The sequence below is a fragment of the Humulus lupulus genome, chromosome 4, assembly GCF_963169125.1.
Source record: "Humulus lupulus chromosome 4, drHumLupu1.1, whole genome shotgun sequence".
NCBI classification, from domain to species: domain Eukaryota; kingdom Viridiplantae; phylum Streptophyta; class Magnoliopsida; order Rosales; family Cannabaceae; genus Humulus; species Humulus lupulus.
The window spans coordinates 135261395-135333483 of record NC_084796.1 but is presented as its reverse complement, the minus strand read 5'-3'; the positions used below and the strand labels follow the sequence as shown (position 1 = coordinate 135333483).

General features: G+C 40.9%; 2 protein-coding genes across 2 annotated transcripts; both read right to left on the bottom strand.

Annotated features, from left to right (window-relative positions):
* Positions 1 to 16950: 16950 nt before the first annotated feature.
* On the bottom strand, positions 16951 to 18321 carry LOC133832557 (uncharacterized). The gene is made up of 2 exons (XM_062262882.1): positions 17589 to 18321; positions 16951 to 17477 (listed from the first exon to the last, which is right to left on the bottom strand). The coding sequence occupies exons 1-2, from the start codon at positions 18319 to 18321 to the stop codon at positions 16951 to 16953; spliced, it is 1260 nt and encodes a 419-aa protein (XP_062118866.1).
* A 15763-nt stretch (positions 18322 to 34084) lies between these two features.
* Positions 34085 to 50055, bottom strand: LOC133832556 (zinc-regulated GTPase metalloprotein activator 1-like). Its single transcript, XM_062262881.1, has 10 exons — positions 49786 to 50055; positions 49620 to 49670; positions 49320 to 49402; positions 49128 to 49192; positions 48330 to 48424; positions 35014 to 35075; positions 34862 to 34917; positions 34531 to 34586; positions 34210 to 34281; positions 34085 to 34102 (listed from the first exon to the last, which is right to left on the bottom strand). Exons 1-10 carry the CDS (start codon positions 50053 to 50055, stop codon positions 34085 to 34087), a joined length of 828 nt encoding a protein of 275 aa, XP_062118865.1.
* Between the last annotated feature and the right edge of the window lie 22034 nt (positions 50056 to 72089).

Genomic DNA, 72089 nt, shown 5'->3' with positions numbered 1-72089 from the left:
TGTTGCAAGTAATGGCATGGTAAAGGACCTGACTATGGGTTTATTGTCAGGTTTGTGGAATTTGTATTTCAAGATGTTTGAATAAATTTCGAGGAAAATTTTTTAATAAGAAGGGGATAGTTGTAATATCTCGAATTTGTTATTAGGGTTAAGTGCCTTGATTACAGTCACTAGAGGGCCTGATTGGGATTATATGATCGATTAATGGGTTATATGTGTGATATATGTATGTGGATAAATGATTATATTGCTAGATATACATGTTTATGAGAATTAAATATGCATGTGGGACTGTTCTTGTTAATAAGGGCATACTTGTAATTTTGGCCCGTTGAGGGCATAAATGTAAATTATATGTGTGTTGTGTTTGAGACCACAGGATTGTGGAGATATATTTGTAATGTGTGATCCGAGACGGTTCTAGGGAGCGGAATAGAAAACTAATCACAACGGGGTCGAATACCTGGCTCGGGGAGTGCCTAGGGGTATCTTGGGAATGTAGCACGTGTTCGGGGTTACTGGGTGGTGGGTATTGATTTAGCGATTATTTCGGTATGTTGGGATTAAGTGGGGATTTATAGGACTATTCAAGGAATTAGCGGGATTGTGACAAAAGACAATTATGCCCTTGGTGGTGTTACAAAGATTAAGGATAAGTTAGGAGCATTTTTGTCTTTTGCAATATGGGATAGACTCAGCCTTAGCCTTAGGAACTCTGTGGAATGAACAAAAAATCAGAAGAATAACACAACTCTCCTCTCTCTCACGTTCCTCCCTTCCCTTCTTGGTGCCTTGGGGAATTTTGAAAGTTCTTGAGGAATTGGCCAGAGAATCTGAGGATTGAAGTTGGGATTTACTTGACGATCAACTCAGGGCTCGAAATTTGTGATCTAGGTATGGATTCGTTCTAAATTCTTGGTAGTTTCATTTGTGATTTAAAGGCATTATTTGGGCTTAAACCTTAGGTCTAATCTTGAGTGTTAATGAGATTATGTGGTAGTTTTTGGGATATTAATACTGCTAATGTTGTTTTGATATAAATTTTGGACATAATTCAGGGTCAAGTGTTGAATTTGGTGGATTTTTGTGGAGTTAACTCGTGAAAACGCAGGGCAAAAACTAGGTTCGCAGGCTCGAGTCGCGACCCTGTTCTTCAGGCGTCGCGACCCGTATGAACCCAGAAGGCTTGGGAGCCTCTGAAACCCCGCAGCTCTAACTGAGGCGCGTCGTGGCTCGTGTCCCCTAGAAGAGAGCTCAAGGCTCTCTGACTTGTAGCACGTCGTGACCCTATCAAATAGAGAATAATGACCAAAATATGGTTTTAATCTTGGGAACTTAAATCTTAAGGTTCGAGAAGGACTCTACTACCTATTTTAGTAGAATTCGAAGTCTTGGAGACTAGTATGTTATTTCGTCGACTTTTATTGATTCTGTAGACGGTAGCAACTCATCAACGATATATGGATGGAAAACTCAAAGCTTGTTACAAAAACTGAATGGAAAGAACTTAGGAAAAAATTAAGAAATAAACATGCAGAACAACAAAAATGGAGGAAAATCTTGTATATTGCTCTACTATCTCTATCGACAATGAATTTTCCAACCCCTTGGTTAGAGGATTCAAAGCCTATTTATAGATGGGCTCTAATGGCCTCTGATACAAGGTGGTCCCAAGGGACAAGATCATACGTTGGTACCCTATTAGAGTAGAGGTGCATGGTGTTGAGGAGCTGAGGGTCGTGGTGTCAGTTGTTGGTATGTCGTCAGAGACAGGAAGATCATGATAACATTCTTCATACGAATTCGTACCACCAATACTTGTCGGATGTTGATGTGGGAATCACACCTCTGCCTCCCATAGGGTAGTACACCTCGTACTCCTCCATGTGCCTAAAGGTCCTTCTCATGTTTCTACAATATACCTTGGCTCATGGATTTCTAATATTTTGCTAAGTGTGGGACATCCTTTCTAATTCTCCTTGTATAGTTTGGAGACCTGGCATGGATAGAATGCCAGAGGTAATGAACCCCTTACTAAGTGAAGCCCTCATCAATGCCTTGACACCAGGGCCACAAGGCCTTCTCACGGTCTAGTGCATAGGTGAGGTAGCTGCGTCCGGAGTAATACGACGAGGTGATGGGACTCTGCATGGTGTCTAGGGGTGCATGAGCCTTCTCGAAAGCCTTCACTAGGAAAATCTTCAATGTGGGGCCTGGCCTTGCTATGCAAGGCTTTCCCTCTCCATGTGATGCCCTCCGCATGTCGCAACGCCAAGGAACCCAGGCCCTCACACGGCCTTCCGCGCTTGGCCTCGATACGCGAGGCTCTCCCCCTCTTCATGCATAGTTCTTTGCATGTCGCGACGCCAAAGAACCCAGGCCCTCGTACAACCTTCTGTGCCTGGCATTGCTATGCGAGGCTCTCCCCCTCTCCATGCGCGGTTCTCCACATGTTGCGACGCCAAGAAACCCAGGCCCTCGCACGACCTTCTGCTTGGGCGTAACATCCTCAGCATACATAGCCTCATGCATGGGCGACGTAACTGCACGAGGCGCTTGGACTCCACGAGGGCTGGCATGCGGCATTTTGGGCCTCGCTATGCGAGGCCCTCTGCATATGCGAGGCACTCTTCTTAGGTGCCTTGCTTCTTCAATGAATTTCCCATATTCACACTTGCCCCCGAGTCTATGATTATTCTTTTAAGTGTGTTTTTAGACTCTTTCATATGTTATTTGTATGATTTGAATGGCTCTTATGCTTCATTTTTCTTGATGGGGCGCGGAAGGCTCATCTTTTGAATGCAATCTTGGAGTAAATGAGGAAATACAGAATGGACCTTGGTGGTGTGTTTCTTTGTAATTCAAAATGAAACACAAAAACCAACTAATTTTGGTGGTGATCCATGTATGTCCTTAAGATGTGATGAGGGCCAATCATTTCCAACTGTGGATCCCAAGGTTGCCATGGCTCTTGATCTCCACCATCCATCTAAATTTGATCCAATGGCTAGAAAGCCTTGACTTTTCTTATAAATACCCCAAGACTTGAACTCACCTCTTCACACCAGACGTTGTTTCGCCTAGTGGTGTCTCCTTCAAGTTATATCTAGGAGCTCCAAGGTTCTATCCGCCACAGAGGCAATTTTGAGATGGTTTTCGCCCCTTTTCATTTATTCATTCATTTTTTTTTACTTATTCTCTCTCATACCAGGTTTTCATTGTAGTGGTGCAAGGCGTTCTCTCGCTGCTAAGGGTCCACTCTTGCTTGTCGCTCGGCCCTTCTTTACACTCCTGAAAGCCTGTCGCCGCACATCTGCAGCTCCACATATACGCACCCAGGTATACCATCTTTCCCCAATGATACACATGTCTCCTTTATCTATTATATGAGGGTAGGGTCACTAGTTGGTATGTACCCGTTCCTTAGAGGTTTTTTCTCTGTTTTTTTTATTTGCACAACTCATTAAGCACATATGCATGGGTCCTTTTCTTACACCCCTTATACTTATGTTGTAGATATAGGGTTGTCTTCACGCACACACGTCATCAAGTCTTAGCTGGCCCATGGCATCTAGGCGGTGTTCAAAAGGTCTACCTAATGTTTAATTTATCGAGTTGTCATCCTCCGATCCTGAGGCCGACGTTTGCAAACCCCCTAAAAATGGGGGTGTGCGAATGCTCTACCTACATAGGTTATCCTACCTTAGGTAGAAGGCATGGGGGCGTGAGAATGAACTCGAATCTCTTACTAGAGGCGAGGGTTTAGGTTTCTCCCCATGGAAAAAACGTATTTCTCCAAACTACAATCAACCTTTCAGGATTGTATAGCCGAAATATCTTGCCTAGAGGAAAACTATAATGCCCTGAATTCTCCGATGTGTTTTAATGGTGGGAATAGTAGGCCAGGAGGGCCATACTTGTTTAATTATGCCATTAAATTAGTATATGCATGTTTATGTGAATTATATTATGATATGATGTTAAATGCATGCATGTGGGTCCATATTTAATTACAGGAGTGTGATGGTAATTTGGCCCGTTGAGGGCATAATTGTATAATTGTATGCATGTCGGTGGTATATTGTTGAGACCACATTATAATGTGGGTTTGTTCGAGCTATTCGGCATGAGACGATCTTGGAATATTGATTAGCGGTTTAGTCATAACGGGTTTAAGTACGGGGCTCGGGATGAGACTCGGGGATATTTAATGATTAGAGTGTTACCAGGAATTAAAGGGGTAACGGGATATGAATTATTGGTGTTTGAGATTATTGAGGATATCGGGAATTGGAGAGCATTAATTATGATTAATGAGATAGGTTGGAAAGGACAAATTTTCCCTTGGGAGCTTTCGAAACCATTAATTGACCTAGGGGTATAATGTTCTTTTTACCCCTAGGATAGATATAAACCCTTTAGGCTGTGAAACAGAGGGAAAATAGAGCAAGTCTTGAAGCTTACCTGTACCTTACTTCTCCTTCATCTTCTTTGTGATTTTTGAGCTCTTATTGAGGATTCTAGCTTGGGAAGTAGACCTTGGGAGTTTGGGAGAGTGTTCCACCATTGAAGAGCATCACAACCTAAGTTTGAGGTAAGTTTCCAGCCATTAGTTTTCTGGTATGCTCTGTTTTGGCTTTAGTTTTCAGCTTGTGATTTCTTCGTGGGTAGTTGGAATTAATGGAAGTTTTGGTTGGGGTTTAACTTGGGTTTTGATGAGGGATTGTTATATATAAAGTTTAGGGGTTGTATTGGATGTTTGAGTGGTATTTGAGCTTGGTTCCAAGGAAAATCGCAAGGGAAGAAAAACCAGAGTATTGGATGAACTGGGGGTTGGGCCGCGGCATGGCCAAGGAGGGTCGCGGCCCTTGAGGGGTGTTGAAGGAGGCCACCTCTGTTTGAGAGGGGGAGGGGGGGGGGGGGGGGTGGGCGCGGTATGGCCATGGAGGGTCGATGCCCTTAGTGGTATTTTGGCCAGAATTGAGTTTTTGGCTCAAGGATGCTAGCCTTAGGCCTCGGGGTCGATCCTACTACCCAGTTTAGTGGTACTCGATGTCTCGGAGGCTAGGTTTTTGTTTGGGAACCCTTTGTTATTCATTTTATTGATGGAATCCCATAATGTTTTATGACCAGGTAACCGCTAAGGAACCAAAAGGTTGATCATTCTCAAGGGTCGTTCTTATTATTAATTCTCGCTCGAACCGGAGGTAAGAAAACTGCACCCTGTGTATATATGACATGCATGATTGTTATTGAGGGATGTTCATTGATAAATGTGGACATGGATTTCCTATTAAATGCTAGCGAATGTTGTTTACTTGTATATGCACTGACTAGTCAGGGATAATGACCTAAGAGTCAGAAATGGCATAGCGTCATGAACGCAAGGCCAAATGAAGATTGGATCTAATCGATATCTGCGTTGAATGGCTCTAAGGCATTAACGCTGGACCGACGCTAAGGTCGATGAACTTATAAGCACTTGGATAGTCTAAGACTAATTACTCAGACCCTAAGGTCGATGATTTTATAAGTGCTTGGCCAAAGGCTCAGGTGACTGTTTGTCACATGGCTAGGGAACAATGTTCCAAGGTTATGACTCTATGGTCATGAGGAAGGTTATGTTGGTGACTAGTCACCATGCACTTGTCTTGTTTGAACTAATAAAAGGTTCACCTATCTATTAAGCCCCGGTGACCATATCGTCACAAGGCTAAAGGGAGCTCTACCCAACTTAGTGACTTTTGCGACCGTCACCTATTTGTTTGGACTGATAGTCCTGAATGATTATTAAGATCATTGTTGATATTATATCATACTTTATTGTGTTTTCTTTCTGGGCCTTGGCTCATGGGTGCTATGTGGTGCAGGTAAAGGGAAAGAAAAGCTCACCCAACCTTGAGTGGAGAGCTTAGGTTGTAATGTGTACATATGCGCCGCTTGACCACCACGGCCAAGGAATTCTCAGAGGAACTAGGGGGTTTACCCTATATTTTTCGCTTAGGTCGGCGGGTTTGTAATTTTGAAACTGTAATGACCATTTTGAATTGTAAATAACTTGTAAAAGATTTTATGGGCCCATGAACAGTTTTATGTATTCAATAAAATACATCCTTTCCTTTTTATTGATTTTTCCACCTTAACCTGTTAATAACACTTAGAACACGTTTTTAACCAAAGGACTCGGGTAGCAGGTCAAATTTCTGGTTCACCATTCACCGTAACTGTTCTGGGGTAACCAGGGCATTACAACTTGGTATCAGAGCGTGCCAAGTTTAAGGTTCCTATAGACTGGTTCGGTATGTACACACATCACTGAAGTCAAGCTCGACTCATGGTTTGGTAACTATTTATGTAGTTATATGCATAACTGCTTAAATATGGTATGTATGCTTTACTTGTATGCATGAGACACTATGTTAAACTTATGCCTTAAAATATTATATCATCAGCAAATGTGTGCTAATTAGTACTAATATTGCTGGAACATACTTATAAGTATGGTTGTTTATGAATTATTATGTGATACATGCTAAGTGTTAAATTCTATAAACATGTATCTGCTTGTATATTGAATGACTGTGGAATATGATAATTGTCTGCTTGTTCTTGGACCGTAAGGTGGCAAAAGGTTTAGTTATTACTACCTGACTGGCCGTATTGATCATTATTTCAGCAAGGTGTCAGATAAGAATGAATCCAAGGCGGACAGATACTTCATCTGGCCAGAGTGATCAGGGCCAGAATAATAATAACAGTCAGGGTCAAGAAAATGACCAGTCTCAGATTCCATAGCCAGCTCCTGTAAACTGGCAGCAGATAGTGAGTGATCTGCAAGCTACAATATTAAGACAGGGAGAAGAGCTTCGTCTCCTGAAATAGCAGCAAGTGCCTACAGTGGCCAGTGTATCAGAGGCACCTCCTGCGTTGGTGCCAGCAGCTGGGCAGTTTCCTGAGGTTGGAAATAAATGGGAACCTCTCTATGAAAGGTTCAGGAAGCAACAACCTCCAGTTTTTTAGGGCAATACAGATCCTGCCAAGGCTGAACAATGGATGAGTATGATTACCACTATCCTTGATTTCATGAGGGTATCTGGTAATGAGAGGGTGGCTTGTGCCACCTATATGTTTCGGGAGGATTCCCGGATTTGGTGGGAGGTGATTACCCAGACCAAGAATGTAAATGCCCTGAGTTGGGAGGAGTTTCAAACTCTATTTAATGAGAAGTATTATAATGATGCTATCAGGGCAGCTAAAGTTGAGGAGTTCATTAGGCTACTTCAGAGGAATTTATCAGTCACTGAGTATGCCTTAAAGTTTGATTGTTTGGCAAAATTTGCCATGGAGCTAGTGCCCACTGATGGGACCAGGAGAGAGAGAGAGATTCTTTCAGGGGCTACAACCCAAATTAGCATGTGATGTATGTATCACCACTGTGGCTGGGGTTACTACCTATACACATGTGGTTGAGAAGGCACTCACAGCTAAGAGTGTAGAGAACAGGATCGGGTGTGATAGTGTAGCCAGAAAGGATTTCAGGAGGACAGGTCCTCCATTTGTGGGTTCAGGTAGGGGTGTTGGCCCCAGTGATCAGAAGAGGAAGGTTCCTGACACCTTCCCAGTTCCAGGTCCTGATAGGCAGCCCCGTGGTATTACAATGGGTCGTCTAGGGGGTGGTGAAGCCTGGAAGTCTTACCCTGAGTGTCCAAGATGCAAGAGGCATCACTTGGGAGAGTGTAGGGCAAAGGCCTGCTTCTCGTGTGGAGCAGTGGGTCATCTTAAAAAGGATTTCCCTAAGGCAAGAAAAGAAGAACCCAGAAAGGCGGAAAGCTCGGCCCCAGCTCGAGTGTTCGCATTGACACAAGCATAAGCTGAGGCTTCTCCCTCAGTTGTTACAGGTCAGCTTCTTAGTGCTGGAACCCCTTATAATGTCTTGATTGATTCTGGTGCTACACACTCTTTTGTTGCTAGTAGTGTTATTGATAGACTGTGTAGGCCCTATGATTTTTATGCTGTGGGGTTGGGTACTTTGTTACCCACTGGAGAGTTAGTGGTATCCAGAAGATGGGTCAGATCTTTTCCAGTGATAGTGGAGGGCAGAGAGTTGTCAGTGGACTTGATAGAGTTAGTTATGACTGACTTCGACATGATATTGGGTATGGATTGGTTGGCAAAGTATGGGGCAACCATTGATTGCAGAAGGAAGATGGTCACCTTTGAGCCTGAAGGTGAGGATCCTTTTGTGTTTGTTGGTGATGTGCATGGACCTCGTATTCCTATGATCTCTGTGTTTAGGGCTAGGGATTTATTGCAAGGAGGTTGCATTGGGTTCTTAGCCAGTGTGGTTGATACCAGTCAGGTCATGCCAGTGAGACCAGAAGACACCAGACTTGTATGTGAGTTTCTGGATGTGTTTCCAAAAGATTTGTCAGGGTTGCCACCACACAGAGAAATTGAGTTCGTGATAGAACAGGCACCAGGGACGGAGCCAGTGTCTAGAGCGCCTTATAGAATGGCCCCAGCTGAGCTAAAAGAATTAAAAGTACAGTTGCAAGAGCTGTTAGATTTGGGTTTTATCAGACCTTGTTTCTCACCTTGGGGTGCGCCAGTTCTGTTTGTAAAGAAGAAGGATGGTTCTCTGAGAATGTGTATTGATTACAAAGAACTGAATAAGCTAACAATTAAGAACAAGTATCATTTGCCAAGGATATATGATATGTTTGATCAATTGCAAGGTAAGAAGGTATTCTCTAAGATCGACCTTCGTTCTGGTTATCATCAGTTGAGGGTCAAGGAGGGAGATATACTGAAGACTGCTTTTCGTACCAGGTATGGGCATTATGAGTTTTTAGTCATGTCATTTGGATTGAATAATGCCACTACTGCTTTTATGGATCTGATTAACCGAGTGTTCAAGGATTATCTGGACCAGTTTGTGATTATCTTCATCAATGATATTCTGGTATATTCTCAGACTGAGTCAGAGCATGAGCAACATCTAAGGTTGGTTCTACAGAAACTGAGGGAACATAGATTATTTGCAAAGTTAGAGAAGTGTGAGTTCTGGTTGTCTCAGGTATCCTTTCTTGGGCACATTGTCAGTAAGGAGGGGATTAAGGTAGATCCAGCAAAGATCGAAGCGGTCAGAGATTGGCCAAGGCCAAAGAATGCTTCTGAGGTTAGAAGTTTCCTTGGATTGGCAGGTTATTATAGGCGTTTCGTGGAAGGGTTCTGAAAGATTGCTAGTGCTTTGACTGAACTGTCACGCAGGTACCAGAAATTTGTGTTGTGAGATAAATGTGAGAACAGCTTCCAGGAACTGAAGCAGAGGTTGATTACAGCTCCGATTCTGAGTCTTCCGATAGATCAGGAGAAGTTTGTGATTTACTATGATGCTTCTCATCAGGGTTTGGGTTGTGTGCTGATGTAATCAGAGAAGGTAATTGCTTATGCTTCTCGTCAGTTGAAGGAGTATGAAAAGATATATCCCACTCATGATTTAGAGTTGGCGACTGTGGTCTTTGCTTTAAAGATATGGAGGCACTATCTTTATGGAGAGAAGTGTGAGATTTATACAGACCACAAGAGCCTGAAGTACTTCTTCACCCAGAAAGATCTTAATATGAGGCAAAGTCATTGGCTAGAGTTAGTAAAAGATTATGACTGTGAGATTCTGTCTCATCCAAGAAAAGCCAACGTGGTAGCTGATGCTTTAAGCCGGAAGGGTCCGGGACAGATTCATGGAATGAGGCTGATAGCCAGAGAGTTAGCAGAGGATATGACCAGAGCTGGTATAGAGTTGCTGGTGGGACAGTTGGCTAACATTACGCTACAGTCTATGCTGTTGGAGAGGATCAAGGAGGGTCAGCTGAGTGATCCACAGCTGATCAAGATCAGAGAGGATGTTCTGGCTGGAGCATCCAGAGATTATACAGTGTCTGAGATAGGCTTGCTGAGATACAAGGGGTGAATATGTGTTCTGCTAGACACTGCTTTGAGGCGAGAGATTCTGGATGAATCTCATACTACACCTTACTCTTTGCATCCAGGCACCACGAAGATGTATCAGGATGTGAGATCATTGTATTGGTGGCCAAGGCTGAAGAGAGATGTAGTGGAGTATGTAGCTAAGTGCTTGACTTGTTAACAGGTCAAGGCTGATCATCAGAGGCCGGCAGGGTTATTGCAACCTCTGGATATCCCACAGTGGAAATGGGAAGACATCACGATGGATTTTGTGGTGGGCTTACCCATGGTTGTTGGTCAGCATGATTCTATTTGGGTGATAGTGGATCGCTACACCAAGTCAACTCACTACTTTCCAGTGAGAACTACATATACAGTTGACCGGTATGCAGATCTCTATGTGAGAGAGATCGTGCGCCTCCATGGAGTACCTAGGTCGATCGTGTCAGAACGGGACCCTACTTTTACTTCCAGGTTCTGGGGGAGTTTGCAGAAGGCCATGGGGACATAGCTGAAGTTCAGTACTGCTTATCATCCTCAGACAGATGGGAATCTGAGAGGACGATCCAGATTCTGGAAGACATGTTGAGAGCATGAGTGCTGGACTTTGGTGAATCTTGGAGTAAGTAGCTTCCTTTGATAGAGTTCTCCTACAATAACAGTTATCAGTCTACCATTGGAGTTGCACCTTATGAGATGTTGTATGGTAGGAAATGTAGATCTCCCATTCATTGGGATGAGACAGGTGAAAGGAGATACTTAGGTCCTGAGGCAGTTCAGAGGACCAGTGAGGCCATTGAAAAGATTAGAGCTCGGATGCTTACTTCTCAAAGTAGAGAGAAGAGTTATGTAGATCCCTAGCGTAGGAACGTGGAGTTCCAAGTGGGAGACTATGTTTTCCTTAGAGTCTCGCCATGGAAAGGGGTGAGAAGGTTTGGGAAGAAAGGAAAGCTGAGTCCTAGATTTGTAGGTCCATTTGAGATCCTGGAGAGGATTGGTTAGGTGGCTTACAGATTGGCTTTGCCTCTGGCGCTGTCAGCTGTGCATAATGTATTTCATGTTTCAACTCTTCGGAGGTATGTCTCTGATGTAAGTCATATTTTGAGCTATGAAGATCTGGAGCTTGAGCCAGATCTCTCCTTTGAGGGGCAGCCAGTTCAGATACTTGAAAGAAAGGATAAGGTCCTCAGGAATAAGACGATACCTTTGGTTAAGGTATTGTGGAGGAACATCAAGGTCGAGGAAACGATCTGGGAGCTGGAGTCAGATATGCAGAGTCAATATCCCGATCTGTTCAGGTAAATTTCGAGGACGAAATTGCTGTAAGGAGAGGATATTTGTAATGCCCCGAACTCTCCGATGTGTTTTAATGGCGGGAATAGTAGGCCGAGAGGGCCATACTTGTTTAATTCTGCCATTAAATGAGTATATGCATGTTTATGTGAATTATATTATGATATGATGTTAAATGCATGCATGTGGGTCCACATTTAATTACAAGGATGTGATGATAATTTGGCCCGATGAGGGCATAATTGTATAATTGTATGCATGTCGGTGGTATATTGTTGAGACCACATTATAATGTGGGTTTGTTCAAGCTATTCGGCATGAGACGATCTTGGAATATTGATTAGCGGTTTAGTCATAACGGGTTTAAGTTCGGGGCTCGGGATGAGTCTCGGGGTGATTTAATGATTAGAGTGTTACCGGGAATTAAAGGGGTAACGAGATATGAATTATTGGTGTTTGAGATTATCGAGGATAGCGGGAATTGGAGAGCGTTAATTATGATTAACGAGATAGGTTGGAAAGGAAAAATTTGCCCTTGGGAGCTTTAGAAACCCTTAATTGACCTAGGGGTATAATGGTCTTTTTACCCCTAGGATAGATATAAAACCTTTAGGCCGTGAAACATAGGGAAAACAGAGCAAGTCTTGAAGCTTACCCGTACCTTCCTTCTCCTTCATCTTCTTTGTGATTTTTGAGCTCTTGTTGAGGATTCTAGCTTGGGAAGTAGACCTTGGGAGTTTGGGAGAGTGTTCCACCATTGAAGAGCATCACAACCTGAGTTTGAGGTAAGTTTCCAACCATTAGTTTTCTGGTATGCTCTGTTTTGGCTTTAGTTTTCAGCTTGTGATTTCTTTGTGGATAGCTGGAATTAATGGAAGCTTTGGTTGGAGTTTAACTTGGGTTTTGATAAAGGAGTGTTATAGATCAAGTTTAAGGGTTGTATTGGATGTTTGAGTGGTGTTTGAGCATGGTTTGAAAGGTTGGTTCCAAGGAAAATCGCATGGGAAGAAAAACCAGGGTATTGGCTGAACTGGGGGTTTGGTTGCGGCATGGCCAAGGAGGGTCGCGGCCCTTAGTCGCATTTTGGCCAGAATTGAGTTTTTGGCTCAAGGATGCTAGCCTTAGGCCTCGGGGTCGATCCTACTACCCAGTTTAGTAGTACTCGATGTCTCGGAGGCTAGGTTTTGGTTTGGCAACCCTTTGTTATTCATTTTATTGATGGAATCCCATAATTGGTTATGACCAGGTAACCGCTAAGGGACCAAAAGGTTGATCATTCTCAAGGGTGGTTCTTATTATTAATTCTCGCTCGAACCGGAGGTAAGAAAACTGTACCCTATGTATATATGACATGCATGATTGTTATTGAGGCATGTTGATTGATAAATGTGGACATGGATTGCCTATTAAATTCTAGCGAATGTTGTTTACTTGTATATGGCACTGACTAGTCAGGGCTACTGACCTAAGAGTCAGAAATGGCATAGCGTCATGAACGCAAGGCCAAATGAAGATTAGATCTAATCGATATCAGCGTTGAATGGCTCTAAGGCATTAATGCTGGACCGACCCTATGGTCGATGTACTTATAAGCGCTTGGATAGTCTGAGACTAGTTACTCAGAGCCAGGGCCTAAGGCCCAGGTGACTGTTTGTCACATGGCTAGGGAACGATGTTCCAAGGTTATGATTCTATGGTCATGAGGAAGGTTATGTTGGTGACTAGTCACCATGCACTTGTCCTGTTTGAACTAATAAAAGGTTTACCTATCTATTAAGCCCCGGTGACCCTATCGTCACAAGGCTAAAGGGAGCTCTACCCAACTTAGTGACTTTTGCGACTGTCACCTATTTGTTTGGACTGATAATCCTGAATGATTATTAAGATCATTGTTGATATTATATCATGCTTTATTGTGTTTTCTTGCTGGGCCTTGGCTCATGGGTGCTATGTGGTGCAGGTAAAGGGAAAGAAAAGCTCACCCAACCTTGAGTGGAGAGCTTAGGTGGTGATGTGTACATATGCGGCCGCTTGACCACCACGGCCAAGGAATTCTCAGAGGAACTAGGGGGTTTACCCTATTTTTGCTGCTTAGGTCGGGGGGTTTGTAATTTTGAAACTGTAATGACCATTTTGAGTTGTAAATAACTTGTAAAAGTTTTTATGGGCCCATGAACAGTTTTATGTATTCAATAAAATATATCCTTTCCTTTTTATTGATTTTTCCACCTTAACCTATTAATAACACTTAGAACACGTTTTTAACCAAAGGACTCGGGTAGCGGGTCAAATTTCTGGTTCACCATTCACCTTAACTATTCTGGGGTAACCGGGGCATTACAAAAACCTGCCACATAAAGCTCCTTCTTTCTATGGTGACGAATCCTCAAACTATGGGGGTCCTGCCCGTGGGGGTGCTGATTGTGATCCACTTGAAGTTGAGTTTCTTTCTATGGTTTTTCCCATGTTTCCTTACTTGTCCCCGGTCGTACATCATTGGGTCAATTAGTTTACGGGTAGACGTAAGACGTGTAGAGGGCCTTCTGGAGGGTTGATGAAGTTAATCGTTCACAAACCACCCGTTGTCTCTGTCCAAGTACCAAACATGCCGAGAGGGATTTTTGACAATTTTGAGGATGCGGGCATCATGTCCACTCTTACCCGGGTTATGCTTGCCAACATGTTGAAGGCCCACCAACTATCGCCGGACATCAACTTCATCATTCCATCTCATGAGGACCGTGCATCTGAGCCACCTGAGCGGCTCGTTGCTTTCAGCGACTCAATAATCATGTCTAGTGGAGTCTTGCCGCTTCACCCCTTTTTTGTTAAGGTACTCAACTATTTTGAGTTGGTACCCCTCCAACTGTCTCCCAACTCTTGGGTTGTGCTTAGTTGTTTATACGTATTATACAAGCAAGTGCACTCTAGGGGGCCTTCCATGAGTAAGGTCCACCATCTTTACACCCTTAGGGTGAACCCAACAGCCCCCGGCTTCTATCAGCTCTAGAAATTCGTGGCTCTTACAAGGTATCCCCTCTTGGAGGGTTCCATTTCTAATAGGGGCTCGTGGAAGAGCGACTTTTTCTTCACCAACAGTGTGTCAACTCAACATACACATTTCAACATTTCAATTAAGCTTATTCCCACCTTGGGTGCATATATAAGAAATTTTTCTTTACCCCTATTTTCTGGTTTATCTAACTATAGTTATTTCTTTTTCTTGACCGTAGGCCTTGAAGGGGTTGTCGGCCTTACCTTGAGTTCGACAACCCACGATCGAGTGGCGAAGATCCTGGGTGTGCCAGCCCCACACAAACTAGCCTATGGCCTTTTTGCGGAGGGAAATCTTTATTCGTACAAGTTGTTGTCTCCAGATCAAGTGGTTTCCTTATGCTTCGTCTCGTCCAAATCTACCATCCCATGGGTAGTAGGTGATGATGAAGACGGTTATGATGAGGAAGATGATAAAAATTACAACAACTCAACAGGTGACTAGATGGAAACATAAGAAGAGGTCGAGGTGGAGTCCGAGAATTATTCATGTTTACGGTCCTTGGCCGACAAGGCTAGGGATGTTGCTAACAACGGACACACTGACGGTTACTTCTCGGATTCCGCCGTCGCTACTTGGTGGTGAGTTTGTTTCCAACACCCATGCTCTCGCCCCTTCTATCCTGAAGAGGAACTTTATCCTACCTTCTTTTGGTGATGCCCCTCCACCCTTGAGGGCATTTAGGGCAGGCGTCTTTGGGTGCCTCTCTACCTAAAGAGGTGACTCCGCACCCCTCTGCCCCTCGTGCCTCTGCGGATGGATCAGGACCTTCTCGGTGTCCTTCCTTGTCTAAGCATGCCTCGACGGGTATACATGCCTCCCCCTTTCGAGCTTAGACTTTCGCTTTCAGAGGCCATCCTTTGGTGAGCCAGTACGGAGAGACCATGAACCTTTACATGGGAAACATTCCTGAAGGAGAGTGGGGGTCTATGTATGACATTCTAGATGCCGAGTTGGGTGAGGCTTATATGCGAGCCTCTATTCAGGTACTTGTCAAAACACTCAATGTATGTTTTTTGATTTTGATATCTCCTGACCATTGATGTTTTATTTTTTTCCTTTGTCCTTACTTAGGCTTCCATCCTGGGTCACTAATTTGTCGCCTCAAGCTCCTCATCCACACAACGGCTACAGCTCGAGCTTGAGGGGGCATTGAAGAATCTCTCAATGGCCGAGGCAGAGAAGGATAGTTTGTCCACACGGGTCCGCGATTTGGAGGGCCCGCTTGCTGAAGCGGTTTGCCAGAGGGATGCTGCACTTGCCAAGGCTACTTCGACCTCTCACTCCAATACTAGACTTGAAGCTACTATCCACACTCTAAACGAGAAGATTAACACACTTGAGGCTGGACTTGTAAATGTCGAGAATGACATAATTGAGCGCACGTTGCACGCCATGTGGAGGACCAATCCTAACGTCGACTTGTCTCCCTTTGGAGAATATGCGACTGGGAAAATTGCTGAGTGGAAAGGTTGGAGTGGAAACCCATAGACCCCTCTTCAAGGCTTATTTCTATACCTATATATTGTTGTCGTGTAACTCTCCATATTGTTTTTTTTTTTTTTTTATGGAACTCCTCATAAGTCTTTAATGGTATGTGGGACTCTTGATTTCTAAGTCCTTGATTATTTTTTATATCAACTATGAGGATGCATTGGCCTTTCTAGCCTTTGTCATTCTCTTTTAATTATCAAGCGTAAGGGACTTTTGATGAATTCCTTTTGTCTTCTTTGGGCTGATGATAATAGTCTTCTTTGTGCACCCTGACTATACTTGTTAGGAAATATTAACCCTTTAGGTTCTTGGTATCCTTTTTATATTCTTTGTGTGCGCTTGTATTTTTGTGCGAGAAGCGTCCTTCTCGTCATTATGTATAGTACTATTTTTACAAGGGTTTCTTTTAGGACCCTTTTTGGCTAGCCGGCTTAGTGGTCGTTCTAGACTTATTGGGAGATGCCTTCCTTACAGCATCACCCCCTATGGGGGTGTCAGCCTTTGGTTGGAGGTCATCTTTGTAAAAAAAAAATATTCCCTTGATATTCATAAGGGTACCTAATCCTTTTGATATAAGAGACAGTTTGCCAAGTTATTCTTTTTTGTATATACGTGTGCCTCCTGTCCTGCCCCCCAAGTGCTTGGTGAAATTTATTCCATCAAGCACTTTGGTGATTGTTTGCATAGAGAAGAAATGTAGCATGCGAAGTAGGAAATACTTTCATTCATAGTAGGAAAATTACAAAGACACATATGAAACGATTACATCTACTGTGAGGTTATCTTGGTAACCTATTTGATTCTTATCTGTTAAAGTTAGCTAACATACAATAAACTAAATACAGATATTCTTTGCATTGGATATGAAAGTCTTACTTGTAGTATTTCTTGAGGTGTTTCGCGTTCCATGCTCGGGGTATTACGGTGTAATCCATGCGCACTAGTTTATAAGTGTTTGGCAGTATACACTGGGCGACTTGGTAGGGTCCTTCCCAGTTTTCCCCTAGTACCCTCGCCACTGGGTCTTGCATGTTGGGGAGTACTTTTCTCAGCACAAAATCTCCTACCTTGAACATTCTTTCTCGTACCTCGTTGCCCGTTGCTGGTACACCGCCACTCTTATTTGCGCCCTTTTCCCTTCTTTATTCTAACATATCTAAGTCTTCATCCATTGCCGCACAGTTGACTTGTTCCTTGTATGCCTGTATCCTGAAAGAGTTAACCTTCATCTCAACCAGGAGGATAGCCTCACATCCATATGTTAAGGAAAAAAAGGTCTCCCTCGTAGTTGAGCGTGGCATGGTCCTATAGGCCCAAAGCTCATTGGGTAGCTCATTGACCCAGGCTCCCTTTAGTTTTTCTAGCTTCATCTTTAGGTTCTTCTTGAGGACTTTGTTAATGGCCTCCACTTGCCCATTGGCCTGCAGATGTACAACATCTGAGAAGTTTCTCCTTATTCCTCTCTCCTTAATGTTATCCTCGAACATTTCCCCCTCAAACTGTGTATCGTTGTCATAAATGATCTTGTAAGGCACTCCAGATCTGCAGACAATGGACTTGTTGACAAAGGTGGTGATCTGCTTGGCCGTTATTTTTATTAGAGGTTCTGCTTCAACCCACTTGGTGAAGTAATCTACCACCACAACTGCGTACTTGGCTCCTCCTTTGCCTACGGGAAGGACGTCGATCAAGTTTATTCCCTAAATAGCAAAAGGCCAAGGGCTGGTCAGGCTGGTTAGCTCATTTGCGGGCTTCCGGGAGTAGTTTGCGTGTCTCTGACATTTCTCACACTTTCTTGCAAAGTCACTAGCATCCTTCTCCATAGAGGGCCAATAGTACCCTTGTCTCATGGCTTTCCTGATCGTAGAAGGCATACTCACATGGTTTTTACATTCGCCCTCGTGTATATAATACAGAACTTTCATTGCTTCCTCTTCATCAACACACCACAAGAGCAGCATAGAAAATCCTCTCTTGTACAAAACTCCGTCTACTAATGTGTATCGAGCGGCTTTATATGCCAGCCTCCGATCTTCTCTCTTGTGTGTTGGTAGAGTTCCATCCTTCAGGTATTTCATAATTGGCTCGACCCAGAATTCCTTTGGGGTGTTGATCATGTGAACCTTTGCTTCAGTGATGCTTGGCCATGATAAGTACTCCACAGGTACAGACTCGAGTATATCTTTATCCTTTGTGGAGGCTAGCTTTGCGAGGGCATCGGTGTGGGTGTTCCTCTCTCTTGGGATTTTTTCTATGTTATACCCCTCCAATTGCTCTAGATAGCCTTTTACCCTTGTTAGGTATGCGGCCATCTTAGGACCCCTCGCCTGATATTCTCCCTTCACTTGGAATACCACCAATTGTGAGTCGCTAAAAATGTGTAAATGTGTTACCTTTAGCCCCTTGGCCAACCGCAATCCAGCTAGAAGCGCTTCATACCCTGCCTCGTTATTCAATGCTTCAAATCCAAACCTTATCGCACAATACATCTTGTGTCCTCCGAGGCCAGTCATCACGATACCTGCTCTAGCTCCCCCTTAGTTGGATGCTCCATCCATGTGGAGGCTCCATTCCTCAAACTTTCTTTCCTCTTTCTTACCAACTGATTCAATCTCTCCTATATCACCTTCTTCATTTGGTCGATAGGTGAACTCAACTATGAAGTCCGCGAACACTTGCCCATTGATGGAGGTCCTTGGGGTATATGTGATGTCGAATCGACTTAACTCAATTGACCATTTCATCAGTCTTCCCGAGGTTTCAGGTTTGTGCAAGACCTATCTCAAGGGGTTATCAGTGAGTACCTAAATCGCATGGGCATGAACGTAGGGCCTTCACTTTCTTGAGGCCACAACTAAGGCATATGCTAACTTCTCTATCTCTGGGTATCAGGTTTCCACGTCCACCAACCATTTACTGACGTATTACATGTGTAGTTGGTGCTTCTTTTGCTCCTTTAGCCAGGGCAGCACTTATGGCATGCTCGGATACTTCCAAGTATAAGTATAGCCTTTCGCCCTTTTCAGGTTTAGCCAACAAGGGTGGCTTCCCTAGGTGCTCCTTCAACTTGGTAAAGGCTTCCTCGCAATCTCTATCCCAAGCGAACTTTTTGCTCCATTTTAGGGCATTGAAGAAGGGGAGGCACTTGTCCATGGACCTCAAAATGAATCTGTTGAGTGTTGACACCCTTCCCGTCAGACATTGTACCTCTTTCTTGCTCTTGGGTAGATTCATTTCTACTAGGGCCTTTATTTTGTCAGGGTTAGCTTCAATGCCTCTGGAGTTGACCATGAAACCCAAGAACTTTTCCGAAGAGACTCTGAAAGTTCACTTGAATGGATTTAGCTTCATCCGGTACCTTCGGAGTGTGTCGAATATCTCACTTAGGTCCCCGTTGAGTTCTTCAACATTTTTGGTCTTCACCAACATATCGTCAACGTATACCTCCATGTTCCTTCCTATCTGGTTAGCGAACATCTTATTCACCAATCGTTGGTAGGTGGCACAAGCATTCTTCAATCCAAAAGGCATCACTTTGTAGAAGTAGAGTCCTTTATCCGTTATGAATGAAGTATACTCTTCATTAGCTGGGTTCATGGGTATCCGGTTGTATCCAGAGTAAGCATCCATGAAGCTAACTAACTCATGTCCGGCTGTTGCGTCCACCAATTGATCTATTCTTGGAAGTGAGAAGCTATCCTTAAGACAAGCCTTATTGAGGTTAAAGAAGTCTACACAGGTCCTCCATTTTCCATTCGGCTTTGGGACTAGTACGGGGTTCGATACCAATACAGGGTAGAACACTTCGCGGATGAACCCATTTGCCTTCAATTTGTCGACCTCCTCCTTCAAGGCTGCATATCTTTCCAGGTCGAGCGCTCGTCTCTTCTTCCTAATTGACCTCGCCTCAGGGTTGATATTTAAATGGTGGCATATGATGGAACGAACTATGTGCACCATGTCTTCATGACTGTCAGCGAGCACATTGAGATTATCCTTCAGAAACTTCACCAATTTCTTCTTTGTGTCGTCTTGAAGGTTTTTTCCCACCTTTAACTTTCGCAATGGTTCTTCCTGTACAATGATTTCCTCTAACTCGTCCATAGGTTCGACCCCTGGCTCCTCTGTGAATCAAGGGTCTAGTTCCTACGGGTTTGTGCCTCCATGTATTACCATTGCCATCAATTCCCGGGGCTTTACAGATGTGCAGAGGGAGGTTTTATAACACTCCCATGCTTATTTTTGTTCCCCTTTCATACTTGCAATTCCCCTAAGAATTGGAAATTTGATAGCTAGGTAACATATTGAAGTTGTCGCTTTCAATTCTCTTAGGGATGGTCTCCCCAGTACCGCGTTGAAAGCTGAAGCACAATCCACCACGACGAAGTTTGCCATGATAGTAGTTTGTCTAGGTTGCTCTCCCATGGTGAGGGCCAATTCGATCACCCCTAAAGGTTGTATCGAGTCCCCTGTTAATCCATATAAGGAGGACTGATAGGGTTTCAAGTGTCTGACACCCAAACCCATCTTCTCCAAGGCAGGGTGATACAAGATGTCCACGAAACTTCTGTTGTCTATGAGGACCCAATGTACCCTCATATTGGCCAGTTGGACGGTCAACACCAAAGGATCATTGTGGGGGAAGTGCTCCCCTCGTGCATCCTCTTCCGTGAAAGTGATTGAGTCATTTTCTCCCTTAAAACTCTTCGGGGGTCTTTGCTCCAGGCTTATGACACACGGTGGTGGACTTCATCTGGCTTCTCTAGCGTACCTGTCTTGCCCCTTCCTGGACTCTCCTCCAAATCCTGGGCCTTCGAAGATCATTCTCACTTCTCCTTGTACTTCTGGGGCTCTTTCTCAGGCCTGAGGTGACGCCAGCCCAAGTGCCCCCTGCGTATGAGCTCCTCGATTTCAACCTTCAAATGAGTACATTCTACTGTGGTATGGCCAATGTCCTTGTGGTATTGACAGTATTTTCTAGGGTCCTTTTTGGATCGGTCTTTTCTCATCGGCGGGGGTCTCTTGAATGGAACTTGGCCTTCATTCATGAGATAGATATGTTCTTTGGTGTCTGTCAAGTTTGTATAGAAGGTGTAAGACTTTTTCCTAGGGTCACCTCCACGTTTGGGCCTTCTTTGGTGATCATCTTTCAACCCCTCATACACCCTCTTCTTTTTTGCACCATTTGAACCTTCATGGGTTGAGGGTTTGACATGGGATTCACTTTTTCCTGCCTTTAGGTTCTCATGGCCATCCTCGACACGAATGTACTTCTGTGCTCTTTCGTAGAAGTCGTCTACGTTGGTGACCTCCTTCTTGAGCTATTATCCCATAGCCTGCTGCCTGGGCGCACTCCAGCCATGATTGCCCTCTTCAGTTCTCCCCTGGTCAGACTTCCCACTTTAGCTGCCTCCATGTCGAACCTATGGATATAGCTCTTCAGTCTTTCCCCTTCACCTTGCTTTATGTTAGTGAGGCTAGTGCCTGGCATGGTGTAATCGCGTACAGCATGATGTTTTTGGAGAAACTCGTCAGAAAATTGTTGCCATGACCTAATGGTCCCCAGCCTCAGCCTCTTGAACCACTTGTACGCGGGTCCTTTCAGTGTGATAGCGAAACAGTGACACCTTGCTTTGCTATTGATCCCTCTCAGCTTCATTAAATCATTGAAGGCGTCTAAGTGGTACTTGGGGTCTGAAGTGCCCTCATATAAGGTCATATGAGGTTCTTTAAAGTTAGCTGGGATCCGTTCAAGCTGCATTTCTCGCATGAAGGATGACTCGTAGTCGAACTCTTCATCAGTAATGTGCCCCCCAGACACAGTGACGATTTTACTCTGAAGACTCCTCATCTCGGTGTCTAGCTCTTGTTGCCTTCTATTCAAGGAGTCCCTCAACTCGATAGGGTTGGCCCTTCTCTTCTCCCTTCCCTTCGAGGGGGCCATAAAAGGCTTCATCCTTACTTCTGACCTCCTTCCATTGATATTTTCTCTTAGGTTAGGGGGTTCCTCCTTAGAGGTAACTTCAGCTTCGTTCTTACAACCAGCATTGTCCCTCCGTCGGCCTAGGTCCTTCATGGTACTTTGTCTGGGGAGTGTTGCTGGTGGAAAGTCGGGTTCTTACATCGTCTATGGGGATAGTGGTTTCCCCTCTTTCACATTCCTTCTCCTTATGCTTGGGAGGGGGCATGCTCGACTTTCCTTCTAGAAGACCATTTTAAAACCTCCTGAATGTTCTCTAGTGTAGTTTCCAGCCTTCGATTCTTTTTTTCTAACTCGCGAATCTCGTCCTTGAGCTGGAACTCACTGAGTCTCCTCAGGGACTCTTGCTTGGTTTGTGCATAGAGGGACCCGCGTCTCGGTGGCTGAAGCATGGTGCTACTGGGGGCCGAGGATGTGGGTACGCTCGCGGCTCTGAATGACATCCGTTGAGTTGGATAGTCGGGGATGATACTTCCTTCTCCTTTCTTGGGGTAGGATGTTCCTCCGGCATATCTCCATGCTTAGGCAAAGGAGGGTTTTTCCTGGAGGCCCTCAGCTGTTCTCCGTCCAGGTGAACCTCAACATCTTGTAGTTGACATAAGTGTTTCGAACGCCTTAGCATTTTTCCTTGCTAGAAGTGATGAAGGAACGTTGGCTTGATTCGGGAAGGACTCTACTACCTATTTTAGTAGAATTCGAAGTCCTGGAGACTAGTATGTTATTCCGTCGACTTTTTATTGATTCTGTAGATGGTAGGAACTCATCAACGATATATGGATGGAAAACTCAAAGCTTGCTACGAAAACTAAGTAGAAAGAACTTAGGAAAAACTTAAGAAAGAAACATGCAGAACAACAAAAATGGAGGAAAATCTCATATATTGCTCTACTATCTCTGTCTACAATGAATTTTCCAACCCCTTGGTTAGGGGGGTCGAGGCCTATTTATAGATGGGCACCAATGGCCTCTTAAACAAGGTGGTCCCAAAGGAAAAGATCATACGTTGGTACCCTGTCAGAGTAGTGGTGCATGGTGTAGAGGAGGAGAGGGTCGTGGTGTCAGTTGTTGGTACATGGTCAGAGACAGGCAGATCATGCTAACGCTCTTTGTACGAATTCGTACCACCACTACTTTTTGGATATTGATGTCGGAATCACGCCTCTGCCTCCCTTAGGGTCGTACACCTCTTACTCGTCCACGTGCCTAATGGTCCTTCTCACGTTTCTACAATATACCTTGGCTCATGGATTTCTAATATTTTGCTAAGTGTGGGACATCCTTTTTAATTCTCCTTGTATAGTTGGGAGGCCCGACACGGATAGAATGTGAAATGCAATGAAGCCCTTACTAAGCAAAGCCATCCTCAATGCCTTGACACCAGGGCCACAAGGCCTTTGTACGGTCTAGTGCATAGGTAAGGTAGCTGCATCTGGAGCAACACGACGAGATGCTAGGACTTCGCGTGATGTCTGGGGGTGCGCAAGCCTTCTCGGAAGCTTTCACTAGGCAATTCTTCAACAGGCCAGTTGGCCTCGCTATGCGAGGCTCTCTCTCTCCATGCGCAGCCGTCTGCATGTTGCAAGGCCAAGGAACCAAGGCCCTCGCACAGCCTTCCGCGCCTGGCCTCACTATGCGAGGCTCTCCCCCTCTTCATCTGTGGTTCTTTGCATGTCGCAAAACCAAGGAACCTAGGCCTTCGCACAGCCTTCTGCGCCTGGCCTCACTATGTGAGGCTCTGTTCCTCTCCATGCGTGGTTCTCCACATGTTGCGACGCCAAGGAACCCAAGCCCTCGCGTGGCCTTCTGCGTGGGCGTACCGTCCTCGACACACACAGCCTCGTGCATGGGCGACGTAATTACGCGAGGCCATTGGACTCCACAAGGGCTGGCATGCCACATGTTGAGCCTCGCTATGCAGGGCCCTCTATGTATGTGAGGCCTTCTTCTTGGGTGCCCATCTTCTTCAACAAATTTTCCGTATTCACTGATTCAAATTGTGATGGTTATTTATCGTTGTTGTGACTAGGTGTTACTGCTAGGGATTGTGCTCGAGATAGCCTTGTGTTGTTAGCTCGGGACTCAAGGTAAGAGAAATGTCTGTGCACGTAGAGCTATGTTGTGTTTAGTGTTGCATGTACTATTTATAACTATTACGTCATTCATGTGATTGCGACCGATCGGCAAAGGCCGGGATCGACTTTAAGCATGTTGAATGCAGACCGCCAGGACGAGACCCTCTAAGGGTGTTGTACACACCTGCTTGGTTAAGACCGTGAACTTTGTGCCTGGTAACACACCCTGATCGGCGTAGGCCGCAGTTTATTCCAATAAAAACTTGTAAATTGTTTGTTGTCTTTGATTAAGTATGTATTTGTTGAAATAAATTATTGTATGATGTGCTGTGAAGTTTTCTTGCTGGGCCTCGGCTCATTGATGCTCTGTGGTGCAGATAAGGGCAAGGAAAAGGTCGATCAACCATGAGTTGGAGGGCATGGCGCGGTGCGTACATATTTGGCCTACTTGGCTGCCACAGCTAGGGTATTTTGAGGAGTGTGTTATAAATGCTTGATTTTGTCGCTTAGGTCGACTGTAAAGTAACTTTTGAGTTGTAAATATGTTTGTAAATAGTATTTTGGGATCCTAATGTAACACTTTCATTATTTAAATTAATGTCCAACCTTTTACAGCAAAATCCTATTTAAATGAGTCTTCATTTTAATTAACCACACTTTTTTGTTTAATACCTCGATTAGCGAGCTAAGGTTGTTTTGGAGATTTAATATCATGAATGGTTGGGAACATGATTTTATAATAATGGAATTCATGCTTCTCTAACGGATCGAATATTGGCCCCTTAACGGTTAATTTTGGAACTGAATAGTTATTGAGCTCAAATCTATAATTTGATTACAGATTAATTATTCACTAGTAATAAGAGGTAATTAGAAGGGTAAAACGGTAATTTTGAACAGCTCTAATGAATGAACCAATAAATGGGGGATAGAACTACATTTATTGATTATATCAATGGACTACAAGAGAAAACTATGTAAATATAATTCTATAAATACTTAGAGTGCACTTCCATATTTATAGTGGAGTAATCATGGAAATAGTAAATAAGATTATTAAATTATTGAGTTTAATTAATAATATGGTTTGTTGGAGCTTTGTATTATAGGTCCATGGTCCTCAGGTCGCTTCTATCCTACAATGTCAAGACTAAGGAGTCAAGAGGAAGATTTATAGAGAGAATGACTAAATTGCAAAGTAATTAATTTTCCAGGGCAATGAAATAATTATGTGATAATAATGGGCAGTTGATTAATTGTGAATTAATTAATTAACTATATAGTGTTTATTTTGAAAAAATTTATGTTAAAATAAATATTATTCATGTTTTGATTAATATTTGAGAGAGTTTAATTATTATCTTATTATAAGATAACTTATTGAAAACTGATAGTTTTTTAGATAAAGTTAATTTTGAATTAATTGATATATATTTTGGAATAAATATCTTGTCTTAAAAATAATTAAATAAACAAATGAGAAAATCAGTGATAGATATACAGTGGCACACGCCCACATGTAGATATTCTCTTCCTTGGGATTTGAATTTTGAATTTCAAATTAATCTATTTATTTAATTATATTTAATTATTTCTTTTATAAAAATGATTTAAATTAAATAATTAAAAAGGTTGTAACTGATCAGTTTTATTTTTTAATTAAATATTAATTATCTTTATAAATGTTAAAAGAAGCGATTCTTTTCTAAGTCAGTTGTTTTCTAGGTTGTCAGACTCTCTCAATAGAAAAAAATGATAGAATTTTCTAAACTTGAAATTCTAAAAGTTTCTATATGTAACGCCCTAATTTCTCGAGACATTACTTATAAAATTTCGTTTTAAATCAATAAACATTTATGACAGAAAAACTTATTTGTTAAAATAAAACTAGGCATGAGATCTCATTATTGAAAATAAAATGTTTGACACTTAACTAAAACCCATAATGACATTAATAAACCATGTCAAGTCCAAAACCAAAACTAAAACATTCCAATCAGAAAATATTTTTAAAACTCTAAAACATCGCCCATCGCAAAAATTTAAGATCCATGCCTTGAGCCTGCACCACTCACTGCTTTGTCTTGCCCTTACCTGCGCACAGAGTACCCGTGAGCTAACGCCCAGTAAAAAGAGCTATGTAAGACATAACCCCCCCCCCCCCCCCCAACCAGATAGCATAAGCATAGATAACAATTTCACAATCAACCACATGCGATATAAACACAATACCACAGTAAACATCCAATGCGTGTTGTACTCACACACATACATCAGTCTCATATCGCACATTGTACTCACATACGATAATCAACTCACATCCATGTTGATGAGACATGAAATATAATTTTCCCTACCTTCTACTATATTAACACTTGGCATTCCCACAGGGCATCTCATTACCATGAATTGTACTCACCCATGATAATACTTGCAAGTTTTGCACTCACACAAGCAGCAGTCACATAAAACACGCCTATATTCAATAATTCAAGCGTGTTAACTATCTAGTCTTTCTAGCACTATTCTCATGCTAACATCACTATCATAAAATAACCAATTAAATAACATAAATACATAAAATAACAAATCATAAACAAGGTGTGCAGATGTCCACTCTTCTTACCTCAGTTCATGCGAATCCCCTTCTTCTCTCTATGTAAATACCCGAGTAACTAAAAGACATCAGACCTTTAAAAAAAATACCAAGACATACCACTATGTTTTGGATGTATACATAAAATAATAGACTTTATTATAGAAAACCCAAAATACGGGATCTAATTATTATTACATTAAATTATAAAGAAAACAAAACCTTTATTTTAATTGTTCAAATACTAAATGCAAAAATCATAAATACATCAATAAAAAGACTAAAAGATCAACGTCATCCTCGATCAATTCCATTAATCCATTCCTTTAGTCCTCTCCCAATACACATGCAAAATCCACCTAGAATATGTCTCGCCTTCCATATTCATTTACCTGCACCATCTAAATATAAAGGAATGATCCTAATTCCCAGTAAAGAAAAACTACTAAAGCATAAGTAAAAACATAAGACTACAAATTAATGGCCATTAACTCATTACCATTGTATGTGATAGAAACCATCTAGGTCCTCTTGCTACTATTTAAAGGTAAGTTTAAACACAATTATATTCTACGATAATTATAAAAATCTTATGATTTGCTTTTTTGCTATCTAAGCAACAATATTTCACAAGAAACTACAAACATAAAAACAACATACCAACATACACATAGCATGTAAACATAATCATAACACATAAAATCTATGTTATTTTCCTTACCAAAACTGGGGTATTGGAAAAAAGTGCGGGATTGGAAACTCCTAAAACCAAACAGTAAAACCATAAGTTTCCTAAAAGAAAAGAGGATGAAAAGAAGATCTAATTCATCGAGAATAGAACTTTAGGAAAACCTTAAGTTTCAATAAAATCAAACACCTAACCAAAAGTAATTATAACAAGCTAGGATTTGAAGAAAAATAAAAGAATAAGAGGAATAGAAATGAGCTAACCCTAAGGATGAAGAGTACCTTAGATAGCTTAGAATTTCAATCTACACCTCAATTTTGAAATTACACTTTAGCTTACTTTCCAATTGTTTAGAAAAGCTTAGATTAAAAAGCATTCAACTCCAAAACCCTAGTGTTTCTCTGTAGAACGAAATTAGCAGCTTGGAGGCTCTCCGAAGTGTTTGAAAGATGATGCAAATCGCTGAGTGAGGGTCCTATTTATAGAGATCAAGGAGTGAAACTAACTCCCTTTAAATCGAATAAATAAATGAATACAAATTGAATATTTTGTTCAACAGATGCCCATAACTCAGTAAAAAAATTTCAGGAGCAAGTCCAAGTTGTTGAGGACTGTTTCTAGCTCGGATTCCACAAATTTTCAAAAATGGCTGAGGGAGCCGATATATCGCCCCCTATATGCAATATATCGCCTGCCCCATGTTCCCGAGCCTCCGTGGTTATGTTCGTACGAAGTCAACGTGTTTTTCGTATCAATCATAGGTGATATATCAGCCCCTATAGCTGCAATATATCAGCTTACGCTGATACATCAAACACGTTTTATCACACTTTCAGCACACTTGAAGTTGTTTAAAACCACCTTGACTGAGTAATATGAGATCCCAACATCTGAGGGAAGGTTCTAGACTTCCTAGGTTTATCCTTGATTAATTTATTCATCTAAAATCCTTAAATCCTTAATAAACATACATGTGACAAATGTCACATTCTTTATTATTTTATCCAAACCTTAGGTTATAATAAATAATATTTATAAGACCAGCTTCAATAATCAAACCTTATGATAAAATTAATATTTCTAAACTATAGGTTAAACTTACAAAATCCATAACTATCTCTATGAGTTTCCAAATAAATCCCAACTTGAACCAATAACCACGAAAACTAAAATAATACATCACAAGCTACTACCATCTAACTATGTAAAATTTCGAGACGCTACAATTCTCCCTTACTTAAAATAATTTCGTCACCGAAATTTACTTACCAAACAGTTCCGGATACCGTGCTCGTCTTCCTCCAATTCCCACGTTGCCTCCCGTTTTGTACTATTACTCCATAAGACCTTGACTATTGGAATACTCTTAGACCGTAATTCCTTCACCGCCTTCTCTAGGATGTTAACCAGTCGTTCCTCATAACTTAGGTCTTTCTTAATTACTAACGTATTGTACTTGAGAACGTGAGATGGGTCTGACACATATCTACGAAGCATCGAGATGTGAAGCACATTATGATTGTCTGCTAGAGATGGCGGTAGGGCTAATCTATACGCTATTGGCCCCTCCTTGTCCAATATCTCAAAAGGACCTATAAATCGAGGACTAAGTTTTCCTTTCTTCCCAAACCGCTTCAGTCCTTTTATAGGAGATATTCTTAAGAAGACATGATCTCTGACTTTGAATTCCACCTCTTGTCGCTTGGCATCCGCATAACTCTTTTCTTGACTCTGAGCAGCGAGCATAAGTTTTCTAATCAGTTCCAATGCGTCTAGAGCCTCTCTAACAGTTTCGGGTCCAAGAAGTTGTCTTTCTCCTACCTCATCCCAATGTAACAGTGACCAACATTTCCTTCCATAAAGTAGCTCATAGGGTGCCATACTGATAGTTGCCTGGTAGCTATTATTGTAGGAGAACTCTATAAGTGGCAAATACTTACTCCACGATCCTCTGAAGTCTAGTACACAAGCGTGCAACATATCTTCTCAAATCTGTATGGTACGCTCGGACTGTTCGTCAGTCTGAGGATCAAATGTCATACTGAGACTCAGCTTGGTACCCATGGCTTGCTGCAAACTTCCCCAAAATCTTGATGTGAACACTGATCCTCTATCAGATACTATTGTCTTAGGGATTCCATTAAGTCATACAATTTCTCGAACATAAATGTTTGCGTATTGGTTTGCAGTGTACGTAGTCTTGACAGGCAAGAAGTGAGCTGACTTGGTGTGCCTGTCTACCACAACCCAAGCCGAGTCTTGTTGGTTACTTGTTCATGGTAATCCTGTCACGAAGCCCATGGATATGTCTTCCCACTTCCATTCCGGAATACTAAATGGTTGCAATAAGCATGCGAGTCGCTGATGTTTTGCCTTTACTTGATGGCATACTAGGCATTTGGACATATATTCTGCTACGTCTTTCTTCATTCCCGGCCACCAATATAGTGCCTTAAGGTCGTGAGTCATCTTGGTAGATCTCGGGTGAACAGAGTATGGGGTAGTGTGTTCCTCTTCTAATCTCTTCATCTTAATCCCATGGTCATTCGGCACGCATACCCGATTCTTATATTTCAAGAACCCTTGTCCTGGTATAGAGAAATTCGTAGTCTTTCCTTCTTTGACTGCAGCCATATACGATAAAAGTATGTCATCATGCCCTTGCTCAATCCGTATGTCATCTAGTAAACTTGACCGGATTGACAAGTTAGCCAGTTGACCCTTGACTACTTCTATTCTGGCGTTAATCAGCTCTTGTTGAAGCGGATTTTCAATTCTAGATAATGCTGCCATATTTCTGTAGTTCTTCTGACTTAACGCATCTGCACTACATTTCCTTTCCTAGGTGGTATAGGATTTCACAGTCATAGTCCTTTATTAGTTCCAACCACCTGCACTGCCTCATATTGAGCTCCTTTTACGTGAAGAAATATTTTAAGCTCTTGTGGTCCATATAAATCTCATATCATTCTCTACATAGATAGTGGCGCCAGATTTTCAGTGCAAAGACCACCGCCGCAAACTCCATATCATATGTTAAATAGTGTTGCTCGTATTCCTTCAGCAGCCTTGAGGCATAGGCTACCGCCTTGTCATTTTGTATCACCACATAGCCTAAACCTTTCTTAGACGCATCACAGTATACTACAAACTTGTCGTTGGGTGTCGGTACACAAAGTACTGGTTGTAACATCCCAAATTTCCTAATAAGACTTAGGATCTTGATTAGGGGGGCCAAGATGGAAAATTATGGAATTATGTGATTATGTGATATTTATGTGCATAATTATGTGATTATGTGAATTATATTATAATATGACTTGATATGCATGTTTAGGTGTATTAAATATGCATGTGGGCCCATTTTTGTTTAATTGGGATATTTTTATAATTTGGCCTGCACCCTAAAGCACAGGCAGAGGGCTCTCTGTCAGGGAGGTAAGTCGCGACTCGCCTGTGCATTTTTTGCCAGATTTTGTTTTTAGTCATAGGAACTTAACTCTAAGGGCATGGGATCAATCCTACTACCCAGTTGGGTAGGATTTGACGTCTCAGAGGCTAGGACTCGGTTCGAAAGTATTTATTTAATCATTTTTTATGGGATTTTATATTATGGTTGTGAAGAGGTGATCGCTAGGGGTTTGGAAACAGGATCGTGCTTGAGGGTCATTTATTGGTAACCTATGCTTGGGCCAAATGTAAGAAAATTGCACCCAGTATATGATGCATGTGATGGATGTGATGCATGTGGTTATGGCATGGCATGGCATGAATGTTGAATATTGAATTTATCAGAGCTTGAGTCTCTATAATTGTGCATGATTATGATTATGCTTGTGATTATTGATTAAGCATGTTGAATGCCTTATATCTGGATATTTGGCATATGATATATGCCTGTTCGCATTAACTCATTGAGGAAGCACTGAATTATTAGTTAAAAAATGGCAATGGTTTTTAGTACTAGTCGTAAAGCTCTGGCTTATCAGTCATTATCAACAATAGTATCGAGCGCTGGTCGTATGGAATTGACTTCTGAGTCAAGAGCGGCATTAGCATTTTTAACGTAGGTCAAAATGATTAGATCTAATCAATAAGAGCATTAAATGGTTGACTGACCTATTGGTCGAAGAAAACTAAAGTGCTTGGCTACCCTAAGGCTAGTTACTCAAGGCCAGGGCTAAAAGGCTCAGGTGATTGGAATGTCACATGGCTTAGGGTGCAGGACCATAGAGAGACTTATAAGTCATCTATTCATGGTGCAGGTCCCCAGAGAGACTTATTAGTCATCTATTCAGGGTGCAGGAACCCAGAGAGACTTATTAGTCATCTATTCAGGGCGCAAGTCCCCAAAGAGACTTTTTAGTCATCTATTCAAGGTGCATGTCCTTAGAGAGACTTATTCGTTATCTATTCAAGGCGCAGGACCCTAGAGAGACTTATTAGTCATCTATTCAGGGCACAGGTCGTTAGAGAGACATATTAGTCTTCTATTCAGGGTGCAGGTCCCCAGGGAGACTTATTAGTCATCTATTCAGGGTACAGGTCACCAAAGAGACTTATTAGTCATCTACTCAGGGTGTTGAACTCCATAAACATTCATTTATACTTGTCTGCATTCATGAATAGGGTTATTACTGCTAGGCATGCTTATTATGATTTGGTGACATGTTATTGTGTGCTTATGAGCATGTTTGAGTTTTCTTGTTGAGACTCGGCTCACGGGTGCTATGTGGTTCAAGTAAAGGTAAAAGAAAGCTAGACCATCCTTGAGTTGAGAGCTTAGGTGATGATGTGTACATATGCGGCTGCTCAACCACCATGGTCGAGGGTTTAAAGAGGAACTAGGGTCAAACCCTATTTTTCCGCTTAGGTCGGCTAGTTGTAACTCTTTTATTGTAACTAACCATTAAAATGTATTTTGGGATCCCAATGTATACAGTAAACATTTTAGTGAACAGTTGTATCTTTGACCAAAATGTTTAACCCTAAACTATTAATCACATTTAGTTACACAATTATGGCCAAATGACTCGGTTAGCGAGTTTAGCACTGTTTAAAATACACAGCGTAACGGTCCTTGGGTAGTAGGGCATTACACTGGTATTGAACACAATTCATCTTTGAGCAACTAGAAGCTTTCTTGACATTTATCCATCTAGTTGAGCTTTTGTTTTTTCCGGGTCATGTTGGTAAGTGGAGTGGCTATCCTAGAAAAGCCTTCTATAAATCTCCAACAATAGCCTGCTAGCCCGAGAAAACTTCTAACCTCTGATGCATTCTTAGGTCTTGGCCAATCCTTTACAACCTCTACTATAGTTGGGTCTATAGCGACTCAGTCTTTGGATACTATTTGGCCGAGGAACGCTACTTGTGATAGTCAAAATTGGCATTTCTTGAACTTGGCATAATGTTGATGCTCCTTTAGTTGCAGCATTGTCACTCTTAAGTGTTTCTCGTGCTCGACTTCATCCTTGGAGTACACCAATATATTGTCAATGAACACTACAATGAATTTATCCAAGTAATCCTTGAAGACTTGGTTCATTGAGTCCATAACTGCGGCTAGAGAGTTGGTAAGACCAAAAGACATAACTAGGAACTCATAATGTCCGTATCGAGTCCTAAAAGTTGTCTTTAGTATATCCTCTTCCCTTACCTTGAGCTGGTGATAACCGAACCGTAGATCAATCTTTGAAAATAGTCACTCCTCGAAGTTGATCAAATAAGTTGTCAATCCGGGGTAGCAAGTAGTTGTTCTTAATTGTCACCCTGTTCAGCTCGCGGTAATCAATACACATCTGCATACGCTACAAGAAAAAACAGTATTCATAACACTTAAAAACTGCTAACCGAGAGTATTGATAACGCTTCTGAAAACGCTAACATAGCCCCTGTTATTAAAAGTCCTGTCTTTTCTATAACAGAATTCGGATGTTATGTTCGATGTTATCTTAAACTATTTAATAACACATTTTTAGTTGCTATAATATTCAAATAATAACATTTAGTTAGAGTATTTGGTTATAAATTTGACATTTAATCTTATACTTTTTGCATAACACTTTTCCACTGTTACATTTGATTATTTTGATAACATTTTTAGTTTGTTATATTATATAAATCATAACGATTTTTTATGCTTATAATATGTTTCTAAATCATAACATATTAAAAATCTAGTAATAAAATTTTGTTACTTTAGTGTGGATAATATATTTTAAATTTTATTTTGATAAGTATACTTATAAGGTTTTTTTTTATTTAAAAGATTTTCATTATTGTATTTTGATAAAAAAAAATCAAAATTAATCATAAAATGTAATTCTCAATAGATTGATAAACCATAAGTATTACATTAAACAATAACTAATTCAAACCATGAATGTGTCTACTTCATGAGATCTTAGTTCTAACTTATGTTTGAAAGCATAACATAATAAAGTTTTATAATCTTGAACATTTTTTACTTCAAAAATGAAAAACAGAAACATCACAAGATACACAAAAGTAAATCATGCATGAAACTTGCTCCATCCTTCAATTCATCATCCTTTGTGCGCTTGTCTTTGTTGTGAGTCCATATGCTTAGCTACAACAAAATTTAAGCCTTCCATCACCAATGGCATTACCATCTTTAAGCCTTTTAGCTGCTACTACTGTACCATCTCTGAGACAGTCTCTGTAGACATTTCCAAAACCACCTTTTCCAACCATGTACTTGCTACTGAAGTTGTTTGTTGCCATCTGAAGCTCTCTAAATTGAAATCTCCTCAGGTTTCCAAGGCAAACCTCCTCATGATGTTGCTCTGAAATTTTTTAAAGCCGACAACTGTTAATCTCTTCTTCTTCTGTTTCTTTTTTAATGATATTGCTTAAAAAATGAGTTAGGTTTACTTACCGTTGACGTCAAAGAAAATTATCTGGTTTTGTCTGTATATTATTGCTCTGTAATAGTCTACAGATAGAGAAATAATAATAATAAACAAATAAATAAAGGGTCAGCAGCAAACAAATTATGAAGACAAACAAAATGAGAATGACAGCACTAGTTTTTCCACTTACACACTCCAGAGATTTGTTAAGTTTCCTATGCTTGCAGAAAGGATGCCTGATAAGTTCTGGCTTGGAGTTCCTCTGTAGCACCAAAAACCATTCCCAACTACTTAGAAAAAATCTTAAAAGTTTCAAGTCTCAAATTTGTGTGTGACATATAAGCTCAAATTTTTCTGATATAAGCTAAAATTTGGTGTTGTTCGCCATGAATTTACTTATAGACTAATGACCAAACCATCAGGAGAGCAAGTGACCATATTCCAGCTGCATGGATCAAGAACTTTTGACAATTATTTATATCCAAATCAATATGTTATATAGTTTAATCACAAGTTGAGACACAAATCCATCATAAAGAAATTTTATATAAGCCTTTGTAGTGGAAACTGCAACATATCACAAAAGAGTAATAAACAAAGAGTGAGACTTTTTTTTTTTCTTTCCCTTATTAATATGTTATTCTAGAACTGAGTATCTAAATTTATAAAGTATGTGTCTACCAATTGTAGGATATTTAAAAGCACTATGTATTATATTTAAATACAAAAAGTATCAAATTATTTAGTGTTATGCCCTGAATTCAAATAATCAAGAACAGACATAGGTTGCATCTAACAAGATATGAAATTTAATCTTTCTCAAATCAAGAAACTGATCTCACTCAATCCCTGAGCAGCTCCAGAATGCTCAACATTACTATTTTCAGATTTATGATACCTAAAGAACTTTATCGATACATAAAGATTAATGAAAATGAAAAAAAGATTCAGCAGCATAATTCTAAAGCACAACACAAGACTTTCTTCTTTATACCCTGACAAAGGCTGATGAAAGTCGTCTTTTTGAGGTTCATCTTCTAGCTCAGTATTATGAGCCTATTAAAAAAGAAAAGGCCAAGAAGTATTGATATTTCCACAAACAAACAGATAAATTCAGAGGTGAAAGGGAGAAAATTAGAGAGAAAAAACACTGGGTTACAACATACAATATACATGAGTTTTCAGCATCATTCTCCAAACTTTTAGAACCCCAAGTTTACAAGTTTTTAATTCAAAATCACACAAAATTATGGCTATATTCTGAATGTGTCATATTATACCAAATTAGAACCAAAATTTTAATCTATTCCACAATACAAAATCACAATCATTAGCAGTGAAAATAAATTCAGAGGTGAAAGGGAGAAAATTAGAGAGAAAAAACACTAGGCTACAACATACAATATACATGAGTTTTCACCATCATTCTCCAAACTTTTAGAAACCCAAGTTTAAAAGTTTTTAATTCAAAACCACACAAAATTGTGGCTATATTCTGAATATGTGTCATATTATACCAAAGTAGAACTAAAATTTTAAACTATTCCACTATTTAAAATCACAATCATTAGCAGTGAAAATAAAACTAAGCAACTTCTATTAAGGAAACATGGGTATTGGATTATAAAATATTCTATTGTTACAAAATTATATTCATTGTAAATAATTAATTAGAAAACAATAAAGGAAAATGGAAAGTCCCTAGGGTATGTTTATGATTTTTTACTTTAGAATAAGAAGCAAGTTATATTCAAGCAAAAAACAGTGAAGCTATAACATAGGACATTCTTAAAATAAAAAGCTTTAACACATTACAGAAAGATACTCATAAAATTATGGGGGCCTTCATATAATAAAATACATTGATTTACCATTTTCACAAGTCTATAATATTCATATAAATATAAACGCATAAATTATACATAAATAAAACTATCAAATAGAAATATAAGTAAAAAAACTTAATAAAATATAAAAACCAAATAACTAACTAGAGACACAATAAGGATTGTTAATAGCCACAACGCAAGTAGTATTCCAATATATATATTTCAATTCACAATTAGGCAATAAAATATTAAATAGTATCTCCATCCAATAGAGTTCGACCACTAGGAGGCAATACAACAAGAAAAATAAGCCCATAAAGGGAGATGAAAGAATTTAAAATACAGAAGAGAAAAAAACACAGATACCTCTATGGAGATTTAAAGAGTGTCTCTGTGCAATACAATTCCTCATAGTTGCCATTAATAGTGGGAAAAAAAAAAAAAGCAATGTAGGATTCAATCACATGGTAATCAGAGTGATCAAAGAAGTACCTTACAAAAGGATTTAACTATTCCATTAAACATGTATAGCATCAACAAGAAAAGCCACAAGTAAATCAATCAAATTCAAGGTCTCCAAGGACTCAACTACTTGATCATTTGGAAACAAGAGAAATACCTTATCACAATTCATAGTGGAAAGCATTAAAAAATTAATGGCGTAGAAACTAAATCATGGGTCTCAACAATGTTTACACACTTGGGTAATTGAACTAGGCCCCCTTTCTTTCTTTTTGATAAAACAAAAAATAATTCTCACTTGATTTATTCTATTATTATTTTGTTATATGTTTTGGTAAATGCCTAATATTGGGGTTTTCTTTCTTCTGGTGTTAGATTTGGTCTTGGTGTCAAAATATTTAATTATGAATTAAATCCATAAATGATACTCAGTTGAAAAGACTTGCTGCTACTCTTTGCATAAAGTCACTCACCAATTTTATTATAGTGCCAACACAAAATGATATGTTGGTTTCTTTAAGAAGCTTAAGGACCCTAAAAAAGGAAGCAACTTAGGCAAAGCTGCTTGCAATACAACTGAAAAGGACCTCAAAGTCTATACAAAAAGATTATTACACCATTTAAAAGTGTGTTTTTAACAATCTAATTAATGTACCAATCATCAAACAAACCAAGCAAACACAATTCAATTATAAAACAGTAATACTAGATAAGTCTATATAAAATCAAACACCATTTCCCCTAGACTAGAAACTAACCATCTGCCAATATCAATTCAACTAATTCAAAAAACATGCATGTTTTCTTCCTTATCTCACCGCAACACACAAATTTCTCAGATCCTACTTTACTAAGACACACAAGTTCTCAACCTTCTGTTATCACCGCAGCACATAACAATAATCTCATAACCTACTTCACTATGGATGAATATTTAAGATATTCAAACTCATCTAACATTAGCATAATATTAAAACAACGGTAAAAGGCATACCACTTGCAAAATGCAGACAAAAATAAGAGTCTCCCGTGAAAGATTGCTTGCACACAAAGTGTTGACGGTGAGAACTCGTCAACTAAGTTGAGTTGGAAAAAATTATCAAGTAAAGATAGTCAATGAAAAAGCTGTAGAAATTTAAGTAATAACTCAAGAACAATGACAGAACAACAATGGAGAAATCAATCTTTCATTCACTCTCAAGCACTTGCTACACTAAATTTTCCAACCCCTTTTCAGGTGGAGTTAGAGTTCATTTTATAGTAAGCTCTATTGGCCCTGCGTACATGGTGGTCCAGGAGACCAAGCGGTACATAAGTACTTTGTCAGGATTGTGGTTTCAGAGGTTGTGGTCGTGCATCCAGTACAGGGGCAGGCGTCAGGAAGATGTCTCCACTACTTGTCCATACCCACGTCAGAGGAGTGGTGGCAGACGTAGTGGTGCAGGTGGTAGTGGTGTCGACTCTGACTCCTGGCCGTAATCGTATGGGCCACAACTCCTATCCCAGCATTCCCACTCCCCCATTGGTACGGGTGTCCGTATTTGGACACACAAGGTCTTGAGGGCCGTACCCAGTATGAGATTGTACAAGTACGTTCCATTCAACTCATACCCGGGCCCCTAAGCATTAGGGTCCCAAGGTATAGGGAACGGGACACTTGCTGCGTGTAACGATGGTGGCGTGAGGCGAGGCTCTCGGGTTCTTGACACGAGATGCCTGAAGCACCCCGAGGCCACCCACGAGCATGGGTAATAGGCATGTGACCTCGCCAGATGCCTAAGGGTATGAGGCGAGATGCCTCCCTCACGAGCCCTTGGTGGCGTGGCTCTCCTGACGCTCACGAGTCCCCTTCACGAGGCCTCCCTCGCATGGCCTCTCCCAAGCTGCTCATGAGTCCCCCTCGTGAGACCACCTGCGTGTGGCCCATTCGTGTGGCCATCAGATGGCACAGCTGAGCGAGATGGCTGGAGCTTCGTGGCCGCAGCTGGGCGTGGCCGAGCGAGGCCGACGATGTCCCGCGCCTGGGTGGCCGAGTGAGGCCGAGCAAGGCCAATAGTGTCCCGCACCTGGGTGGCCGAGCGAGGCCGACGGTGTCCTGCGCCTGGGTGGCCGAGCGAGGCCGACGGTGTCAGCGCCTTGGTGGCCGAACGAGGCCGACGATGTCAGCGCCTGGGTGGCCGAGCGAGGCCGACGGTGTCAGCGCCTGGGTGGCCGAGCAAGGCCGAGCGTGGCCGACGGTGTCCCGCGCCTGGGTGGCCGAGCGAGGTCGGTGGTGCTTCGCATCTATGCCTTGCGAATGGGGGCCACATGAAATTGATCCCATGAGGCACGGATCCAGACTCGTGACGTGATGGTGTGACGACTTCCCGAGACGATGATGGCCCGAGGGCCTCGTATTAATCTCATATTTTCCCTTGATGAGATTTTGAGCATCAACACTTGCCCCCCAGTCTAGGAGAGTACCTTTAGGTGCTCTTGTAGACTATTCTCCTTGATCCTTATAAATAGGCCTTCATGCAAGGCCTAATATTTTCACCTTACTTCCTTGGCTTAGTGGTTTGGAGAATCCTTCCTCTTTCAAGAGGTAAGGGGTTCAATCCCCCACAACCTCACTTTTGTCATAGTTCCCTTTATTTTATTTTTTCACTTCATTTCCATCATTCACCCTTTTTCTTTTTTTTTTCTTTTATATATAAGCTTATTTTTGGCATGTCTATTTGGAGGCTAACACATCTTTTTGGTCTATTCTTGCAGACGCGTACTTTCGACCCTTTAGTGCTTTTTGGCCCTCGACCTCGACAACGCTCCATCTTTTCTGCTTGAGGTATATTTTCTTTTTCCCTCATGTTCATTAAGTCCAAATTAGCATTACTCGGAATGGGGTACCTTGGCCTGAGCTTGTAGTGAGTCTGACCATATGCATGCCCCTCTTTTTTATACCCTGTAGTGGGCCATTTAGGACGTTTGCACCTAGAGATATTAAGCCTATTTCTTTGTGTTTTGTAGCTATCCCTTCATTTATACGTGAAACCCTTTTCTCTTTCGGGACAAGGTCTCATGGCCAATGACGGCCCGTCCGACATACCTCCGGGGGCTGAGTTTATTGACCTGTCCTCAGACTCAGAGTCCCCTGAGGGCAACCCTCACCAGGACTATGACTCCTTAAGGCAGGCCCGCATCCGTCATCTTGAGTACATGGCTGAACTTAGGCGTAAAATTTGGGTAGTGGAGAGAGAAATTGACTCGATGTCGAGAGGAGATGGAGCACCTTTCCCCCCATACTTTAATGACCATGTAGCTAGCCTTAGGGTGACCCTTTTAGAGTTGCAGAGGGAGTTGGAGTTTATGGAGGAACACCTTCCGCCTAAGCCTTCCAGCCCATCCTCACCTGATGACTGTCATGGGGTTGCCTCTGCTTCCCCTCAACCCCTAGTCTCAGTTTTTCCTAGCTTAGCACTTCCGCAGTCGCTCCCTCGATGGAAGACTCTTGCTAGGAAGAAAAAATGGAGGGTCAAGTGTTTTGTCTCTTCCTCACATTTTTCTTTTGATTTTACAGATATGCTGAGGGCAAGATGACAGGTATCTACCCAAGAGCAGGACAACGCCCCTTTACTAGCGTCTGAGCTAGTGTCGCGTGTGTCCGAGAACAAACTGATGGACATCGTGGATCATTATCGCGTCCCTCCAGATTATGCTCTATACGCCCCTTTGGAGGCATGCCGGGTTGAACACCCTAGGCCCAGCTTCGTGGCCCTTAGTGAGCACATTCTGAAAGCGGGTGGTACCATCCTGTTGCGTTCCTCAATTACTTCGACCTTGCTCCACTTCAGCTGGCACCCAATGGCTGGCTGACTTTGAGCTGCCTTTTCATTGCATATATGAAACTATTGAAACGCTCCCCTACGGCAACTGAGGTGCATTTCCTCTACAACCTCATGCCTCTTCACAATTCAAAAGGCTTTTACTACTTACAAAAAGCCAACAACGGGGCCTCTTTGATAGAGGGTTCGGTGTCTAACCCCGGGGGCTTGGAAGTGGGACTTTTTCTTTGTGGAAGGCCCACTCTCCATCCGTGAGCATTTCCGGGCCACTCCCAGTAAGTACTCTGAGTATCATTTCCTCTTTTTTTTTTCTTTTGCTTTTGCAACTTATGGTTTCGTGCCTTACGCCCACATCGACTATGGCGCGTATTATGCAGAATAATTCGTTGAACCCATCGTCGTCGAGTCGAAAGCGAAAGACATGAGAAGGTTCCTCAGCGCTGATCCTACCACGAAAGAGGCGGCGCGCCTTTTCACCATGAAGAATCTGAACTGCCACAAGCTATCTCCCGTCTCTGACCCCAAGTTGCTGTGGACCATCTCTGGGTCCATGAAAACGAAGGAGGCCTTGGCCGAGCCTTGCCCAGATGATGATGAGGATGAGGAAGAGACAGAGGAAGCCCCTCTTGACCGAGAGGGATCTCTCCAGCTACCTCAATCTCCTGGGGGATGCCCCCCGTGTGCCTCCTATGATCCGGACATAGCTCCTCGCTCTCCAGGCCAGCAGGCCGTTCCAGGGTGTTATGTTTGCCCTGACCCCAAGGGTTACGATGCCTTCACTTAGGCTCCTCTCGACCCCAGACCATCGGGGACTTATTACGCCGACCTTCCAGAGCCTCCCTCTGATCTACCAGATCCTCCGTTTTCCACCTTCACCGTGCCCCCTCCCGTTTCGGCGAGCGGGTCATCCGTGCTCATCCAGCCCGGTGCCCCTGGTGCAGATGGGGAACCCTGGATGACTCGGATGGTGACGTCTTATGGGCAGCAATACATCCAACTTGCCTCGAGCCTCCCCATATCTGACTGGAGTGGCCTTGGGAACGTTGCTCAGACGGACCTTGGGGAGAACCTAAGGTGTACCATGGCTTGGGTGAGTTCCTCCACCTCGCGTCGGCCCTATTATGTATAGGTGTTTATGTACATGTCTTTTTCTTTTGTCACTTATTGTTGCTGTTGTTAACTTTTTTGTGCAGGCATATACGGTGGCTATGTAGTTTGCCGACACGTCTAGCAACCTCTTTGTGTCTACTGCTGAGAGGGACTGCCTTACAGCCCGAGTCCAGGAGCTTGAGAAAGAGCTTGAGAAAACCCAGTCTGAGATGAAGAAGGTTCGGGCCGAACTTGCCACCTCGTCGGGAAGGAAGCTGAAGGCGGTTGCCAATGCCAAGGAGCTAAAGGACCAAGTTGTCAGCCTCAAAAGCGAACTCCAGGCGACCAAGGATATCGTGACAGTGTCGCAGGAGAGGGTTACTTATTTAGAGGCCGAAGTCAAGTCTATCAGGGTCGAACTCCAGACTGCAAGGACCAATGTCGCTACGTTGCAGGAGAGAAATGCTTCCTTGGAGGCGGAGAAGACTACCACTAAGTACAGGTCCATAGACCATACCCTTTTACAACGTATGGAGGCAGGATCCCAATTTTGACTTCTCTTCTTTTGGTGAGCATGCCGTCGCTCGAGCGGCCATGTGGAGAGCCCATGGTAGGAGGCCCTGAAGTAGTCATTTCATAACTTTTGTTAGCTAGCCCACCATGGGTGTACGCTCTCTCTTTTTTTTTCTTTGACGCTGTAATACCATTATCACTACTACTTTTCTTTTGTAACTCTTGTACCATCTTCAAAAATTTCTTTTTCAATGTATATATACATGTGTTGCTATTTATCTCTTATTCTACTGCATTTGAGGCCTTTTTAAGCCTGTATGATGGGGTTTGGTTGGTTCCCCTCTTTTATTTACCAGGCTGGAGGTCCTTTGGAGCCCATGTGAAAGGGTTCACTGGGACCTCTTTTGGTGCCTCTTGATTACTCTTATAAGGATATTTTGACCCCTTGGGTCCTAACTATCCTTTTATATGTTCTTGCGCGCGCTTATTGTTTGTTGCGAGAAGCGTCCTTCTCGTCGTTATTCATAGTACTATTTTTGCAAGGGTCTCTTTTGGGACCCTTTTTGGCTAGACGGCTTGGCGGCCGCTCTAGACTTATTATTGTCGTTACCATATATTGGCTAGACGTATTATTGGCTAGACGGCTTGGTGGCCACTCTAGACTTATTATTGTCGTTACCATATATATTTTTTTTTGTAAGTCCTTATGGCCTCCTTGATGCTCACAAGGGTAGCTAATCCTTGTGATCCCAGAAGATGCCTTGTAAGGACTCCGCTTAAGGCCCTGATATAGGGGGTCCCTCTGGGATCTCCACTAAAGGGTCCTTTTTAGGGTCATGGTCCCTTTTGGGTCCTCCTGATGGAGGGTTATTTTTAGGATCCTCCTGGTAGAGGGTCCCTTTTAGGAGTCTCCTTCTTAGGAGGGCAAGGGGTCCTTTTTAGGATCCTCCGTCAGAGGGTCCTTTTTCGGAGCCCTTTTTGGGTTCCCCTTGCGGGCTGCTCCTGGTAGAGGATCCCTTTTAGGAGTCTCCTCCTTAGGAGGGCAAGGGGTCCTTTTCAGGATCCTCCATCAGAGGGTCCTTTTTAGGAACCCTTTTTAGGTTCCCCTTGCGGGCTGCATGTTTTTGCCTCCTGTCCTGCCCCCCAAGTGCTTGGTGAAATTTATTTCGGCAGGCACTTTGGCTGATGCCCGCGTAGCGAATAAAAGTACATATGAAGTTGCAAACAGTTTCATTCATAACACGCGGTTTACAGCCAACTTTGTAAATAAAAAGGGGGTTACATCTAACTAGGAGGTTACCTAGGTAGCCTCTTTGATTCTTACTTACTTAAGCTAAAACAATGAAGAACAAACTAAACATAGGTTCTTTTGGCACTGAGAGCCGAAGCCTTGCTGGTAGCACTTCTCGAGAGGCTCCGTAACCCGTGGGTCCAATCTTGTGCGGATCTAACTTGTGTGGGTCGCTCCATCAGACACAGCCATTGTCATTGGTATAGATGGTTTGGTGGCTGCACGGAGGGACATGTTATAGCATTCCCTCGCTTCCTTCTGCTCCCCTTTCACGCATGCTACTCCCCCAGGGGTTGGGAATTTCATAGCTAGGTGATACACAGAAGTTATCGCCTTCAATTCTCTCAGAGAGGGTCTCCTTAATACCGCATTGAAGGCTGAGGTGCACTCCACCATGACAAAGTTAGCCATTATGGTGGTTTTCTTGGGTGTCTCCCCCATGGTGAGGGCTAATTCGATTGTCCCTAGGGGTTGCATCGAATCTCCTGTAAACCCATACAAAGTCGTAGTGCAAGGCTTTAGGTGACGGAGGCTCAATCCCATCTTTTCCAGCGCTGGTCGATACAAAATGTCCACAGAGCTCCCGTTATCCACCATGACCCGATGTACCCTCATGTTAGCAAGCTGGGCGGTTAGCACTAGGGGGTCATTATGAGGGAAATGTACCCCCTGCGCATCTTCTTCAGTGAAAGTTATTGAGTCATTCTCGCCCTTGAAGCTCTTCGGGGGGCGTTGCTCTAAACTTAAAACACAAGGTGGTGGACTTCGTCGGGCCTCCTTGGCATACCTGTCTCGCCCTTTCCTTGAATCGCCTCTGAATGCTGGTCCTCCAAAGATGGTCCTGACCTCTCCTTGCACTTCTGGGACCACCTCACGTGCCCGTGATGGGGACACTCCTTCTTCTGGCCTCTGGTTATCCTTGCGCACATACCTGCCCAAATGTCCTCTGCGGATGAGTTCCTCAATTTCCACCTTCAAATGATTGCACTCCGCGGTGGTGTGGCTGATGTCCTTGTGATATTGGCAATACTTGCTGGGGTCTCTTTTAGACCAATCTTTTTTTATTGGCGGGGGCCTTTTGAAAGGGACCTGGTTTTCGTTCGTAAGGAAAATATCCTCCCTCGCGTGGGTGAGGTCAGTGGGTGAGGTCAGTGTAAAAGGTGTAGGGGCTCTGTGTGCGTTCATCAGAGCGTTGGTGCTTCTGGGGTCGATCATCCCTCGTCCCCTCATAAGTCCCCTTCTTCTTTGCACCGCTTTGGTTATCCTGGACCGATGGTTTTGGGGGCGATGGGCCTTTTCCTACTTTGAGGTTCTCGTGACCATCCTCCACGCGAATGTAATTTTGTGCTCGCTCGTAGAAATCATCCAAGTCTGTGACCTCTCTCTTGAGCATGTTATCCCATAACTTGCTCCCTGGGGGTACTCCTGCCGTGATGGCCATTTTCAGCTCTCAGCTGGTCAGGCTTCCTACCTTAGCCGCCTCCATGTTGAACCTGTGGATATAGCTCTTCAGACTCTCTTTTTCGCCTTGCTTCACATTAGCGAGGCTGGTGCCTGGCATTGTGTAGTCTCGCATAGCGTGATGCTGCTGAAGGAACTCATCAGAAAGTTGCTGCCAAGATTGGATGGACCCCGGTCTAAGCCTCTTGAACCATTTGTACGCAGGTCCTTTTAATGTGACGGCGAAGCAATGACATCTCGCCCCGTTACCAATTCCCCTCAGCTTCATCAGGTCGTTAAATGTGTCTAGATGATATTTCAAATCTATGCTTCCTTCGTAGGGGGTCATGTGGGGCTCTTTAAAGTTGGCGGGGAGCCTGATGGCCTGGATCTCCCTAATGAAGGGTGACTCATGGTCGAACTCCTCATCAAAAATTCGATCTCCTGATGCGATGACGATCTTGCTTCGCAGGCTCTTCATTTCTGTGTCCAAATCCTGCCTTCTCTTGCTTAAGGAGTCCTTTAAAGCGGATGGGTTAGGGTCACCCCCCTCTTTGCCCTCCCGAGGCGCCACAGGGGGCGTGGTCCCTTTACTCGCCCTCTTTTTATTGAGCTCCTCCCGCAGATCTAAGGGGGCTCTCTTAGAGGTGACCTCGTCCTCATTGCGAGGGGCAGCATTGGTCCTTGGCTCTAGTTTCTAGGCCTGCTTTGATGGTTTAGGATGTTCGCGTCGCTTCACTCGGGGGGTGTTAGTGGTAGAGTGCCAGGTCCTCCCATCATCTACTGGTACGGTGGTCTCCACCCCCTCCTGACCTTTTTCCTTCCCCTTAGGCAAGGTCACGCTTGACTTACCCTGCAATAGGCCATTCAGCACCTCTTGCATGTTTTCCAGGGTGGTCTCCAACCTTTTGTTCTTACGGTGGAGCTCACATATTTCTTCTTCATAGAATCGAGATTTCAGACTCGAGCTCACGGAATGGACCCGGGGATGCTTATCACGCCTACGGGTAAAAGGGCCCGGGTCCTGCCGGCCGGAGTTCGGTACCTGTGGTGACTTAGGGAGAGGGAACTCTTTAGCATGTCCCGTTGGTGCTCTTGGAGGACTTTCACCAGGTGGAGCAGCTGGTGACGAGGCCACTCTATCACCTCCGTGAACCTTAGGGTCCTTCGGGGGCTCCACGTCTCTGGGTGGAGGAGTGTCCTTCATGGAGGCCTTCAGCTGGACTCCGTTCAGGTGAACCTCTACCTCTCGTGGCTCCCTGAGCCGCCTCGAACGTCTTGGCATTTCTTCTTGCCGGAAAAAATGGTAGAACAGTAGCTTGGAACTAACGTTCCCACAGACGGCGCCAAACTGTTGACGGTGAGAACTCGTCAACTAAGTTGAGTTGCAAAAAATTATCAAGTAAAGATAGTCAATGAAAAAGCTGTAGAAATTTAAGTAATAACTCAAGAACAATGACAGAACAACAATGGAGAAATCAATATTTCATTCACTCTCAAGCACTTGCTACAGTATATTTTCCAACCCCTTTTCAGGTGGAGTTAGAGTTCATTTTATAGTAGGCTCTATTGGCCCTGGGTACATGGTGGTCCAGGAGACCAAGTGGTACATAAGTACTTTGTCAGGATTGTGGTTTCAGAGGTTGTGGTCATGCATCCAGTACAGGGGCAGGCGTCAGGAAGATGTCTCCACTACTTGTCCATACCCACGTCAGAGGAGTGGTGGCAGACGTAGTGGTGCAGGTGGTAGTGGTGTCGACTCTGACTCCTGGCCGTAATCGTACGGGCCACAACTCCTATCCCAGCATTCCCACTCCCCCATTGGTACGGGTGTCCGTATTTGGACACACAAGGTCTTGAGGGTCGTACCCAGTATGAGATCATACAAGTACGTTCCATTCAACTCATACCCGGGCCCCTAAGCATTGGGGTCCCAAGGTATAGGGAACGGGACACTTGCTGCGCATAATGGTGGTGACGTGAGGTGAAGCTCTCGGGTCCTTGACACGAGATGCCTGAAGCACCCCGAGGCCACCCACGAGCATGGGTAATAGGCATGTGACCTCGCCAGATGCCTAAGGGTACGAGGCGAGATGCCTCCCTCATGAGCCCCTTGGTGGCGTGGCTCTCCTGACGCTCATGAGTCCCCTTCGCGAGGCCTCCCTCACGTGGCCTCTCCCAAGCTGCTCATGAGTCCCCCTCACGAGGCCTCCTACGCATGGCCCATTCATGTGGCCATCTGATGGCGCGGCTGAGCGAGATGGATGGAGCTTCGCAGCCGCGGCTGGGCGTGGCCGAGCGAGGCCGACGGTGTCCCGCGCCTGGGTGGCCGAGCAAGGCTGAGCGAGGCCAATAGTGTCCCGCGCCTAGGTGACCGAGCGAGGCCGACGATGTCCCGCGCCTGGGTGGCCGAGCGAGGCTGACGGTGTCAGTGCCTGGGTGGCCGAGCGAGGCCGACGGTGTCTTGTACCTGGGTGGCCAAGCGAGGTCGACGGTGTCAGCGCCTGGGTGGCCGAGCGAGGTCGACGGTGTCAGCACCTGGGTGGCCGAGCGAGGCCGACGGTGTCCCGCGCCTGGGTGGCCGAGCGAGGTCAGTGGTGCTTCGCATCTATGCCTTGCGAATGGGGGCCACATGGCATTGATCCCATGAGGCACAGATCCAGACTCGTGATGTGATGGTGTGACGACTTCCCGAGACGATGATGGCCCGAGGGCCTCGCATTGATCTCATATTTTCCCTTGATGAGATTTTGAGTATCAACACAAAGTATCTTGCCTCTTCTCTTGGAGGTAGCCATCCAGAAAAGTTTTAACTATATTACAAATAGAATAAAAATACAGAGATGGAGCCATATATTAGCAATATAACAGAACCAAACACAAATCTCATTATTTATGATCAAAACCCATACAATCAATATAATAAATTTTCACATGAATAAAAGCCTGATAAATTTAGATTCTAGAATATGCATAAATCAAATCTGTAAAATCAAAATTTCATACACAAAGGCCAACAAAAGGACTAAAGAAAAGGTAATCTAAATCCATATTCTCAAATCACAAACATTAAGTATTAAGCACCATATTCTCACACTTACAACATCTCTAAATTTTCTCTTTGTATTCTCTCAATTAGAAATAATTCCAACACAAAAAATTATATATGTATTGACTATATTCAATTGGTAGAATGCAAATCATGTCTAGCTAAAGCTAAATGAAATCATGTCAACCAATTATAGGATATTTAAAAGCACTATGTATTATATTTAAATACAAAAAGTATCAAAATATTTAGTGTTATGCCTTGAATTCAAATAATCAAGAACAGACATAAGTTGCATCTAACAAGATATGAAATTTAATCTTTCTCAAATTAAGAAACTGATCTCACTCAATCCCCGAGCAGCTCCAGAATGCTCAACATTACTATTTTCAGATTTATGATACCTAAAGAACTTTATCGATACATAAAGATTAATGAAAATGAAAAAAAGATTCAACAACATAATTCTAAAGCACAACACAAGACTTCTTGTATCGACGAATTATATTATTACAAAAAAAATTTGTTTCAAAAGAAAAAACCAGCGTAGAAAACTTTCATTGAATTTCGACCAATATGATATGTTGAAATGTATGTCTGTAAAACAGGCATCCAAGTATTTATGTATGCACTTAAAGAAAGAATACCTAGTGGATAATAAATAAGGAATAATTCAAAAGATTCATTGCCTCGATAGCTATTGGCTGAACTAAAAGCCAACAGGCAACGACACTGTAAAGGTAATATGGTTATAGGCATAAGATTAGACTCTTGAAAATGCAATTCAACACACACAACAAAGAAATAGTTAATCACCTCATCAATATCGAGGGTTCCTTCGGAAACAATAGTAACACTAGTGACAGCAGCATTGTGTACGTGATTGTGATGATGATGATGATTGCTGCATTCTGTATTATCCATCCCAATTGATGTAAAGAAATTAGTTGATAACCAAAAAAGCAATTAATAGAAATCAACAATATGAATTTTCAAAGATAAAACTAACTAAATAGGCACTTAAAAGACAAACATGTACTATAATAGTAATAGTAATAGTCATAGTCATAATAATAATAATAATAATAATAATCAACTGACAACTAGATCCTTCTAAAAATAGATTCACATGCATGAGTGAAAGTCCAGTTGTTGATCATGCACTCTGTCAAGATGAGAAGCCTGGGGAATTTTGGATCTTGTCCTATTCCATGTTAGCATTAGTTTTCCTCTACAAAGTGCTTAGGTTAAGAGTCAGTATAGCATTTCTTTTTAATAATTGAAAATTAAAATATTTAGATTAACACTAATCTATTCATAACACAAAATAAGAGACATAGAAATTCCACCTAACCAAATACTTGTGTCTACTACACTACAAAAAACATGTCAACCATAGAGGTACACTAGATAAAGAAAGAACTCTTTACAACATAAAATCCATATCGTCAACAAAGCCAAGTAAACCTAGTTTGCTATATATAGATTCGATTCACTCCAAATAAATTATTTTTTCTAATTTGAAGCCATACTCTTTATAAATCAAATAAATTTAAAGGAAAAAAAACATAGAAAAAAGATTGGAAAGGAAAAATCAGAGAAAGAAAATAATACTTTTTCCAGTTTCATGTTGATGAGTTGTAGAACAGGAATTATCTACCTGAACTTCAGAATCAATCCTGCAAATTAACACATTAACACGTTTGCATTATATCCATGAAGACAAGTAATAAAAAGAAGATTGGAATGAAGTGGAAAGAAAGATTGGAATGGAACGGCACAGAAACATAGAGACAAGCTAACAACCTATCAAGATCATAACCTCCCACTCCAAGAACAAAGTCCATGTCAAACTTAGCTTGCTTCATTTGTGCCATCCCATTAATATGCTGGCACCAGTGCACATAAGAGTATAAGTTTTTAAAAAATGATTTATTATGAGAGTGAAACACAAAAGCTGAATAGGATACAAAAGTTGATTCTTTGGTTTCTATTAGCAGAGAATATTCCATTTTGGAAGTATAAGCAGAGGAAGACAGGAGCAATAACTTCTTATATGCTATTCGTTAAAACTGTATACAATTATTAATATCTCAGAAAGAACACCTTAATTCTCTTGGTCAATATCTCCAGCTCAACCTCAGTCACTAAATCTATCTGCTTAAATAGTTGGAATCCAATTAGCTTCAAAGCTCAGAATCACCTCACATTTTAAAAACAAATGTCAGATTCAATGAATACACTCTAACTTGTTTTTTGATTAAAAAAAAACTCTACCTTGTTCAAAAATAATACAATCAGCATAAGAAATTTGTTCTACAGCCTCGTTAACCACAAATCTTTGTTTTATTTCATTAAGGTGTTGCATTGCGTGCTTGGAATCAACCAAAGTAACAACTCCATCAAGTTTCACATGCTGCAAAACTAATTCATCGGTACAAAAAGTTTCTATAACAGGAGCAGGTTTAGCAAGTCCTACAAAGAAAATATCACAATGATAATCAAGCACCAAAACCAGTTTGAATAAAGAATTATGAGTCATTTGACATTCCCAAATGGTAGAGCCATTTGTGAAATTAAATGTAAAATCAACTAAACAAATCAATTTTCTCTTGTATGGCAAATACTTGGAGGGTGTTTTACTGTGAAAATTTATTGGTTTCTTCTCAATACAATAAAATAATAAATGCAGTTTTCTAGAAATGCCAAACTGTTTGGTTTGTTTTGAGGTGAAACAGCTGGCACAAACAAACAACTCAATCTCTATGATTTGAGCCTTAGATTTGCGATAAAAATCTTTCTAGAGACATCACCCAAATCACTGATAATACCCCAAAACCAAAACAAAAATCAATACAAGTTTTACTTAACAAACTAAAACACTAAATATCAAAATCAAAGTTAAAAAAAAAATCAAAATACCTTACCTCTTGAGCTACTCCGAGAGAGGCTTCAGTGAGGTGAAATTTGAGAGAGGCGAGGGAAAGAGGAGAGCGTGAGAAAGAGAGGCCCTGTGAGTGTTTGAATTAGCTTGCATACAACCTCTCTAGTTTTAATTTTCTGTGTTATCTCAATTAGAAACAAATATATATAATCAATATTCAAAACACTTTCTTGATATTAATTTGAAATCTGAAAAAGAAAAAAAAACTATAGAAGAAACTAACAACTTCGTGAGTGATTGGGTTACCTGGGTCTTGGTTTAGTTGCTCCGTGCTCGTGTGTGCTCCAACAGCTCAACGGGAAAGAGTGAAGAGAGACTAAACGTGGTGTTGTCCAGTCGGACTTTAGAGTATCGGGGCTTGAGGAAGAGAGAGTCGATAGACTCTGTTAGAGAGAGAGCTTTAGCTAGGCGTGGTCATGGCGTGATGGAGAGAGTCGATAAACTCGGTGAGAGAGAGCGCGATGGAGAATGGAGAGGGAACTGATAAAATGAAGGTGAGAGAGAGAGGATGAGGCATGATTAGGGCGATGGAGTTCAGATATTAGATGGGTTGAATCTGAATGAGAGAGAGAGAGATGAAACCAAATGATATTTTTCATTTTCATTTGGTGCTAAGTGTTTTCACTTGCCTCCTTTTGGGTAAAATTTCAGCTTGTTTTTTTTTTATTAAGATATATTTATAACACTTCCAAATTTACGTAATATTTTAACGTAATATATAAGCAAAATTGTTGAAGTGTGCTTCCATCCTTCTTCTTCACAATTAGAACTGGTGCCCCCCATCGCAAATCGCTTGGTCTGATGAAACCAAAGTCTAAGAGCACTTATAAGTGTATTTTCAACTCCTTGAGTTTGGTAGGTGCCATCCAGTATTAGTTCCTTTAAGATAGGCTCAGTTACTGGTACTAGTTCGATTGTGAAGTCAATTTCCCAAGTAGGGGGTAACCCTGGTAAGTCGTTAGGAAATATCTCTGAAAATTCCTTTATAATGTGGACGTCTCCAACCTTGTATGGTGTTTCCTGTGCCACATCTGTAACACTTGCTAAGAATGTGTGGCATCCTTTCTCTATCATCCTTTGAGCTTTGAGAGATGAGACAAGTGGTGTCCGTAGTCCTGAAACTTTTCCCATAAAACATAGTTTCTGACCCTCAGGGGTTTCGAACGCCACTTGCTTGCGTCTATAGTCGATGATTTCATCATGTCTTGCTAACCATTCCATGCCCAGTATTACATCGAAGTCCTTGATTTCTATCTCTATCAGGTCTCCTTCTAGCTCTATGCCCTCAACTTTGATCGGTACTCCTCGTACTGTTCGTGATGATAGAACGAATTCGTCCAAAGGTAGCTTTGTAACAAACCTCGTTCTAAATCTTTCATAAGGTTTGTCTAATTTCTCTATCATTCCTAACGAGATATACGAGTGTGTTGCTCCCGAATCAAACAATACTGAACATATATTATCAAGGATAGGAAGTTAACCTGTGACCATCTTGTTACTAACTTTGACTTCCCCCTGGGTTAAGGCGAAGACTCTGGCTGGAACCATCTAGTTGTCCTTCTTTTCTTCTGGTTTGAGATGTGGACAATCTATTTTCCGATGACCTTACTAGCCACAATTGTAACAACCTTTGTTGTTTTCACGACACTTCCCAGGATGTCCCATCTGACACTTGGAGCACTGAGGGTATGCCACATAACCCGACCTATTATTATCATTATTGGTTCGTGCTTTTTTTTCAGCGTCAGTCTGCTTATTATTAGGGTGCTATATTTCTGCCCATTATTGTTATGTTGGTTGTTGTTGTGGTTTCGACCATTCTGAGACTGATTCTACTGCTTGGGTTCTGACTTGCTTACCTCCTCCTTGCTAACATTTTCTTGGAGCCTTTCCACCTCTATAGTCGTTTCTAGAACATCGGCGTAAGAAGTGGTTCTAGGGTTTGCAAGCTTGACTCCTAATTCGATCTTGGGTCTGAGTCCCCTGGTGAACTTGGTTACCCTCAAGTAATCGTTTGGGACTAACTCTGGTGCAAACTTGTCCAGTCAATCAAATTGTCGAGCGTACTCATCTACTGACAAGTTGCCCTATTTCAAACTGGCAAACACTTCCACCCTTGAAGCAATGACTACCGAGTTGCAGTACTTTTTGTGAAACAGCTCCACAAATCTGACCCAAGTCATGGTGGTGATATCGTGAGTCTATTGTACCAAATCCCACTAGATTTTGGCATCCTTTTTCAATAGAGAAGAAACACAGGATATACAATCTGCGTTGCCAAGGTTCATGTGTGCCAGAATCAACTCTACATTCCTGAGCCATTCTTCAGCCTCAAAGTGGTCGGTTGTCCCTTCAAAATTTAGAGTGTGCTGCTTACGGAAATGCTCATAGATTGGCTCTATGTACTGAGCTCGATAAGGCGTATAATTTGCCATCAGCCATCCCCCATATGGATATCCTCCATTCTGCTCTTGTTGGGGTGCTTGATCTACTGGTTGAGGTTGCGGCTGAAGCTGCGGTTGAGGCTGCAGGTGAAGTTGTTGTTGTTGCTGCAGTAATTCTTCTACTTATTGCCATAACCGGATCATCTCAGCATTGTTGTCAACCGGAGGTGGTGCATTTCTATTAGCAGCAAAATGGAAGTGTGTTTCCCCTTCTTCAAACTTGAGGGGCCTTGTGAGTCTCGTTGGTGGTGCTGGGAGCATTGACGTTCATGCGTGCAGACCTTCAGAGCGACATCTTCAACAAAGTTCTAACAGTCGAGAAAAACACTTTAGAACTTACCCTAATAATTTCTAAGGAAAAACTTAGTCTAAGCAAACATAGCTCGGACCTATCAGTTATGATTTCTTATCAAAATTTATGTAAGTCATCTTTATAATTTAGGGTGTGTTTCTATACTTAGAATATTAAGCTATCTTTATTATTTTCTAAGTTTGTTTCTAACCACCCTATATGACTTAATTCTCAGGCTCGAAACTTGTCGCTGTTCCAAAGTTAACCATATTGAGGGAGGGCTGGGATCAGTAAAAGCATTCCCACTACTATGGCCCCCTAAACTCTCAATGAAGAACTTTGTCCATTGATTTGTATCCACCCTCACCGAACTCAGTCTTTATTTATTGAATTCATTCTAAATTAATTATGATTTCAAAACCAAAAAAAATTCAAACATGCCATTAAAAAATAACAACTTTATTCATTTGGAAAAATATTTTCACTTATTACAATAATAATTCAAAATAAATAAAGAAACAATACTAATAATAACTAGGGTAAAATTTCTAAAAAAATCAAGATCTTCTACATCTAACCTTTCATCTAGCATATCATCAGTTATTTCCTCATAATCATCAATATCATAAGCCTCGAAACTACCATGGGGAATATTCATTAGGATATTATTCTTTATTGAACCTCAAACCTATAGGTAAACCTAAGTATAAGAAAATAATATCTCATGGCTACCGATAAATCATCTTAATTATCGATAGTTTCCCATAATTCTTCCAATATTAAAACCACATAAGGAAAATCCTTAAAAAGCCGAATTACTAAGACATATTATTCCATGGCTCTCATCATAATTTTACTAGTGATTTGAAGATGAACTATCTCCATGTGAAATATGACCAATGTTTGAATGATTCTTTCTAGCACTGTTATTGTGTCCCTTGGCTCTCTATTCCTTTTCAATGCCTTAATTGTAATGCCCTGGATAGCCAAGACCGCTACACTGTGTATTTGCAAAGGTGCGGGACTTGCTAATCAAGCCAAACAGTTAAAATACGTGAATTCTAAAGTCATTAAAGTGCTAGGGTTAAAAGGTTTTGGTCTCAAAAGATACTTTCCATATAATTAAACATTTACACATGGGATCCCAAAAGAAATAGCGTTTAAAAGTCTGTTTACAAAATTTCTAGTGCACAGATAACCACCAGCCTTTCTAAAGGAAAAACAGAAGATTAGGGTTTTCCTGTCCTTGACTCCCCTCAACCGTGGCGGCTGAGCAGCTGATCATGTACATTCTGCTCTCAGAGCTCTCCTAGGCAGGGCTAATCAAGTTTGCCCTTGCCTTTACCTGCACCACGAAGCACCCGTGAGCCGAGGCCCAGCAAGAAAACATATCATATTACAAAGCAAGCATTAATAACATTTGGATAACCCCTTTAAGGATGTTCATACACCTAACACATCACAATAATCACAGAGCATGAAGTTTCAACCAAAGAATCAGCTAATCATCACCCATCTATACAGCATAACAATCCACCAATCAATAATAACAAAAAAATCACATAATAATCAGGGTCAACACCTTAGGTCGCACCCCCTGTTTACCCCACTGACTCCGGCCCGCTTAAACCGAGCTCAGTGCATAATAAGTTGTCCTCAGCTACCAGTGGCCGAGCCGCGCCCTGTGCGCTAGTGTTAACTTCGGTACTTTAGGTCGTTGGTTTACTGTATACATGGCATAATACCATCCTTTCAAATCATACAAGATAGGGAACCCTTAGTCCCACTATAAATCCACAACCGGGTGCAGTATTTTTACCTTTAATTTCCAAGTATACTGATTATGAGCGATGCCTCTCGAGCACAATCCGCTTCCCGAGCTCTAGCTTAACACCTAGTCACAACCAAGATAGGGAGCACCATTATTAATCGCGTTAATATTTCTGGGTGGAGTTCTAGCTTCCAGGACATCAAATTCCACCAATCACGGTGGTGGAATTGATCCCGAGCACCCTAGGTTAGGTTCTCGCTCTTAAACTCCCAAAAGATCAAAAATGCTCTTAAGGGTTGCGGCCCCTAAAACCTAGCCGCGGCCCGCCCCTGAAACAGAGGCTAAGCCTCTCTAAAGATAGACACGCGCCGCGGCCCTGCCCTGAGGTGCCGCGGCGATTCCCCATTGCAGATCCCGCTTGGCTCTTCCTTGCTTCGCAGGGCCGCAGCGCTCTAGAATAGAGCCGCGGCCCAACCCTTCGTCCTCAGAAAATCCACCATTTCTAACATCCTAACCTCATTCAAAACCACCCCAAAGCACCCTAGTTCCAAAACCCATTAATCACAACACTTTTAACATGATTCTAACAGCATAATCCAACAGAAATCTAGCTTAAAAACCCATCAAAATCCCATTTTGATTTCTGAAACCCAGCAACTAAAGAACCCAAAAACCAGTCATGCAAACTTAGAATTTAAGCTCTAAACTACAAATTGAAGCTTACCTTCTTTGGTGAACCACCTCCTTAACAGAAACCTGAGCTAAAATCCAAGACTCAGCTTTAATTCACTCATTAACATCAAAACCATAAACACCTTTAATACTCAGCCAAAACTCAGAGTTCTAAAGCTCAAGAATGAGATTCAATTCTTACCTTGATTCTGGTTGAGTGTCCCTTAGTCAGAACTAGGCTAATCCTTCATAAATTCAGCTCAAACATAGAATTTCCAGTTGAGAAAAGAGAACTAGGCTAATCCTTAGTTTTCTGTAGTTTTCTTAAAAGAGAAGAGAAGGAGGAGAAGAAATGTCAAAAGGGTCGGTTTGTGTCTTTTGTTCTACTGCTTTCTATTAACTTAGTCTAATATTGGCCAGTGAAGTCAATTCCGAGGCTCGGGGTATCAGAAACGTCCCCAAGGGAAAAATGGTAAATTTCCCCAGTATTCCCGCCTAGGCTTCCTAACCTCGAATATATTTCCATATATTTATTTCCATAACCCGATCAGCCAAATAATCATCTAATACCCGAACCACCCCTTGACTTGCCCCAAATCAAATATTAAGCCCTGTTGTGACTTCCCGCTAGCTAGCTCCCTAGGATCGCCTCGAGTCGCATGCTACAGACTTACCCACATAATAATGTGGTTCTCACAAATATAACGTATAATCACACTTACATTCATATAGCCATACAAACATGTTTATCATATAATCTTGCATTTACTTAATAATTACACACTTAAGCCAATTATACCCTCCCGGCACACTAATCAAGGCCCTTAAGCCATATTAGTGGTTTTGGGTCGTTACATTAATGGCTCGGATATCTTGATAAGCCATGGCTCCATATATTTTGACTGAAAACATAATGTCTAGAACGTTAGAATTTAACATAAACATAATATTCATAACATAAACACTTACATTGACGATTACATCTGGAGCTTTTGTGTGTGTATCAAGGAGAACTTCAAGCATATGAACCATGGCTCTGGTACCAACTGTAAATACCTGACTAACTAAAAGACCTCGGACATTTAAAAAAACTACTAGGACATACTACTATCTTTTGGATATATACATAAAATAATAGACTTTATTATAGAAAATCCAAAATACATGATCCCATTGTTATTACAGAAAATCATAAAGAAACTAAAACCTTTATTTTAAATGTTCAAATACTAAATGCAAAAATCATAAATACATAAATAAAAAGACTCAAAGGTCAATATCATCCTCGATCGATTCTATCGGTCCATTCCTTTAGTCCTCTCCCAATACACATGCAGAAGCCACCTAGAATATGTCCCGCCTTCCATATTCATTTACCTACACCATCGAAATAAAAAGGAATGAGCCTAATGCCCAGTAAGGAAAAACTATAAAAGCATAACATAAAAACGTAAGATGTAAAAATATAAAGCATAAAACATAAGACTACAAATTAATGGCCACTAACTCATTACTGTAGTATGTGATGGAAACCATCTAGGTCGTCTTGCTACTAAATAGAGGTAGGTGTAAACACAACTATAGTCTACGATAATGATAAAAATCTCGGGATTTGCTTATTTTCTATCTAAGCAACCATATTTCTCAAGCAACTACAAACATAAAAGCAACATATATACATACACATAGCATGTAAACATAATCATAACACATAAAATCTATGTTATTTTCCTTACCAAAATTGGGGTATTGGAGACAAGTGCAAGATTGGAAACTCCTAAAACCAAACAGTAAAACCATAAGTTTCTTAAAGAAAAGAGGATGAAAAGAAGATCTAAATCATTAAGAATAGAACTTACTAAACCTTAAGTTTCAAGAAAATCAAACACCTAACCAAAAGCCATAATAACAAGTTAGGATTTGAAGAAAAAGAAAAGAATAAGAGGAACAGCAATGAACTAAACATAAGGATAAAGAGTACCTTAGATAGCTTAGAACTTTGATCTACACCTCAATACTGAAATCACACTTTAGCTTACTTCCCAAGTGTTTTGACTCGAGGTCTGAAGTGTGCATTCTTGTGGGTTATGCTCCAGAAACACGAGGTGGTTATTTCTATAGGACCAAAAGGTATTTTTTTCCACAAATGCGATCTTCCTTGAACATGACTATATCATTAACTATAAACGTCGGAGCGATGTAGTTTTGGAGGAACTCGCAGCTGATAAGATTCGATCATCATCATTAAATGATAAATGACAAACCAAGGAAACCACTATTCCTGAAAAGGAAACCCCAGTGAAACGTCGTGGTGGGAGGATTGTGAGACAACTTGTTAGCTATGAACATGAGGCACATGTCATTGTTTCTGATATATAGACAAGGACCACCCATTGACCTTCAAAGAGGTAATGGATGATCCTAAAAAGGGAAAAATGGCTAGAGGCCATCAACCAAGAAATGGTATCAATGTATTCCAATTCTGTCTGGAAAATTTTAGACCCACCTTAAGATGTCAGGCCTATTGGGTGCAAATGGATCTTCAAGAAGAAAAGAGGTGTAGATGGAAAAGTAGAGACTTTCAAAGCGAGTCTAGTATCCAAAGGGTGTTGATTATGAAGAAATATTTTCTCATGTGGCCATGCTAAAGTCCATTCGCATCCTCTTATCCATTGCTTCCACCTATGATTATTAGATATGGTAGATGGATGTCAAGACAGCTTTCCTCAATGGCTATCTTGGTGAAAGTATCTATATGGTACAACCAGAAGGGTTCATTAAGAAAGGGGAAGATCATAAGATATATAAGTTGCTAATATCCATTTATGGATTGAAGCATGCATCTAGATCTTGGAATATCACCTTTGATGAGATAATTAAAACATATGGCTTCAAAAAGAATGTCGACAAAGAATGTGTGTATAAATATGTCAAAGGTAAAATGGTGGTTTTTGTAGTCCTTTACGTGGATGACATTTTACTCATCGACAACGATGTAGAGACACTATCAAATGTGTAGAAGTGATTAGTTGAAAAGTTACAAATGAAAGATTTGGACGAAGCGAGCTATGTTCTGGAATCCAAATCCTCAGGGATAGGAAGACCAAGCTCTTGGCACTTTCTTAGGCTAATTATATAGACAAGGTGCTTGAAAGGTTCTCTATGCAGAATTCCAAGAAATGTCAGTTCTTGACTAAACATGGAATTACTCTTTCCAAAGAGAAATGTCCAAATACACCTCAGGAAGAAGAGGACATGAGAAAGTATCCCCATGCTTCAACAATTAGGAGTCTAATGTATGCTATGTTGTGCACTAGGCCTGGCATATGCTATGCAATATGGATTGTAAGTCGTTATCAATCAAATTCTAGTTTTGAACACTGGATTGCAGCAAAGCACATTCTCAAGTATCTTAGGAGAATCAAAGATTATATACTTGTAAATTCAAGGGGTGAGTTAAACCCTACTGGATACACTGATTTTGATTTCCAATCAGACAAAGAGAGTCGAAAGTCGACGTCTGGGTCAGTGTTCACTCCTGATGGAGGAGCTGCAGTCTAGAGAAGTATTAAACAATCCAACATTGCAGATTCAACCATGGAAGCCGAGTATATAGCGGCTTGTTGACGTGGTTTTTTGCCAACAGAGGATTGGAATCCAAAATAAAGAGATTAAGTTTATTGTAAACCAAATATAAATAAATATAAAAATACCCACAATTTACATGGTTCGGTGGTTAAAATCCACCTAGTTCATGAGTCACTAGTATTGATTCGTTTAGGAACTCTAGGCAAAATTGTTTATGACCATGACAATTTTGGCAGAGTTTTTGCATACAAAATGTCGGTCCCTTTTACTGTCAATTCCTCTTGTATTTATAGAAAATTATGGTGGAAATATTGGGTAATCGTAATATAAATGGTAACGTACAATATTGGTAACTTCCCAAGTTAATGGACATTTAAATATCCTAATGAATCCTATTGTCGTTTTACATAATATATAAATGTACATAATGATTGTATTCATTTATTGTGCATAATGGGTATCCGAGTCTATAGGGATTCTCCCATCTGAGCTAAATGCCATTCTCGAGCTAGATATGACTGGAACATAATGGTTTGACCTAGATAATGCCTAAGCTTGATGCATGCAATCTGGATGCTTGGTACCTCGATCTCCATCATTCGAATCTTTAACAATCTGAAAGATCCTAGGCTGTTTCAAACTCAGTGACACAACCTCGAGCTGTTACGTCCGGAGTTAAGTAAACAACTATGAAGTCTTGCCTCCTTTATTCCCGAGCTAGATAGTTGAGCTTGTGTTTTTAGGGTACAACACATCTTGTGAAGTAGCTAAGAAAGAGGTTTGACTTAGGAAGTTCTACACTGATCTGGAAGTAATTCCAGGTATGGAGAAGCCACTATTCCTGTACTATGACAATAGTTAATGTAACGCCCTGGTTATCCCAGAACGGTTACGGTGAACCGGAAATTTGACTCACTACTCGAGTCCTTTGGTTAAAAACGTGCTTCTAAGTGTTATTAACAAGCTAAGGTGGAAAATCAATAAAAAGGACATGATATATTTTATTAAGTACATAAAACTGTTCATGGTCCCATCAAAACATTTACAAGTTATTTACAACTAAAAATGGTCACTACTGTTACAAATGTACAAACCTGCCGTCCTAAGCGGCAAAAATAGGGTAAACCCCTAGTTCCTCTGAGAACTCCTTGGCTTGCGTTGAAATCGCTAAGGTCGTCCTGACTCATAAGTCAACACTGTGTGACCAGTGCCCAGTACCACTACTGAACTTGACTAATAAGTCCCAGCTTCACAGTTAATACTGACACCTTTGCCAAATCTGACTAATTAGTCAGTACCATGCACAAGTGAGCAAATTTGCTAAGCATTCAATAATCAATCCATGTCCACATTTACACAATCAACATGCCTCAAGAATAACCATGCATGTCACATATGGGGTGCAGTTTTCTTACCTCTGATTCGAGCAAGAATGAATAAAAGAACGACCCTTGAGAACGATCTGACTTTTAGTCCTTTAGCGGTCACCTAATCATAACCAATTATAGGATACCATCATTAAATTGAACATCAAAGGTTCCCAAACCAAGACCTAGCCTCCGGGACATCATTCCCCACTAATCCGAGTAGTAGGAACGATCCTGTGGCCTAAAACCAAGTTCCCGGGGCCAAAACACTCAAACGGGCCCAAACCTATCCAAGGGTTGTGGCCCTAACACCTTGGGCCATGGCCCCCAGCCACTCCAGGAGCAAGGGCTGTGGCACCCAGCAAAGGAAAAATCGCCCCACCTGCTTCTTCAAGCTAGGGTCGTGGTGCCCAAGAATAGGGCCACGGCCCCCAACCCAGAGCCATCCCCAAACACGTTCTCCTTCATCCCAAACCCTCCAAAAACATACCTAAACACTTCCAAATCATCAAATAAAAGTTCCCAAGCTTCCCAATGATCCAAAACGATCAAATCCCAAGGCTCGAATGAACCAAAAACTCAACGATTCACAAAATCCAATTCTAAGCTTAGAAACTCTAAAAACTCAAAACTTAAAACTTAGATTACCTTTGATTGGGTTGTTTCTCGTCAAATCCTTCGGTCAAGAAGCTTCTAATCTTTAGTAGGATCGCTATGCCTCGATCCTCGCTTGATTCCGACTCCTAGAACTCGAGATTTCTTTGAAAACGCTTCGAACGGTAAAACGAACTAACGGGAAAGAACGAGATGTTTTCTAACATACGGTCTATCTAACAATCTACTTTAAGCTTAAGTAACCTCAAATAAAACCTAGTGCTCGGGGTCCCAAAAACACCCCCGGGAACATTATAGTCAAAACTCCCAGAATTTCCTCGTGATCTCAATAACTCCCAATTTATCATCAAATAACATTCTCATAATTCAATATCCCAATAAAAGACCCCTGTTATGACAAAACCGCTAATCCATAATATAAGACCGTCTCATGCCGAATAGCTCGAATATATCTCCATAATAATGGGATCTCATTCACAAATCACAATATGCACCCAAATACACAAATATGCCATTAACGGGCCAAATTACCAAAGTACTCTAATCATCAAATGTGGACCCACATGCATGCATATAACAACATATTATAATATAATTCACATAAACATGCATACATTCATTTAATGGAATAATTAAACAGTTATGGCCCTCCTGGCCTACTAATCCAGCCATTAAACCGCATTAGGGATTTCAGGGCATTACAGTTAAATAGTAGCGAACTCTAAGGAACCTAAAAGCCACAAGAGAGGTAAGCATATAGAAAGGGAATACCATCTGGTAAACTAAATTGTGCACCAAGGTGATGTGATTATTTTGAAGATAGCATTGGAACAAAACTTGGCAGACATGTTTACCAAGACACTTCCTGCAAAGTCGTTTATGGTTCATGTACGCAACATGGGATTAAGGGAAATGTCTCACTTACTTTGAGGGCAAGTGAGATATTGTTAGTGATGAGGACACCAAGACTCAAAATCCAAGTCAAGTTCCAGTTGATCCAAGCCAAGAGGGGAGGAATGATGAGGACACCAGTTTAGGAGCTTGATCAATATTTAGCTTCTTGTAATGAGTCTTTTTATTTTTAATCACGTTTTTTAGTCTTTGTTTATTTTGTGATAAGTCAAACATTTGACTTGTGTGAGTCCAATAGTCCTTTTGTCTTTAATTTTTGGTTTTCATTAGGAAGACAAAAGGCTTGTCTTTAATTTCAGTTTTCATTAGGAAGACAAAGGGGCTGTCCTTAATTTTTCGGTTTCATTAGGAAGACAAAGGGGCTTGTCTTGATGTAATTTTCGGCTATATAAGGCCTTGAAAACATTTGGAAAAATCAGATTATGATGAATGAAATTGTGAGTTTATTTCTTCTTGAGTTCTTGAAGAAATTTTTGAACTTATCAAGGAGATTCCTTGTGGCGTTCATCATGACTTATCAAACGGATTCCATCCCCGTTTGTGGCGTCTTCCTCATACCAAGGTTCGTGCTTGGCTAAGCATTGGGTCGCGGTTCCATTCCAATCTCGTATGTTCTTGGTGGCTGTTCCATATTTGGTGTCGGGTTTCATCACAATGTTGGTGTGGTTCGTATCAGTTGGTATCAGAGCTTAGGATCATCCGGTTTGGCCTATCCTTTTTCATTTGTTTTTCTATTCAATTCGTGTTCTTATATTAGGGTTTCTGAAAAAAAAATTACAAAAAAAAACAAAAAAATCAATTCATGTTCCTATAATCAATTCGTGTTCATCTAGTCTTGTTTTGTCTATTCTAGAGCTTGTTAATTTCCTTGTTTCCCTTATTTGTTGTGAAATCCGAAACTATGCTAGAGCTTGTTGATTTATGAATTTCCTTGTTTCCTTATTCCAATTTTCATTAACCAAATAATCTGTTTTCTTTGTTTCAATTTCCCCTAATTGGTTTTCTTTTTGTTTCTGAATTCGTGAATTAGGGTTCTTATTGTAAAAACCGAATTTTCATTGAGTTCCTCTTGTTTGGTTGTGAAATCTGAAAGTTCTTTGGGTTTCTCTTGTTCTTATTGTGCAATCCAAATTGGGATTGAGTTCCCTTGTTCTTATTGTGAAATCTGAATTAGGATTGAGTTTTCTCTTGTTCTTGTTGTGAAATCTGAATTGAGATTGGGTTTTATCTTGTTCTTATGGTGAAATCTGAGTTGGGATTGAGTTTCACTTATTCTTATTGTTAAATCCGAAAGTGGGTTGGGTTTTCTCTTTTCTTTTTGTGAAATCCGAATCTGCATTGTTTCTCTTTTCTTTTTGAGTCTCCATTGTTTCTCTTGTGAAAACCGATTCATTTTGCTTTCAAATTCGTTCCTTGCATCTGCATTTGAGAAATCAAAGAAAAAGAAAAGAAAAGAAAAAAAAAATAGAAAGAAAGAAGAAGAAAACCAAGAGGATCCAAACTCTAAAAAAAAAAAAAAAAAAAGAGTCTGGAAACCTGTCTTAAAAATTTTTGTTCTATTCTTGTTCCTTATGGTCTAGAGGCCTTATGGTCTAGAGGCCTTTTGGCCAAAACCCCACACAAGTGTTCCAAAAATCACCATTTTTCGCCACTTTTTCATCGGTTTTCGTTTGATTTGTTTGGTAGAATTGGCTGCTTGAACCTCCATATCACCGTTTCATTAGTTTTCAAAGAGCTTAAAGAAGAAAATAGAGTGGACAAAGGCAGAGGTGTGAGCTTATTTGAGGGTAAAAGCCATCATTGAGTGCAAACACGAGTGTACTTGAGTGACCATTTTCTTTGAGTGAAACACGTGAGGGAGTGCAGTGAGGTCCTTTCTATAATTGTCTAACCTTATTGTTTTGCAGATTCTCCATCATGTCACAAAATACAGAAAGAAATGCAGGCAATGATGCTCCACCACCTACAGTTCCAAATCTACAAATTGAAGCTTTAATGGGGGAGATGAGGAGGATGTTGAGGGAGGAGTGTGAGCAAATACATGAGCGGTTGGATAGGGTAGAAGAGGGGGCACAACGGAGACCAAGGAGGGGTAGGGTACACCAAAGGGAGGATGAGAATGAAGGGGATTTAGAAGGGGTAGTTTCTGATGATGAGTTTGATAGGATGTCAACGGGTAACCATAGGAGGTATGGTGGGAATAGAGAAGATAGGAACCAGGTAGATATTATATGGGGAATATCAAAATGAGAATCCCAACATTTCAGGGGAAGAGTGATCCTGAAGCATACCTTGAGTGGGAGAAGAAGATGGAGCTAGTTTTTGATTGTCACAACTACTCCGACATGAAGAAGGTAAAACTTGCTGCCATTGAGTTTACTGATTATGCTATTGTTTGGTGGGATCAGTTGTGCATCAACAGGAGGCGGAGTGGAGATCGCCCTATTGACACATGGGAGGCCATGAAGAGGGTGATGAGGCGACGGTTTGTACCACCTCATTATTATCGAGATCTCTACCTTAAGTTGCAGGGTCTTCGTCAGGGCTACAGAAGTGTTGATGAGTATTACAAAGAGATGGAGATGGCTATGATTAGAGCCAATGTTGAAGAGGATCGGGAGGCAACCATGGCAAGGTTTTTGAATAGGTTGAACCGAGAGATTGCTGACCCAATCGAACTACACCATTATGTAGAATTGGAGGATTTGGTTCATATGGCAATCAAAGTAGAGAGGCAGCTCAAGAAGGGTAGTTCAAGTTCGAGGCCAAGACCGAGCCCACACAATCCAAGTACAACACCTTGGAGGTCGAACTATCCAAAGAAAGAAGACCAACCCACTTCATCATCTACACCAAAACCAGCCACCACAGCCACACCACCTCAAGGTAAAACAACTCCTACTAAGTCTCATTCTAGTGAGATAAGGTGTTTCAAATGTCAGGGGTGAGGACACATAGCTAGCCAGTGTCCAAACAAGAGAGTTATGGTGATTCGAGAAAGTGGCGAGCTCGATTCTGAAGATGAAGATGATCTTGCTGACATGCCACCATAGGAAGATGCTTCTATCGATGATGAAGAGTATGGGCCAGAATCTGGTGAAATGCTTGCTCTAGTCACAAGACGAGCCTTAAACTTGCAAACAAAAGAAGAGGAAGAAGAGGTGCAGCGAGAGAACATCTTTCACACTCGTTGTCATGTGAAAGGCAAGGTATGTAGTGTGATTATTGATGGAGGTAGTTGTACTAACGTTGCTAGTTCTTCCATGGTTGAGAAGCTAGGGCTCTCAACGCTTAGACATCCTTGTCCATACAAGTTGCAGTGGTTGAATGATAGTGGTGAAGTGAGGGTTACAAAACAGGTGCTGGTATCATTTCGAATTGGCAAGTATGAGGATGAGGTATTGTGCGATGTGGTTCCCATGCAAGCTGGACACCTCCTTCTAGGAAGGCCTTGGATATTTGATCGGCGAGTCCAGCATGATGGCTTCACCAACAAGTACTCATTCACGTTCCATCAATGAACAATCACTCTAGCTCCATTGACGCCAAAGCAAGTATATGAAGACCAAGTGAGGTTGCAAAAATTGAGTGATAAAAAAAAATTGAGTGAGCAAAAGAAGGAGAGTGAAAAGATGAATGAGAGTGAGAAAAAAGAGAGACAAAGAGAGAAAAGGGTCGAATCAAGTGAGAGAGAAAAGAAAGAGAAGAGTTCGATCAATGAGGGAAAATTCGAGAGAAAACAAAGTAATTTTTATGCAAAAAAAAGTGAGGTTAAGGAGGCTCTTTTAAACACTAACCAACTTGATGCTAACAAGGGTCGTCACAAGCAGGTTTTTGATCCTGGTGATTGGGTATGGTTACACATGAGGAAAGAGCGATTCCCAGCACAAAGACGTTCCAAATTGCTACCTCGAGGAGATGGGCCGTTTCAAGTGCTAGAAAGGATCAATGACAATGCCTACAGACTCGATTTACCAGGTGAGTATACTGTTAGTGCTACTTTTAATGTTTCTGATTTGAATCCTTTTGATGCAGGTGACGATTTGAGGTCAAATCTTTCTCAAGAGGGGGGGAATGATGAGGACACCAAGACTCAAAATCCAAGTCAAGTTCCAGTTGATCCAAGCCAAGAGGGGAGGAATGATGAGGACACCAGTTTAGGAGCTTGATCAATATTTAGCTTCTTGTAATGAGTCTTTTTATTTTTAATCACGTTTTTTAGTCTTTGTTTATTTTGTGATAAGTCAAACATTTGACTTGTGTGAGTCCAATAGTCCTTTTGTCTTTAATTTTCGGTTTTCATTAGGAAGACAAAGGGGCTGTCCTTAATTTTTTGGTTTCATTAGGAAGACAAAGGGGCTTGTCTTGATGTAATTTTCGGCTATATAAGGCCTTGAAAACATTTGGAAAAATCAGATTATGTTGAATGAAATTGTGAGTTTATTTCTTCTTGAGTTCTTGAAGAAACTTTTGAACTTATCAAGGAGATTCCTTGTGGCGTTCATCCTGACTTATCAAACGGATTCCATCCCCGTTTGTGGCGTCTTCCTCATACCAAGGTTCGTGCTTGGCTAAGCATTAGGTCGCGGTTCCATTCCAATCTCGTATGTTCTTGGTGGCTGTTTCATATTTGGTGTCGGGTTTCATCACAATGTTGGTGTGGTTCGTATCAGTTAGGGTTTATGCCTTAAAAGAATGTAAAAATACATTTTATTGATTTAAATAAAAGTACAATTTTATTATATTTGAATTTTATAATTATTTTTTGAATAAATTATAAAAATGTCAAGAAAATTCCTTATTCATTTATGAGGATATGATCTTGTATTAATACGAGAGAATCAAGATCATATACAATAAATAAAATAGTCAGTTTCATATTAAAGTATGGAATCTTTAATGAATGGTTACTAGTACGGTTTACTAAGCATACGGGATGCAAGTAGTCTAGATTCAGATTACTGACGTGGATAGACATCTTGTAAATGTGTTGTATATAATAGTGATTATATATGACATTACCAATATGAATTAACTATAATGTCATACTAATCCAGGACCGTTACACTGTGTGTTTAAAATAATGCTTAACTCGTTAAGTGAGCCATTTAGACTCAAAAGTGTAATTAAAGAAAAATGAAGGTTAGGTACTAAATTTTTTGGCCAAAAGGTATAAACTTTTCATTAAAACTTTAAACATTCTTAAGGGATCCCAAAAAACTTTATCAAAATATAATTACATACAGGTGTAGAAAATAGTCGGCTTATGCGACAAAATTGAATTTTTATACTCTAAGTCCCACGAAATATCTCAATCATGGTGGCCAAGCAAGTCGAACGTGCATGTGTCGCTTTAAAGTTCTCCAACTCATGGTTGGTATACGTTTCCCTTGCCCTTACTTGCACCATAGAGGATCCGTGAGCCAAGACCCAACAAGAAAACCCCAAATGGCATAATAAATATTAAATTAATCATAAGCATTATACAACATGATTCATAGATAATAAATGCATTCATTCTAATCATACAAATCATAAACACGTTTCATAATTTACAAATATGCTCATTTCAAACACATAAATCACTTACACGACCCAACCAAGCAGCCTTTCCGAACGGCCCAACCGAGCAAGGTGCGCCTCCTGGCACCAAGCTTATAGTCCATGCGGGGCGAGTGGGTACTATACCCTCAACTTGGCCCCGCCTTCACAGCCCACATTTCACACGATTGTCGAATATAGATCATACTGATCATCCACATATAAATCAATGTTGGTATGCATAGAAAACAACCTGCACTATGTGCATATGCCAATTTTCTTACCTCAAGTCTTATGTTGAAGACAGAGCGACCTCGAGGATGATTCTTTTCCCTAGCCCCACAAAAAACCCTAGTCACAACATAAATGTTACGCTTATCAGGGACTAAGTCTAATAACAGACTCCAAAATAACACCCTAGCTCTTGGGACTACCAATTCAAGTCAATTGGGTAATGGCATCGTCCCTCAAGACCCCAAGTGGGCCCCCCAAATCATATCTTAGGAACCCTGAGCCCTTTTCCCAAAAATCAGAAAACCCATATATCTGAGCATTCCGCGTAGTCATGCCTGCTCCAGCGTGGTCGCGCCCACATAAAATTTGAGGTTTTGGGGGCACTAGCGCATTCGTGCCCTGGTAGTCTAAAATCCCCAAATTAACTTCAAAATATCATAATTTATGCGACACTAGCGCGGTTGCGCTTCACCCTATCGTGGTCATGCTAGGTCTCTAAAAACCCAAAACGAGCCTAGAAATCATAGTGTTCTTCTTCATATTCGAACCCACGATTTCCCTGTGATTCCAGACCTCAAAACTTAGCAAAACAGACCCAAAAACCCAATTCTCAGTAGATTAAATACCAAACTCAACCCCAATACATCATATACAAGTAATATACAACATCAAAACATCCTTAAAACATTCATTTATACATTAAAATCCCAAATGACAAACTTATGGTTCTAAACTCGCATTCTACCCCAAATTTGAAAATTCAAACTCGAATCCATAATTCAGTAGAAATTCAAGCTTCAAATCACTAGTTTAAACGACCTTTATCATCAATATACACTTCCTAATTGCCTCAAACCCCCAAATTCGAAATCCAACCCAATATCCCAAATTCACCTTGAACACATCAAATAAAGTGAAGAACAAAGAAGAGAATTTGTACCTCCTCTTGAATTCTTAAATCTTTGTGCTATTAGTGACCTTAGAAGCTCCAATCTCCTCCCGTGATGATCAATCCTCCCAAAGATCCTCAAAATCAAAGCTTGATTATCTTCAAGAACTTTTGGATGATACTTGGTGTTTCAAGAAGATCCCAAAATAAGAAGAAAGGCCTAGAACGTGCAAGGAAGTGCTTCAGCACTTTGTCCAAATTTTTGTCTAGTTTCATGGTCAAAACCCAATATACCCTTCCCTTTGAACTCTTTCCTAAAGTCCAACAAGGGCAAAATGGTCATTGGCCTTTAATTCCCACTAAACCTCAAACTATACCTCTAATTCCCAATTTAATCACTAATCCACCAAACACAAATTATTTCTCCCAATTTATTTTATTTACCAATAATTCCCAAAATATGTAAAATTTCCAAAATACCCCTAGGCTCGACTCGAGCCAGGTATTTACCTCCATTGTGACTTTTTTTGCTAAACCCACTCGAAAGGATCCACTCATGCCAAAAATAACACATACTCACGTAATAATGTGGTCTTAAGCTCATAACACATAATATATTACAATTCTACCATCAACGGGTCAAAATAACGAAAATGCCCATTTTTAACAAAAGCGTATCTTTTAACACATTTACTACACAAAATCATGGATACTCAACCATATAGTCATATAACTCTCATAATTACCTCCATGTGCCATCCCAGCACGCTAATCAACGTACTTAATCATATTAGGAGTTTTGGGACACTACATTAACTATCTTTATAAACTTGTCATTTTCCATAAAGATTTAATTCTTATCATAATAGATGATCATTTGTAGATCAGTCTAAATCCTGAGTTATCATGAACTCATGCTTGTGTTTATTAGATCTTTTGATTCATTCAATAAGGTCTCTTAGTATAATGAGGCTAGTGACTTTTGTTTTGGAGATTTAATATCATGAATGGCTGAGAACATGATTTTATAATAATGGAATTCATGATTTCCTAACGGATCGAATGTTGGTTCCCTTAAGGGTTAATTATGGAACTGAATAGTTATTCAGCTCAAATCTATTACTTGATTATAGATTAATTATTGACTAGTGAATAAATGATCCTTAAGGAACAAGAGGTAATTGAACTGGTAAAACGATAATTTTGACTAGCTCTAATTAACGAACCAATAAATGGAGGACATAACTACATTCATTGATTATATCAATGGACCACAAGAGAAAACTCTGTAAATATAATTTTATAAATACTTAGAGTGCAATTTCATATTTATAGTGGAGTAATCATGGAATTAGTAAATAAGATTATTGAATTAAAGAGTTTAATTAATAATCTGGTTAATTGGAGCTTCGTATTATAGGTCCATGGTCCCCAGGTCACCTCTCTCCTACACTATCAAGGGTAAGGATGTCACAAGGAAGATTTATAGAGAGAATGACTAAACTGCAAAGGAATTAATTTTTCAGAGCAATGAAATAATTATGTGATAATTATGGGCAATTAATTAATTAACTATATAATTTTTATTTTAAAAAACTTTATGTTAAAAACTTAATATAAGATCATTTATTTAAAACTGATAGTTTTGAAGATAAAATTAATTTTGAATTAACACATATTTATTTTGGGATAAATATAAAATTAATTAAATAAACAAATGGGAAAATCATGAATATATATACAGTGGCACGTGCCACTCACTGTATTCTACAGTGACTGGCGCCACATGTAGATATTCCCATAACGGGGATTGAATTTTGAATTTCAAATTAACTTTTTTATTTAATTATATATATTTTTTTAAATATGGTTTAAATTAAATAATTAAAAAAGATTGTAAATGATCAGTTTTATTTTTTAAAATAAAGATTAATTAAATTAGTTAATTATATTTATAAATCTAAAAAAGAAGTAATTCTTTTATAAGTCAGTTGTTTTCTAGGTTATCAAACTCTCTCAAAAGAAAGAAAAGATAGAATTTTCTAAACCTGAAATTCTAGAAGTTTCTTGTAATGTCTCAAATTACCTAATAAGGCTTAAGGCCTTGATTAAGGGACCAGGATGACAATTTATGGAAATTACGTGATTATATGTGTATCATTATATGATTATGTGAGTTATATTATGATATGACTTGATATGCATGTTTATGTGTATTAAACATGCATGTAGGTCCATTTCTGATTAAAAGGGAAACTTTCATAATTTGGCATTGTTGACCACGATTTTGGCCAACGACGAGTAGACGTCAAAATGACAATAAGCCTTGAATAGAAAATGACACTAATAATTTTATAGTGGTTTAACCCCAATTTATTGGTAATAGCCTAATCCACTTGGAGTTGTGATATATTTAGCCTACACTTAAGATCAGATGAACTTGAGCCAACTGAGTTTCTTAAGTGTAAGTAGAAAAATACAAAGTTTCTCTCTCTAGAGAATACAAGCTTTATCTCTCAAAGCTCTCAAAAAATGCCCCAAGAATGCCCCAAGTAACAATCCCAAAGTCTCAAAACTAGAGAGTTTTTCTCAGTTTAAAAAGATCAGATCCCCCTAAATGATGCCATGAGCCATTTATTTATAGGCTCATGGATCGTACATCAGATATATCTCTTTGATCGGGTCCTTGGCTCTTCCAATTGACTTTAATTAACTAAAATATAAATAAATTCAAATTACAATAATATAGCTATTATTTCAGGATATCTGAGAGAGTCCTGCGACAGTTGCAAATGATTCGAGTTGAAGCCATTACTGAAGCTTTTACTGAAGAGTTACTAGACGGTAACTTCTGAGATTCTGATCCGTGGACCGACCAAATCCATCCCTGAAGTGACTGGTCAGCCAAGACAACTCACCGGTTGGCATAGGCAAAGCACTCCTCTAGCACTCCTCTGGTCTAACATGACACATCTCTGGTCTAGCATGACACATCTCTGGTCTAGCAAAACACTTTACTAGTCTAGCAAAACAAATGACTGGTCGGCCAAAATACTCCACTGGTCGGCCAGAACATTTTACTGATTGGTCAAAACAGTTTACTGGTCAGTCAAAAATCTTTACCGGTCGGACAAAAATTCTACCTGGTCGGTCAAATCACTTCCAAACTAGATAAATAATTTTCATGACCAGTAATATCACAACTCCGAAGATTAATCTCAAACCTTTCCCTCCTTGGCCAATATATTTATTGACTATTAATGTATCATTTACTGACCATGCATTTCCACTTGTCACTTCTGATTGC

Coding starts and splice junctions, on each gene's coding strand:
- LOC133832557 (XM_062262882.1), bottom strand. CDS start 18,321: ATGACTGGCCTCGGAGGACACAAGATGTATTGTGCGATAAGGTTTGGA. Junction 17,478..17,588: donor TGCAAGAAAGTGTGAGAAAT/GTCAGAGACACG, acceptor TCCTTCCCGTAG/GCAAAGGAGGAGCCAAGTAC.
- LOC133832556 (XM_062262881.1), bottom strand. CDS start 50,055: ATGACTCATAATTCTTTATTCAAACTGGTTTTGGTGCTTGATTATCAT. Junction 49,193..49,319: donor GGAGGTTATGATCTTGATAG/GTTGTTAGCTTG, acceptor GTTAATTTGCAG/GATTGATTCTGAAGTTCAGG. Junction 35,076..48,329: donor GAACCCTCGATATTGATGAG/GTGATTAACTAT, acceptor CTTTTTTAATAG/GCTCATAATACTGAGCTAGA.